At 51.6% G+C, this 71,387-nt stretch overlaps 1 protein-coding gene across 1 annotated transcript; it reads right to left on the bottom strand.

Annotated features, from left to right (window-relative positions):
* Positions 1 to 27,513: 27,513 nt before the first annotated feature.
* On the bottom strand, positions 27,514 to 64,860 carry LOC147084837 (netrin-3-like). The gene is made up of 6 exons (XM_085979344.1): positions 64,764 to 64,860; positions 53,298 to 54,254; positions 43,251 to 43,439; positions 41,902 to 42,051; positions 30,502 to 30,582; positions 27,514 to 28,059 (listed from the first exon to the last, which is right to left on the bottom strand). Exons 1-6 carry the CDS (start codon positions 64,858 to 64,860, stop codon positions 27,557 to 27,559), a joined length of 1,977 nt encoding a protein of 658 aa, XP_085835470.1. The 3' UTR covers positions 27,514 to 27,556.
* Positions 64,861 to 71,387: the final 6,527 nt, after the last annotated feature.

The following is a 71,387-nucleotide window of genomic DNA, read 5'->3' as shown; positions in this document are numbered from 1 at the left end:
GTCTAACCAAGATATATGGGGACCAGAACTGTGCACAGTGCTCCAAGTGTGGTCTAACCAAGGTATATGGAGACCAGGACTGTGCACAGTGCTCCAAGTGTGGTCTAACCAAGGTATATGGAGACCAGAACTGTGCACAGTGTTCCAAGTGTGGTCTAACCAAGGGATATGGAGACCAGAACTGTGCACAGTGCTCCAAGTGTGGTCTAACCAAGGTATATGGAGACCAGAACTGTGCACAGTGCTCCAAGTGTGGTCTAACCAAGGTATATGGAGACCAGAACTGTGCACAGTGCTCCAAGTGTGGTCTAACCAAGGTATATGGAGACCAGAACTGTGCACAGTGCTCCATGGTCTAACCAAGGTATATGGAGACCAGGACTGTGCACAGTGCTCCAAGTGTGGTCTAACCAAGGTATATGGAGACCAGAACTGTGCACAGTGCTCCAAGTGTGGTCTAACCAAGGTATATGGCGACCAGAACTGTGCACAGTGCTCCAAGTGTGGTCTAACCAAGGTATACGGAGACCAGAACTGTGCACAGTGCTCCAAGTGTGGTCTAACCAAGGTATATGGCGACCAGAACTGTGCACAGTGCTCCGTGGTCTAACCAAGGTATATGGAGACCAGGACTGTGCACAGTGCTCCAAGTGTGGTCTAACCAAGGTATACGGAGACCAGAACTGTGCACAGTGCTCCAAGTGTGGTCTAACCAAGGTATATGGCGACCAGAACTGTGCACAGTGCTCCAAGTGTGGTCTAACCAAGGTATATGGAGACCAGAACTGTGCACAGTGCTCCAAGTGTGGTCTAACCAAGGTATATGGAGACCAGAACTGTGCACAGTGCTCCAAGTGTGGTCTAACCAAGGTATATGGCGACCAGAACTGTGCACAGTGCTCCAAGTGTGGTCTAACCAAGGTATATGGAGACCAGAACTGTGCACAGTGCTCCAAGTGTGGTCTAACCAAGGTATATGGCGACCAGAACTGTGCACAGTGCTCCAAGTGTGGTCTAACCAAGGTATATGGCGACCAGAACTGTGCACAGTGCTCCGTGGTCTAACCAAGGTATATGGAGACCAGGACTGTGCACAGTGCTCCAAGTGTGATCTAACCAAGGTATATGGCGACCAGAACTGTGCACAGTGCTCCAAGTGTGGTCTAACCAAGGTATATGGCGACCAGAACTGTGCACAGTGCTCCAAGTGTGGTCTAACCAAGGTATATGGCGACCAGAACTGTGCACAGTGCTCCAAGTGTGGTCTAACCAAGGGATATGGAGACCAGAACTGTGCACAGTGCTCCAAGTGTGGTTTAACCAAGGTTCGATACAAGTTTAACATAACGTCTCTGATTTTGAATTCAATCCCTCTGGAAATAAACCCCATTACTTGGTTTGCCTTTTTAATGGCCTTATTGCTACTTTTAATGATCTGTGTTTCTGTACCCCCAGATCCCTGTGCTCCGCTACCCCACTGAGACACTGATTTTCCAAGGGGTATGTGGCCCCCTTACTCTACCTACAATCACACGCCCATTCTGCAAGTTTATTAATGTCTTCCTGTATTCTGTCACAGTCCTCCTCTGTGTTAACTAACCCCCCCCCCAAATTTGGTGTCATCCGCAAATTTTGAAATTGTACTTCCAATTGCCGAGTCCAAATCGCTTCTGTAAATGGTGTACGACAGTGGTCCCAGCACCGATCCCTGTGGAACACCACTACCCACCTTCTCCCATGTATCGAGCGGCTGAATAGCCTCCTCCTCTTCCTGTGTTCGGACTAGATTAGGCGGGATATTAAAGGGTACGGGGAGTGAATGGGAGGGTTGGATCAGATCAGCACAGAGAGTGAGAGAGAAAGAGACGAAGAGAGGGAGAGAAAGAGAGAGAGAGAGAGAGAGAAACACAGAGGGAGAGAGAGAGAGAGAGAGCGAGAGAGACAGAGAGAGAGAGAGACAGAGAGACAGAGAGACAAAAACGAGCACTAAACTTCCTAAATCACCTCAAATCTAGCTCCCCAGACACCCTTCATTTCAAAGCCTTTCAGACCCAAGAGCTAAACCCAGAAAAAAGTCCCCTGAGTCAGCTGCTACTGAAACTAAGTACTCAGCCGGACCCTGACCAGCCCCAGACCAACACAGCCGTCCAAACACCAATCCGAGTGAACCAAATCATTAAAAAATGCAAAGAAACCTACCTGGAACATTGGAACAAAATAACCGAAAGCCAAAGCAGATTAGAATGTTACCGGGCCCTAAAAAGAGAATATAAACTGGCAGACTACCTCACGACCATCAGAGACACAAAACAGAGACAGACCCTCACCAGGTACAGACTAAGCGACCACCAACTGGAAATTGAAAAAGGCAGATACAAGAAATCCTGGCAGCCTAGAGAGAATAGAATATGCGATCAATGTCTGGCCGGCGAGGTTGAAACAGAGATGCATTTCCTCCTAAAATGCGAAAAATTCAACACATCAAGAAACATATTATTCAACAAGCTAAGCCAAACAACCCCAGATTTCAAGGAATTGGATGACCTGTCAAAATTGAGATTAGTCCTAGGAGAAGGAGACAGACCATACCTTGGGGCTAAATATGTAACAACATGTCACAACCTGAGGACTGTTTAAAATTAAGACTGTTTAAAATTAATATTGAACGTACCAAATGAAGTACAAAGACTGTTTAAAATTAATATTGTTTAAAAGTAATATTGTATGTACCCAACAAATGTCAAATCGATTGACACCTACAGAATGTTGGAAAACTGTACCTTTTTGCTATGTAAGCTTTGGCAATATGGTTCTCTGTAAACTTTCATGCCAATAAAGCATTTGAATTGGAATTGGAATTGGACAGAGAGAGACAGAGAGAGAGAGAGACAGACAGAGAGAGAGACAGAGAGAGAGAGAGAGAGAGACAGACAGAGAGAGAGACAGAGAGAGACAGACAGAGAGAGAGACAGAGAGTGAGAGAGAGAGAGAGAGAGAGGGGGGAGAGAGAGAGAGACAGAGAGAGAGAGAGACAGAGAGAGAGAGAGACAGACAGAGAGAGAGAGAGAGAGAGAGAGACAGAGAGAGAGAGAGAGAGAGACAGACAGACAGAGAGAGAGAGACAGAGAGAGAGAGAGACAGACAGAGAGAGAGAGAGAGAGAGAGACAGAGTGTAACCGTTTTTTGCGTTGGCCAATTTCCTATAGGCCGCTGCTGCAATCACCAATTATTGTATGTGGTTTCACCTCGCCTGTAGCGAGTGCGCAAACCCCCTTACTACAAGTTCTGGACGATAGGGATTACTGAGGGCAGATTGGAACACGGACAGCATTATCGGGCTCACCTGTACAGTGTTTATTAAGGTTAACAAAAATCACACCACTCTCAGACAGTCCGAGCGGTGTGAACACAACAGTACAGTTTAAAACAGTCCAACCCTGACTTGTCCAACAAGCCGTGCTGACTTACCACGGCCTAAAAACCACCCTCCCCCCGTGAACTAAACTATCACAGGACCCTTCCCACGCTAAACCCCCTGTGGTTTGGTAGGAACATACAGGCACCCCCTCACACAGCTAAGTGATCTTGTGGGGGTGTGTAGGCTTGGCAATGCTCACCGAGATTGCCCCTTTTGATCTTGCTTGCAGCTTCCTCCCGTACGTCTCGGCTGCCTGGTTCCGTACCGGCCTTGCGGCATGCGAGCCCCAGTCTGAGTCGAGGTCTGTCTCGGTTGGAGGAGCGAGGCTCAGCTCCCCTTGACGTTCCGTTGTGTGGAGGGCAGGAGGAAGAGAGAGAGCTATCCAAACTGCTCCCTGATATACACAGACCGCTGTTTGTGGTTTTAATGGACGCATGGCCTGGGGGAATGGGTTTTCGATCTCTTGAATGGTTTTTCATCTCTTTCCGATCTTCCTGCCGATTAACGTAACGAGTTCGTCTTGACTTAGAACAATGAGTCGCCAGCCTTTGTTAATCAAGCCCTCGGAGTGGGCCTCTCTGGCCATTGTTCACAAGGACAGGTCGTTTCCATATCAATGAGTCATCTCCAGCTTGAATGGTTTTTCACTGCTCCTGCTCCCAAACAGCCTGTCCAGTTTTTAATAGGGCTTAAAAATCCCAAAATCCATGAAGTCTGCACCGACTGCTACAGGCCCCCTTTTGATATTTCAACTTTTCCCAAACAGAAATATCATCAAAAGTTCTGTCGTCTTCCGCTGCGGGAGGCGCACTGTCTATCCCAACCAAACCCTACGTCAAATTTTACCCCAGGGTCCTGCATCTCACACTTTATAAAACAAATCACATTACAGTTACAAGCGTATATACAAACAGACAGTCAACTCAGGGCTATTCTTTAATTCTTTGACCGCGCTCGATCAGCTCCGACGGACGGGTCACATCGTCCGCATGCCCGATACGAGACTCCCCAAAACAAGCGCTCTACTCGGAGCTCCGGCACGGCAAGAGAGCCCCCAGGTGGGCAGAGGAAACGCTTCGAGGACACCCTCAAAGCCTCCTTGAAAAAAGTGTAACATCCCCCACCGACACCTGGGAATCCCTGGCCCAAAGACCAGAGCGCAAAGTGGAGGAGAAGCATCCGGGGAAGGCGCCGAACACCTCGAGTCTCTTCGTCGGGAGCAAGCGGAAGCCGAGCGCAAACAGCGGAAGGAGCGCACGTCAACCCAAGCACCCCAACCCACCCGCCCCCTTCAACCACCGTCTGCCCCACCTGTGACAGAGACTGTAGGTCCCGCATTGGACTCATCAGTCACCTGAGAACTCATTTTTAATGTGGAAGCAAGTCATCCTCGGTTCCCGAGGGACTGCCTAAGAAGAAGAACTCTTTAATCAAAGCTTCCACCAGTTTCGGAGTGTTTTACTTCGCTTCCTGCATGATAACCGGAGAAGGAAAAACACTAAGGAGGAGGATGCCGAGAAACTCCAGTATGATTTGGACAGGTTGGGTGATTGGGCAGATGCATGGCAGATGCAGTTTAATGTGGATAAATGCGAGGTTATCCACTTTGGTGTCAAAAACAGGAAGGCAGATTATTATCTGAATGGCAATAGATTGGGAGAAGGGGAAGTGCAACGAGACCTGGGCGTCCTTGTGCACCAGTCGCTGAAGGTAAGCATGCAGGTGCAGCAGGCGGTTAAGAAGGCAAATGGTATGTTGGCCTTCGTAGCGAGAGGATTCGAGTACAGGAACAAGGATGTCTTGCTGCAGTTGTACAGGGCCTTGGTGAGACCACACCTTGAGTATTGTGTGCAGTTTTAGTTGCCTTATCTAAGGAAGGATGTTCTTGCCATGGAGGGAGTGCAGCGAAGATTCACCAGACTGATACCTGGGATGGCAGGAATGACGTATGAGGAGAGATTGGGACGATTGGGTTTGTACTCGCTGGAGTTTAGAAGAATGAGAGGGGATCTCATTGAAACTTGTAAAATTCTAACAGGACTGGACAGACTAGATGCAGGAAGGATGTTCCCGATGGCCGGGGAGTCCAGAACCAGGGGTCACAGTCTAAGGATAAGGGGTAAGCCATTTAGGACAGAGATGAGGAGGAATTTCTTCACCCAGAGAGTGGTGAACCTGTGGAATTCTCTACCACACAGGGCAGTTGACGCCAATTCATTAAATATATTCAAGAAGGAGTTGGATATATTTCTTAAGGCTAAAGGGATCAAGGGATATGGGGAGAAGGCAGGGACCGGGTACTGAGTTTGGATGATCAGCCATGATCCCATTGAATGGCGGAGCAGGCTCGAGGGGCCGAATGGCCGACTCCTGCTCCTATCTTCTATGTTTCTATGTTTCTTACACACATTACACTGCCACAGTCACATGAGAAATCGCACGAATCCATGGGGGAATCTCGCTAGTCAGACCATGGCGGAGAAACCAGTTCTTTTATCTCAATCCTCGTTTCCCTGTTCCATCGCTTGAGGGTATAGAAGTACTTTTTGACAGAGTTCAACTTCCTTTATTCATTTTTGTGAGGTGTTCTGGCAGAGGAGGAATGTCATACCCGAACCGTGTCGTTCACCGTGAGGTGTACCATGGTGGTTTCGGGAATGGGAATGGCGCGCTCTTGAGCCACCTGAACTTCTGTACGGGGTTAGAAACATAGAAGATAGGAGCAGGAGTCGGCCATTCGGCCCCTCAAGCCCGCTCCGCCATTCAATGCGATCATGGCTGATCATCCAAATTCAGTATCCTGTCCCTGCTTTCTCCCCATATCCCTTGATCCCTTTAGCCTTAAGAAATATATCCAATTCCTTCTTGAATATATTTAATGAATTGGCCTCCACTGCCTTCTGTGGTAGAGAATTCCACAGGTTCACCACTCTCTGGGTGAAGAAATTCCTCCTCATCTCTGTCCTAAATGGCTTACCCCTTATCCTTAGACTGTGACCCCTGGTTCTGGACTCCCCGACCATCGGGAACATCCTTCCTGCATCTAGTCTGTCTAGTCCTGTTAGAATTTTATAAGTTTCAATGCGATCCCCTTTCATTCTTCTAAGCTCCGACGAGTACAAGCCCAATCGACCCAATCTCTCCTCATACATCATTCCTGCCATCCCAGGTATCAGCCTGGTGAATCTTCGCTGCACTCCCTCCATGGCAAGAACGTCCTTCCTCAGATAAGGCGACCAAAACTGCACACAATACTCAAGGTGCGGTCTCATCAAGGCCCTGTACAACTGCAGCAAGACATCCTTGCTCCTGTTAATCCGGGTTAAATTTAGAATGACCGACTCCACTTCGTAGTGAACGTCTTGGTACAGGGGCTCTCTCTCGTGTGCTACCAGCTCCGTGGAGTTTACTGCGCTGGGAGGGTCTGGGATCAGGCAGGAGTCCCCACTCTGATCCCATCCGATCCCGGCCCCGGAACCCTGTCACCGCAGCAAGAAGGCGATCGACACACTCGCCGGTCCGACCCCCACATACACACGTTCCTCTTTCCGCCATTTGTTCCAGCACATTTCTACTCCCGCGCCCCCCCCCCCCTCACTCCCCGTAATCTGTCGGTACGTATCGACCCCCCCAGTTTCTCCCAGTCCCGCGGATCTGTTACCCTGGGCCTGGCCCGACTTCCTTAACCACCACTGCCGTCCCAAGGGGGAGCGCGTCCCTCACACCTTAGACGGACGCGTTTTCACCCCTCGGTCACCCTAACCCAGCTGGTTGTGACCTGCTGTTTGGGGGGGGGGACACGGTATGGAAGCTCCTCTGGACGTCAAACCCTCGCTGTCCGGAGTGCCGTGTCGAGTTCGATCCCAGCCAACCCGGGCCACCTTCCCTCGTGGACGGAAGTGGCCAATCCGTCCGTGTCCCCTGTCCTACGGTAGGTCCGTTCCCTCCTGTGTAGCCGTAGCGGAAGGACATCTCGGTGTCTCCTCTTTCCATGTTGCCAGTCCCGATCATCAATAGGAATCGAAGTACGATATCCATATCTCTTTGTTCCTCCGATCTTGTTTGGTTCCCTGCCAAAACAAAAGCGAAACAGTTCCGCTCTCTGAGAGGGCTTTCCTCCACTGATCTGGTTTTTGGTCATTTACAAAATATGTACTGAGTTCCCCGCCGCATTAACGGGCGCCCCATTTAAGAGCTCTCCCGTCGGGGCCTCTTGCCACTCGCGGCCGGCGAGAAGGGAGGCGTCCCACGGCACCCTCGGCCACAGGACCCGACTGCTCCTCCTTACCGCCCCATCCTCCGGGTCATCCTCGCCCCACACCATGGGAGGAAGACCCGCATCCACCAGGCCCTGGTGCCTCTTGACCTTTGTTTTCCCTTCCTCGGGGGCGAAACAACTTGATTTGGACAGGTTGGGTGATTGGGCAGATGCATGGCAAATGCAGTTTAATGTGGATAAATGCGAGGTTATCCACTTTGGTGGCAAAAACAGGAAGGCAGATTATTATCTGACCGGCAATAGATTGGGAGAAGGGGAAGTGCAACGAGACCCGGGTGTTCTTGTGCACCAGTTGCTGAAGGTAAGCATGCAGGTGCAGCAGGCGGTTAAGAAGGCAAATGGTGTGTTGGCCTTCGTAGCGAGAGGGTTCGAGTACAAGAACAAGGATGTCTTGCTGCAGTTGTACAGGGCCTTGGTGAGACCACACCTTGAGTATTGTGTGCAGTTTTGGTCGCCTTACCTGAGGAAGGATGTTCTTGTCATGGAGGGAGTGCAACGAAGATTCACCAGACTGATACCTGGGATGGCAGGAATGACGTATGAGGAGAGATTGGGTCGATTGGGCTTATACTCGCTGGAGTTTAGAAGAATGAGAGGGTATCTCATTGAAACTTATAAAATTCTAACAGGACTGGACAGACTGGATGCAGGAAGGATGTTCCCGATGGCGGGGGAGTCCAGAACCAGGGGTCACAGTCTAAGGATAAGGGGTAAACCATTTAGGACTGAGATGAGGAGGAATTTCTTCACCCAGAGAGTGGTGAACCTGTGGAATTCTCTACCACAGAAGGCAGTAGAGGCCAATTCATTAAATATATTCAAGAAGGAGTTGGATATATTTCTTAAGGCTAAAGGGATTAAGGGGTATGGGGAGAAAGCAGGGACCGGGTACTGAACTTGGATGATCAGCCATGATCGCATTGAATGGCGGAGCAGGCTCGAGGGGCCGAATGGCCGACTCCTGCTCCTATCTTCTATGTTTCTATGTAGGAAATTCCGTCCTCCATTCCGGATCTCTTGCACTCCAAACGGTGCACATCTAATCCACAACCGATCGTCCTGCCGCGGCCGCCAGATCTGCAACCGGTTTTTGCGGTGGACAATTTCCTATAGGCCCGTGCCGCAATCGCCAATTATTGTATGTGGTTTTGCCCCGCCCATAGCGAGGGCGCAAACCCCCTTACTACAAGTTCTGGAGGATAGGGATTACTGAGGACAGATTTGGAGGGCGTTTTCGGGCACATCCGAACTGTGTTTATTAAGGTTAACAAAAACCACTCCACTCGCAGACAGTCCGAGCGGTGTGAACACAACAGTACAGTTTAAAACCGTACAACCCTGACTTGCCCAACAAGCCCCTGCCGTGCTGACTTACCACGGCCTAAAAACCACCCTCCCCCGTGAACTAAACTATCACAGGACCCTTCCCAACGCTAAACCCCCTCTGGTTTGGTAGGAACATACAGGCACCCCCTCACACAGCTAAGTGATCTTGTGGGGGGGTGTAGGCTTGGCAATGCTCACCTAGATTGTCCTTTTGATCTTGCTTGCAGGTTCCTTCCGTCCGTCTCGGCCACCTGGTTCCGTACCGGCCTTGCGGCATGTGAGTCCCAGTCTGAGTCGAAGTCCGTCTCGGTTGGAGGAGCGAGGCTCTGCTCCCCTTGATGTTCCGTTGTGTGGAGGGCAGGGGAGAGGGAGAGAGAGAGACGGAGAGAAAGAAAGAGGGAAAGAGACAGAGCAAGAGAGAGAGGGAGAGAGACAGAGAGAGAGAGAGAGACAGAGCGAGGGTGAGAGACAGAGAGAGAGACAAAGAGTGAGAGAGAGAGATAGAGAGAGAGGGGCATTAACTCTCTCACCCACCTCTCCCCATTTACACTCAGACACCGGGGCAGCCTGTTCCCTATCGGAGGGGCATTAACTCTCTCACCCACCTCTCCCCATTTACACTCAGACACCGGGGCAGCCTGTTCCCTATCGGAGGGGGATTAACCCTCTCACCCACCTCTTCCCATTTACACTCAGACACCGGGGCAGCCTGTTCCCTATCGGAGGGGGCTAAACCCTCTCACGCACATCTCCCCATTTACACTCAGACACCGGGGCAGCCTGTTCCCTATCGGAGGGGGCTTAACCCTCTCACGCACATCTCCCCATTTACACTCAGACACCGGGGCAACCTGTTCCCTATCGGAGGGGGATTAACCCTCTCACTCATCTACACTCAGACACCGGGGCAGCCTGTTCCCATTTACAGTCCGGCTCTCTCTCACCGTCTCTCTCTCTCTCTGTCTCTCTCTCTCTGTCTCTCTCTCTCTCTGTCTCTCTCTCTCTCTGTCTTTCACTCTCTCTCTCTCTCTCTCTCTGTCTCTCTCTCTCTGTGTCTCTCTCACTCTCTGTCTCTCTCTCTCTCTCTCTCTCACTCTCTCTCTCTGTCTCACTGTCTCTCTCTGTCTCTCTCTCTATCTCTCACTCTATCTCTCTCTGTGTCTCTCTCTATCTCTCTGTGTCTCTCTCTCTGGCTTTCACTCTCTCTCTCTCTCTCTCTGTCTCTCTCTCTCTCTCTCTGTATCTCTCTCTCTCTTTGTCCCTCTCTCTGTCTCTCTCTCCCTCTCTTTCTATCTCTGTCTCGCTCTCTATCTCTGTCTCTCTCTCTCCCTGTCTCTCTCTGTCTCTCTCTCTCTTTCTCTCTCTCTTTCTGAGTCTCTCTCTCTGTCTCTTTGTCAGTGTTTCTCTCTCTGTCTCTGTCTCTTTGTCTCTGTCCCTCTCTCTCTTTCTCTGTCTCTGCCTGTCGATGTCCTTCTGTCTGTTTCTCTCTCTCTTCCTCTCTCTCTCTGTCTCCCTGTCCGGATCCTTCGGCCTCCCCTCACCCATCCACTTTCTCATCTGCGCTCGCTGGGACTTTTCACCCGGGATGAAAAAAAGGAGGCTTCAAAGGTCCCGAAAGCCTTAATCCCGGCTTTGAAGCGGAGACGGAAAACGAGGGAGCGATTACAAGACTCCACGATCCCGGGGTGGCCAGTAATTGAGTGGGCCAACGAGCGAGAGCCTCGCTCCTCCCCCCGAACTGAGCAGGAAGTGTAACCCGAGCTCCGAACGAGTCCAGCTGTCGACGAGGCCTCTCCCTCTTCCACAGACCTCGACCTTTTAAGTACGAGAGGCCCAAGACTCTGCCTTTTGATCTGGGCTTTATTTTGTTTTATTATTGCGGCCTGTCCCGATTACTTCACGGTTTTTCCAACCCCGCCCCCCACCCCCCGCCTTCCTGCCGTCTGCAGCTGTCACAGGCCCAGGGCCGACCAGGGGAGTCTGGCTTAAATTCAAGGCAAGAGGAGGAGGGGGGGGAGGGGGCTGAGGTCGGAGTTCGCAACCGTCGACCCCTCCCGCGCATTCCTCCGCACAGATGTCGATTTGGACGGTTTTTATCCGGCGAAAGGGATTGGTCCGATTAACCTCGCAATGCACCAACAAGCCCGACCACAAAGAGACCGCCTCTGATCAGGGCCGAGGCCTCGGGGCCTATCGGATTGCTCCACCCAATTAAATTTATCCGTGATACGTTCTCCTTATTTTACTTAATCACCACCCTCGCGTTTGCTTTCCTTCTGCTACTTCACCTGTCACAGCTCAAAAGAGCATTCAAATATTCCTCGTTAATCACACTCACAGCGGTGAGCCGCCCGCACGGGGTTAGAGACAGAGTAAAGCTCCCGCTACACTGTCCCCATCAAACACTCCCCGGGCAGGTACAGCACGGGTTAGATACAGAGTAAAGCTCCCGCTACACTGTCCCCATCAAACACTCCCCGGGCAGGTACAGCACGGGGTTAGATACAGAGTAAAGCTCACTCTACACTGTCCCATCAAACACTCCCAGGGCAGGTACAGCACGGGTTAGATACAGAGTAAAGCTCCCTCTACACTGTCCCCATCAAACACTCCCCGGGCAGGTACAGCACGGGTTAGATACAGAGTAAAGCTCCCTCTACACTGTCCCCATCAAACACTCCCCGGGCAGGTACAGCACGGGTTAGATACAGAGTAAAGCTCCCTCTACACTGTCCCCATCAAACACTCCCCGGGCAGGTACAGCACGGGTTAGATACAGAGTAAAGCTCCCTCTACACTGTCCCATCAAACACTCCCAGGGCAGGTACAGCACGGGATTAGATACAGAGTAAAGCTCCCTCTACACTGTCCCATCAAACACTCCCAGGGCAGGTACAGCACGGGTTAGATACAGAGTAAAGCTCCCTCTACACTGTCCCATCAAACACTCCCAGGGCAGGTACAGCACGGGTTAGATACAGAGTAAAGCTCCCTCTACACTGTCTCATCAAACACTCCCAGGGCAGGTACAGCACGGGTTAGATACAGAATAAAGCTCCCTCTACACTGTCGCATCAAACACTCCCAGGGCAGGTACAGCACGGGTTAGATACAGAGTAAAGCTCTCTCTACACTGTCCCATCAAACTCTCCCAGGGCAGGTACAGCACGGGGTTAGATACAGAGTAAAGCTCCCTCTACACTGTCGCATCAAACACTCCCAGGGCAGGTACAGCACGGGGTTAGATACAGAGTAAAGCTCCCTCCACACTGTCCCATCAAACACTCCCAGGGCAGGTACAACACGGGTTAGATACAGAGCAAAGCTCCCTCTAGACTGTCCCATCAAACACTCCCAGGGCAAATCCCTCCATGGCCCTCGCCCCCTCCCTATCTCTAACCTCCTCCAGCCTCTACAATTCTCATCCTCCTGTTCAAATCCCTCCATGGCCCCTCGCCCCCCTCCCTATCTCTGTAACCTCCTCCAGCCCCTACAATTCTCATCCTCCTGTTCAAACCCCTCCATGGCCCTCGCCCCCTCCCTATCTCTGTAACCTCCTCCAGCCCTACAATTCTCATCCTCCTGTTCAAATCCCTCCATGGCCCTCGCCCCTCCCTATCTCTGTAACCTCCTCTAGCCCCTACAATTCTCATCCTCCTGTTCAACTCCCTCCCTGGCCCCTCGCCCCCTCCCTATCTGTAACCTCCTCCAGCCCCTACAATTCTCATCCTCCTGTTCAAATCCCTCCATGGCCCTCGCTCCCCTCCCTATCTCTGTAACCTCCTCCAGCCCTACAATTCTCATCCTCCTCTTCAAATCCCTCCATGGCCCTCGCCCCCTCCCTATCGCTGTAATCTCCTCCAGCCCTACAATTCTCATCCTCCTCTTCAAATCCCTCCATGGCCCTCGCCCCCTCCCTATCTCTGTAACCTCCTCCAGCCCTACAATTCTCATCCTCCTGTTCAAATCCCTCCATGGCCCCTCACCCCCCTCCCTATCTCTGTAACCTCCTCCAGCCCCTACAGTTCTCATCCTCCTGTTCAAATCCCTCCATGGCCCCTCGCCCCCTCCCTATCTCTGTAACCTCCTCCAGCCCCTACAATTCTCATCCTCCTGTTCAAATCCCTCCATGGCCCTCGCCCCCTTCCTATCTCTGTAACCTCCTCCAGCCCCTACAATTCTCATCCTCCTGGTCAAATCCCTCCATGGCCCTCGCCCCCTCCCTATCTCTGTAATCTCCTCCAGCCCTGCAATTCTCATCCTCCTGTTCAAATCCCTCCATGGCCCTCGCCCCCCCTCCCTATCTCTGTAACCTCCTCCAGTCCTACAATTCTCATCCTCCTGTTCAAATCCCTCCATGGCCCTCGCCCCCCCCTCCCTATCTCTGTAACCTCCTCCAGTCCTACAATTCTCATCCTACTGTTCACATCCCTCCATGGCCCTCACCCCCTCCCTATCTCTGTAACCTCCTCCAGCCCCTACAATTCTCACCCTCCTGTTCAAATCCCTCCATGGCCCTCGCCCCTCCCTATCTCTGTAACCTCCTCTAGCCCCTACAATTCTCATCCTCCTGTTCAACTCCCTCCCTGGCCCCTCGCCCCCTCCCTATCTGTAACCTCCTCCAGCCCCTACAATTCTCATCCTCCTGTTCAAATCCCTCCATGGCCCTCGCTCCCCTCCCTATCTCTGTAACCTCCTCCAGCCCTACAATTCTCATCCTCCTCTTCAAATCCCTCCATGGCCCTCGCCCCCTCCCTATCGCTGTAATCTCCTCCAGCCCTACAATTCTCATCCTCCTGTTCAAATCCCTCCATGGCCCTCGCCCCCTCCCTATCTCTGTAACCTCCTCCAGCCCTACAATTCTCATCCTCCTGTTCAAATCCCTCCATGGCCCCTCACCCCCCTCCCTATCTCTGTAACCTCCTCCAGCCCCTACAGTTCTCATCCTCCTGTTCAAATCCCTCCATGGCCCCTCGCCCCCTCCCTATCTCTGTAACCTCCTCCAGCCCCTACAATTCTCATCCTCCTGTTCAAATCCCTCCATGGCCCTCGCCCCCTTCCTATCTCTGTAACCTCCTCCAGCCCGTACAATTCTCATCCTCCTGGTCAAATCCCTCCATGGCCCTCGCCCCCTCCCTATCTCTGTAATCTCCTCCAGCCCTGCAATTCTCATCCTCCTGTTCAAATCCCTCCATGGCCCTCGCCCCCCCTCCCTATCTCTGTAACCTCCTCCAGTCCTACAATTCTCATCCTCCTGTTCAAATCCCTCCATGGCCCTCGCCCCCCCCTCCCTATCTCTGTAACCTCCTCCAGTCCTACAATTCTCATCCTACTGTTCACATCCCTCCATGGCCCTCACCCCCTCCCTATCTCTGTAACCTCCTCCAGCCCCTACAATTCTCACCCTCCTGTTCAAATCCCTCCATGGCCCTCGCCCCCTCCCTCTCTGTAACCTCCTACAACCCTCCGAGATCTCTGCGCTCCTCCAGTTCTGCCCTCTTGAGCATCCCCGATTTCCATCGCTCCACCATTGGCGGCCGTGCCTTCAGCTGCCTGGGGCCCTGAGCTCTGGAATTCCCTCCCTAAACCTCTCCGCCTCTCTCTCCTCCTTTAAGAGACACCTTAAAACAGCCCATCTGTAGTATTGCGTTCTGTTCTGGGCCCCGCACCTCAGGAAGGATACACTGGCCGTGGACAGGGAGCATTGCAGATTCACCAGAATAATACCGGGGTCTAAAATGGTTAAATGACGAGGACAGGTTGCGCAGACTGGGCTTGTGTTCCCATCGAGTGTAAAAGATTAAGGGCTGATCTAATTGAGGTGTTTAAGATGATTAAAGGATTCGATGGGGTGGAGAGAAAGAGAAACTATTTCCTCTGGTGGGTGGGAGTCCAGAACAAGGGGGCAGAACCTTCAAATTAGAGCCAGGCCGTTCAGGGGTGATGTCAGGAAGCACCTCTTCACACAAAGGCTGGTGGAAATCTGGAACTCTCTCCGTCAAAGAGCTGTGGAGGCTGGGGGTCAGTTGGAGCTTTCAAGACTGAATTCGATAGATTTTTATTAGGTATTAAAGGTTGCAAAACCAAAGTGGAGAGATGGAGTTAAGATACAGATCAGCCGGGATCTCATTGAATGACGGAACAGGCTTGAGGGGCTGAATGGGCCTCCTCCTGTTCCTGTGTAACAGGCTGGAGGGGCTGAATGGGCCTCCTCCTGTTCCTGTGTAACAGGCTCGAGGGGCTGAATGGACCTCCTCCTGTTCCTGTGCAACAGGCTCGAGGGGCTGAATGGGCCTCCTCCTGTTCCTGTGTAACAGGTCCGAGGGGGCTGAATGGGCCACCTCCTGTTCCTGTGTAACAGGTCCGAGGGGGCTGAATGGGCCTCCTCCTGTTCCTGTGTACCAGGCTCAAGGGGCTGAATGGGCCTCCTCCTGTTCCTGTGTAACAGGCTCAAGGGGCTGAATGGGCCTCCTCCTGTTCCTGTGTAACAGGCTCAAGGGGCTGAATGGGCCTCCTCCTGTTCCTGTGTAACAGGCTTGAGGGGCTGAATGGGCCTCCTCCTGTTCTCGTGTAACAGGCTCGAGGGGCTGAATGGGCCTCCTCCTGTTCCTGTGTAACAGGTCCGAGGGGGCTGAATGGGCCTCCTCCTGTTCCTGTGTAACAGGCTCGAGGGGCTGAATGGGCCTCCTCCTGTTCCTGTGTAACAGGTCCGAGGGGGCTGAATGGGCCTCCTCCTGTTCTTGTGTAACAGGCTCGAGGGCTGAATGGGCCTCCTCCTGTTCCTGTGTAACAGGCTTGAGGGGGCTGAATGGACCTCCTCCTGTTCCTGTGTAACAGGCTCGAGGGGGCTGAATGGGCCTCCTCCTGTTCCTGTGTAACAGGCTCGAGGGGCTGAATGGACCTCCACCTGTTCCTGTGTAACAGGCTCGAGGGGGCTGAATGGGCCTCCTCCTGTTCCTGTGTAACAGGCTCGAGGGGCTGAATGGGCCTCCTCCTGTTCCTGTGTAACAGGCTCGAGGGGGCTGAATGGGCCTCCTCCTGTTCCTGTGTAACAGGCTCGAGGGGCTGAATGGGCCTCATCCTGTTCCTGTGTAACAGGCTCGAGGGGCTGAATGGGCCTCCTCCTGTTCCTGTGTAATAGGCTCGAGGGGCTGAATGGGCCTCCTCCTGTTCTCGTGTAACAGGCTCGAGGGGCTGAATGGGCCTCCTCCTGTTCCTGTGTAACAGGTCCGAGGGGGCTGAATGGGCCTCCTCCTGTTCCTGTGTAACAGGCTCGAGGGGCTGAATGGGCCTCCTCCTCTTCCTGTGTAACAGGTCCGAGGGGGCTGAATGGGCCTCCTCCTGTTCCTGTGTAACAGGCTCGAGGGGGCTGAATGGGCCTCCTCCTGTTCCTGTGTAACAGGCTCGAGGGGGCTGAATGGGTCTCCTCCTGTTCCTGTGTAACAGGCTCGAGGGGCTGAATGGGCCTCCTCCTGTTCCTGTGTAATAGGCTCAAGGGGCTGAATGGGCCTCCTCCTGTTCTCGTGTAACAGGCTCGAGGGGCTGAATGGGCCTCCTCCTCTTCCTCTGTAACAGGTCCGAGGGGGCTGAATGGGCCTCCTCCTGTTCCTGTGTAACAGGCTCGAAGGGGCTGAATGGGCCTCCTCCTGTTCCTGTGTAACAGGCTCGAGGGGCTGAATGGGCCTCCTCCTGTTCCTGTGTAACAGGCTCGAGGGGCTGAATGGGCCTCCTCCTGTTCCTGTGTAACGGGCTTGAGGGGCTGAATGGGCCTCCTCCTGTTCCTGTGTAACAGGATCGAGTGGCTGAATGGACCTCCTCCTGCTCCTGTGTAACAGGCTCGAGGGGCTGAATGGGCCTCCTCCTGTTCCTGTGTAACAGGCTCGAGGGGCTGAATGGGCCTCCTCCTGTTCCTGTGTAACAGGCTCGAGGGGCTGAATGGGCCTCCTCTTGTTCGTGTGTAACAGGCTCGAGGGGCTGAATGGGCCTCCTCCTGTTCCTGTGCAACAAGCTCGAGGGGCTGAATGGGCCTCCTCCTGTTCCTGTGTAACAGGCTCGAGGGGGCTGAATGGGCCTCCTCCTGTTCCTGTGTAACAGGCTCGAGGGGCTGAATGGGCCTCCTCCTGTTCCTGTGTAACAGGCTCGAGGCGCTGAATGGGCCTCCTCCTGTTCCTGTGTAACAGGCTCGAGGGGCTGAATGGGTCTCCTCCTGTTCCTGTGTAACAGGCTCGAGGGGCTGAATGGGCCTCCTCCTGTTCCTGTGTAACAGGCTCGAGAGGCTGAATGGGCCTCCTCCTCTTCCTGTGTAACAGGGTCGAGGGGCTGAATGGGTCTCCTCCTATTCCTGTGTAACAGGCTCGAGGGGCTGAATGGGCCTCCTCCTGTTCCTGTGTAACAGGCTCGAGGGGCTGAATGGGCCTCCTCCTGTTCCTGTCTAACAGGCTCGAGGGGGCTGAATGGGCCTCCTCCTATTCCTGTGTAACAGGCTCGAGGGGCTGAATGGGCCTCCTCCTGTTCCTGTGTAACAGGCTTGAGGGGCTGAATGGGCCTCCTCCTGTTCCTGTGTAACAGGCTCGAGGAGGCTGAATGGGCCTCCTCCTGTTCCTGTGTAACAGGCGCGAGGGGCTGAATGGGCCTCCTCTTGTTCCTGTGTAACAGGCTCGAGGGGCTGAATGGGCCTTCTCCTGTTCCTGTGTAACAGGCTCGAGGAGCTGAATGGGGCTCCTCCTGTTCCTGTGTAACAGGCTCGAGGGGCTGAATGGGCCTCCTCCTGTTCCTGTGTAACAGGCTCGAGGGGCTGAATGGGCCTCCTCCTGTTCCTGTGTAACAGGCTCGAGGGGATGAATGGGCCTCCTCCTGTTCCTGTGTAACAGGCTCGAGGGGGCTGAATGGGCCTCCTCCTGTTCCTGTGTAACAGGTCCGAGGGGGCTGAATGGGCCTCCTCCTGTTCCTGTGTAACAGGCTCGAGGGGCTGAATGGGCCTCCTCCTCTTCCTGTGTAACAGGTCCGAGGGGGCTGAATGGGCCTCCTCCTGTTCCTGTGTAACAGGCTCGAGGGGGCTGAATGGGCCTCCTCCTGTTCCTGTGTAACAGGCTCGAGGGGGCCGAATGGGTCTCCTCCTGTTCCTGTGTAACAGGCTCGAGGGGCTGAATGGGCCTCCTCCTGTTCCTGTGTAATAGGCTCAAGGGGCTGAATGGGCCTCCTCCTGTTCTCGTGTAACAGGCTCGAGGGGCTGAATGGGTCTCCTCCTGTTCCTGTGTAACAGGTCCGAGGGGGCTGAATGGGCCTCCTCCTGTTCCTGTGTAACAGGCTCGAGGGGCTGAATGGGCCTCCTCCTCTTCCTGTGTAACAGGTCCGAGGGGGCTGAATGGGCCTCCTCCTGTTCCTGTGTAACAGGCTCGAGGGGGCTGAATGGGCCTCCTCCTGTTCCTGTGTAACAGGCTCGAGGGGGCTGAATGGGTCTCCTCCTGTTCCTGTGTAACAGGCTCGAGGGGCTGAATGGGCCTCCTCCTGTTCCTGTGTAACAGGCTCGAGGGGCTGAATGGGCCTCCTCCTGTTCCTGTGTAACGGGCTTGAGGGGCTGAATGGGACTCCTCCTGTTCCTGTGTAACAGGATCGAGTGGCTGAATGGACCTCCTCCTGCTCCTGTGTAACTGGCTCGAGGGGCTGAATGGGCCTCCTCCTGTTCCTGTGTAACAGGCTCGAGGGGCTGAATGGGCCTCCTCTTGTTCGTGTGTAACAGGCTCGAGGGGCTGAATGGGCCTCCTCCTGTTCCTGTGCAACAAGCTCGAGGGGCTGAATGGGCCTCCTCCTGTTCCTGTGTAACAGGCTCGAGGGGGCTGAATGGGCCTCCTCCTGTTCCTGTGTAACAGGCTCGAGGGGCTGAATGGGCCTCCTCCTGTTCCTGTGTAACAGGCTCGAGGCGCTGAATGGGCCTCCTCCTGTTCCTGTGTAACAGGCTCGAGGGGCTGAATGGGTCTCCTCCTGTTCCTGTGTAACAGGCTCGAGGGGGCTGAATGGGCCTCCTCCTGTTCCTGTGTAACAGGCTCGAGGGGCTGAATGGGCCTCCTCCTGTTCCTGTGTAACAGGCTCGAGGCGCTGAATGGGCCTCCTCCTGTTCCTGTGTAACAGGCTCGAGGGGCTGAATGGGTCTCCTCCTGTTCCTGTGTAACAGGCTCGAGGGGCTGAATGGGCCTCCTCCTGTTCCTGTGTAACAGGCTCGAGAGGCTGAATGGGCCTCCTCCTCTTCCTGTGTAACAGGGTCGAGGGGCTGAATGGGTCTCCTCCTATTCCTGTGTAACAGGCTCGAGGGGGCTGAATGGCCCTCCTCCTGTTCCTGTGTAACAGGCTCGAGGGGCTGAATGGGCATCCTCCTGTTCCTGTGTAACAGGCTCGAGGGGCTGAATGGGCCTCCTCCTGTTCCTGTCTAACAGGCTCGAGGGGGCTGAATGGGCCTCCTCCTGTTCCTGTGTAACAGGCTCGAGGGGACTGAATGGGCCTCCTCCTGTTCCTGTGTAACAGGCTCGAGGCGCTGAATGGGCCTCCTCCTGTTCCTGTGTAACAGGCTCGAGGGGCTGAATGGGTCTCCTCCTGTTCCTGTGTAACAGGCTCGAGGGGCTGAATGGGCCTCCTCCTGTTCCTGTGTAACAGGCTCGAGAGGCTGAATGGGCCTCCTCCTGTTCCTGTGTAACAGGCTCGAGGGGGCTGAATGGGCCTCCTCCTCTTCCTGTGTAACAGGGTCGAGGGGCTGAATGGGTCTCCTCCTATTCCTGTGTAACAGGCTCGAGGGGCTGAATGGGCCTCCTCCTGTTCCTGTGTAACAGGCTCGAGGGGCTGAATGGGCCTCCTCCTGCTCCTGTGTAACAGGCTCGAGGGGCTGAATGGGTCTCCTCCTGTTCCTGTGTAACAGGCTCGAGGGGCTGAATGGGCCTCCTCCTGTTCCTGTGTAACAGGCTCGAGGGGCTGAATGGGTCTCCTCCTGTTCCTGTGTAACAGGCTCGAGGGACTGAATGGGCCTCCTCCTGTTGCAGTGTAACAGGCTCGTGAGGCTGAATGGGCCTCCTCCTGTTCCTGTCTAACAGGCTCGAGGGGGCTGAATGGGCCTCCTCCTATTCCTGTGTAACAGGCTTGACCTCCTCCTGTTCCTGTGTAACAGGCTCGAGGGGCTGAATGGACCTCCACCTGTTCCTGTGTAACAGGCTCGAGGGGGCTGAATGGGCCTCCTCCTGTTCCTGTGTAACAGGCTCGAGGGGCTGAATGGGCCTCCTCCTGTTCCTGTGTAACAGGCTCGAGGGGGCTGAATGGGCCTCCTCCTGTTCCTGTGTAACAGGCTCGAGGGGGCTGAATGGGCCTCCTCCTGTTCCTGTGTAACAGGCTCGAGGGGCTGAATGGGCCTCATCCTGTTCCTGTGTAACAGGTCCGAGGGGGCTGAATGGGCCTCCTCCTGTTCCTGTGTAACAGGCTCGAGGGGGCTGAATGGGCCTCCTCCTGTTCCTGTGTAACAGGTCCGAGGGGGCTGAATGGGCCTCCTCCTGTTCCTGTGTAACAGGCTCGAGGGGGCTGAATGGGCCTCCTCCTGTTCCTGTGTAACAGGCTCGAGGGGGCTGAATGTGTCTCCTCCTGTTCCTGTGTAACAGGCTCGAGGGGCTGAATGGGCCTCCTCCTGTTCCTGTGTAACAGGCTCGAGGGGCTGAATGGGCCTCCTCCTGTTCCTGTGTAACGGGCTTGAGGGGCTGAATGGGCCTCCTCCTGTTCCTGTGTAACAGGATCGAGTGGCTGAATGGACCTCCTCCTGCTCCTGTGTAACTGGCTCGAGGGGCTGAATGGGCCTCCTCCTGTTCCTGTGTAACAGGCTCGAGGGGCTGAATGGGCCTCCTCTTGTTCGTGTGTAACAGGCTCGAGGGGCTGAATGGGCCTCCTCCTGTTCCTGTGCAACAAGCTCGAGGGGCTGAATGGGCCTCCTCCTGTTCCTGTGTAACAGGCTCGAGGGGGCTGAATGGGCCTCCTCCTGTTCCTGTGTAACAGGCTCGAAGGGGCTGAATGGGCCTCCTCCTGTTCCTGTGTAACAGGCTCGAGGCGCTGAATGGGCCTCCTCCTGTTCCTGTGTAACAGGCTCGAGGGGCTGAATGGGTCTCCTCCTGTTCCTGTGTAACAGGCTCGAGGGGCTGAATGGGCCTCCTCCTGTTCCTGTGTAACAGGCTCGAGAGGCTGAATGGGCCTCCTCCTCTTCCTGTGTAACAGGGTCGAGGGGCTGAATGGGTCTCCTCCTATTCCTGTGTAACAGGCTCGAGGGTCTGAATGGGCCTCCTCCTGTTCCTGTGTAACAGGCTCGAGGGGCTGAATGGGCCTCCTCCTGTTCCTGTCTAACAGGCTCGAGGGGGCTGAATGGGCCTCCTCCTATTCCTGTGTAACAGGCTCGAGGGGCTGAATGGGCCTCCTCCTGTTCCTGTGTAACAGGCTTGAGGGGCTGAATGGGCCTCCTCCTGTTCCTGTGTAACAGGCTCGAGGAGGCTGAATGGGCCTCCTCCTGTTCCTGTGTAACAGGCTCGAGGGGCTGAATGGGCCTCCTCTTGTTCCTGTGTAACAGGCTCGAGGGGCTGAATGGGCCTCCTCCTGTTCCTGTGTAACAGGCTCGAGGAGCTGAATGGGCCTCCTCCTGTTCCTGTGTAACAGGCTCGAGGGGCTGAATGGGCCTCCTCCTGTTCCTGTGTAACAGGCTCGAGGGGCTGAATGGGCCTCCTCCTGTTCCTGTGTAACAGGCTCGAGGGGCTGAATGGGCCTCCTCCTGTTCCTGTGTAACAGGCTCGAGGGGGCTGAATGGGCCTCCTCCTGTTCCTGTGTAACAGGTCCGAGGGGGCTGAATGGGCCTCCTCCTGTTCCTGTGTAACAGGCTCGAGGGGCTGAATGGGCCTCCTCCTCTTCCTGTGTAACAGGTCCGAGGGGGCTGAATGGGCCTCCTCCTGTTCCTGTGTAACAGGCTCGAGGGGGCTGAATGGGGCTCCTCCTGTTCCTGTGTAACAGGCTCGAGGGGGCTGAATGGGTCTCCTCCTGTTCCTGTGTAACAGGCTCGAGGGGCTGAATGGGCCTCCTCCTGTTCCTGTGTAATAGGCTCAAGGGGCTGAATGGGCCTCCTCCTGTTCTCGTGTAACAGGCTCGAGGGGCTGAATGGGCCTCCTCCTGTTCCTGTGTAACAGGTCCGAGGGGGCTGAATGGGCCTCCTCCTGTTCCTGTGTAACAGGCGCGAGGGGCTGAATGGGCCTCCTCCTCTTCCTGTGTAACAGGTCCGAGGGGGCTGAATGGGCCTCCTCCTGTTCCTGTGTAACAGGCTCGAGGGGGCTGAATGGGCCTCCTCCTGTTCCTGTGTAACAGGCTCGAGGGGGCTGAATGGGTCTCCTCCTGTTCCTGTGTAACAGGCTCGAGGGGCTGAATGGGCCTCCTCCTGTTCCTGTGTAACAGGCTCGAGGGGCTGAATGGGCCTCCTCCTGTTCCTGTGTAACGGGCTTGAGGGGCTGAATGGGCCTCCTCCTGTTCCTGTGTAACAGGATCGAGTGGCTGAATGGACCTCCTCCTGCTCCTGTGTAACTGGCTCGAGGGGCTGAATGGGCCTCCTCCTGTTCCTGTGTAACAGGCTCGAGGGGCTGAATGGGCCTCCTCTTGTTCGTGTGTAACAGGCTCGAGGGGCTGAATGGGCCTCCTCCTGTTCCTGTGCAACAAGCTCGAGGGGCTGAATGGGCCTCCTCCTGTTCCTGTGTAACAGGCTCGAGGGGGCTGAATGGGCCTCCTCCTGTTCCTGTGTAACAGGCTCGAGGGGCTGAATGGGCCTCCTCCTGTTCCTGTCTAACAGGCTCGAGGGGGCTGAATGGGCCTCCTCCTGTTCCTGTGTAACAGGCTCGAGGCGCTGAATGGGCCTCCTCCTGTTCCTGTGTAACAGGCTCGAGGGGCTGAATGGGTCTCCTCCTGTTCCTGTGTAACAGGCTCGAGGGGCTGAATGGGCCTCCTCCTGTTCCTGTGTAACAGGCTCGAGAGGCTGAATGGGCCTCCTCCTCTTCCTGTGTAACAGGGTCGAGGGGCTGAATGGGTCTCCTCCTATTCCTGTGTAACAGGCTCGAGGGGCTGAATGGGCCTCCTCCTGTTCCTGTGTAACAGGCTCGAGGGGCTGAATGGGCCTCCTCCTGTTCCTGTCTAACAGGCTCGAGGGGGCTGAATGGGCCTCCTCCTATTCCTGTGTAACAGGCTTGAGGGGCTGAATGGGCCTCCTCCTGTTCCTGTGTAACAGGCTCGAGGAGGCTGAATGGGCCTCCTCCTGTTCCTGTGTAACAGGCTCGAGGGGCTGAATGGGCCTCCTCTTGTTCCTGTGTAACAGGCTCGAGGGGCTGAATGGGCCTCCTCCTGTTCCTGTGTAACAGGCTCGAGGAGCTGAATGGGCCTCCTCCTGTTCCTGTGTAACAGGCTCGAGGGGCTGAATGGGCCTCCTCCTGTTCCTGTGTAACAGGCTCGAGGGGCTGAATGGGCCTCCTCCTGTTCCTGTGTAACAGGCTCGAGGAGGCTGAATGGGCCTCCTCCTGTTCCTGTGTAACAGGCTCGAGGGGCTGAATGGGCCTCCTCCTGTTCCTGTGTAACAGGCTCGAGGGGCTGAATGGGCCTCCTCCTGTTCCTGTGTAACAGGCTCGAGGAGGCTGAATGGGCCTCCTCCTGTTCCTGTGTAACTGGCTCAAGGGGGCTGAACGGGCCTCCTCCTGTTCCTACGGCAACAGGCTGGAGGCCCTGTCTACCCTCTCGGGTGGGTGTTAGAGACCCCTCGGCCGCGACGGGAAGAGCAGCGGGGAGGGGCTTGTCCTCCCCGGTTGTCCAGGGGCCGCGAGGTTCCATCTCAACCCAGCGCCAACGGGGGCTGATTAATCTCCCCGTCGCTCGTGGGGTGTGCAGTCGGGGAAAGAGTTAAACTGACTGACGGATGAAAACTGCGAGGCACTTGGTCTAAGCGTTAAACAAAGCTTTAATCAACTGTTTTACAACATGGAGATCTCGTCGTGGCCTTCACTAGTCCCTGTTAAAGAATGTCCTGCGCAAGCTGGGCCCTGTGCCCGAGTATTTATACTCTCCCTGGACAGCGCCACCCGCAGGCCGCTCAGTATTATTTCATAAATCTTTCTGTCGTGAATGACAAGATTCAGATCCCCGACATCGCTGACTGTTTCACTGAACGGTGTAAGGAAGACGAGGGTGCAACATGAACGACATCCATAAAGAAGCTGTCAAGATAAGCTGACCTTTGAAAGCTGAACAAAAGCAATTAAATGCAGACAGGGTGTCTAGAATTTCAGCTGCCTTCAAGAACTTTATCATCTAGGTCGCAAGCCAAGGTATCTTTTAATCTGCGTTCCGCAGTTTTGAGTCATTTTCTGTCTTTTTCCGAGTGATGGCAGTGACTAGTGGGGGTACCGCAGGGATCGGTGCCCGGACCCCAGCTATTCACAATATATATTAATGATCTAGACGAGGGGACTAGATGTAATATCTCCAGGTTTGCAGACGACACAAAGCTGGGTGGGCGTGTGTGTGAAACTTAGAAACATAGAAGATAGGAGCAGGAGCCGGCCATTCGGCCCCTCGAGCCTGCTCCGCCATTCAATGCGATCATGGCTGATCATCCAAATTCAGTACCCTGTCCCTGCCTTCTCCCCATATCCCTTGATCCCTTTAGCCTCAAGAAATATATCCAACTCCTTCTTGAATATATTTAATGAATTGGCCTCCACTGCCTTCTGTGGTAGAGAATTCCACAGGTTCACCACTCTCTGGGTGAAGAGATTCCTCCTCATCTCAGTCCTAAATGGCTTACCCCTTATCCTTAGACTGTGACCCCTGGTTCTGGACTCCCCCGCCATCGGGAACATCCTTCCTGCATCTAGTCTGTCTAGTCCTGTTAGAATTTTATAAGTTTCAATGAGATCCCCTCTCATTCTTCTAAACTCCAGCGAGTATAAGCCCAATCGACCCAATCTCTCCTCATACGTCATTCCTGCCATCCCAGGTATCAGTCTGGTGAATTTTCGCTGCACTCCCTCCATGGCAAGAACATCCTTCCTCAGATAAGGCGACCAAAACTGCACACAATACTCAAGATGTGGTCTCACCAAGGCCTGTGTGCTGTGAGGAGGATGCCGAGAAACTCCAGTACGATTTGGACAGGTTGGGCGATTGGGCAGAAGCATGGCAGATGCAGTATAATGTGGATAAATGCGAGGTTATCCACTTTGGTGGCAAAAACAGGAAGGCAGATTATTATCTGAACGGCAATAGATTGGGAAAAGGGGAAGTGCAACGAGACCTGGGTGTCCTTGTGCACCAGTCGCTGAAGGTAAGCATGCAGGTGCAGCAGGCGGTTAAGAAGGCAAATGGTATGTTGGCCTTCGTAGCGAGAGGGTTCGAGTACAGGAGCAAGGATGTGTTGCTACAGTTGTACAGGGCCTTGATGAGGCCACACCTTGAGTATTGTGTGCAGTTTTGGTCGCCTTATCTGAGGAAGGATGTTCTTGCCATGGAGGGAGTGCAGCGAAGATTCACCAGGCTGATACCTGGGATGGCAGGAATGACGTATGAGGAGAGATTGGGTCGATTGGGCTTATATTCGCTAGAGTTTAGAAGAATGAGAGGGGATCTCATTGAAACTTATAACATTCTAACAGGACTAGACAGACTAGATGCAGGAAGGATGTTCCCGATGGCGGGGGAGTCCAGAACCAGGGGTCACAGTCTAAGGATAAGGGGTAAGCCATTTAGGACTGAGATGAGGAGGAATCTCTTCACCCAGAGAGTGGTGAACCTGTGGAATTCTCTACCACAGAAGGCAGTGGAGGCCAATTCATTAAATATATTCAAGAAGGAGTTGGATATATTTCTTAAGGCTAAAGATGATCAAGGGATATGGGGAGAAAGCAGGGACAGGGTACTGAATTTGGATGATCAGCCATGATCGCATTGAATGGCGGAGCAGGCTCGAGGGGCCGAATGGCCGACTCCTGCTCCTATCTTCTATGTTTCTATGAGTGAGTGATTGAGGAGGCAGCTTTACATTAAGAGGTGTAACCAATCCGTGAAGGGGCATGCGGGCCAAGATCCAATCAGGTGGCAGGAATGAATTGTGCACGAGGCCGCCATGCGTATTTTAATCTATAAAAATGTCGTGTTTGCTGTGACAAGTTGGAAAAGTCTGGCTAAAGACAGAGCAGACTGTGTCCCCACCGGGGTAATCAAGACGACATCACTATCGACCCGAAAACTTTGTGTCGAGTGTTGGTTTATAATACTCCACAACAGGTACGTCGGTGGGGGGGAAACCAGTCTCGCTGCGGGGAAAAATGGCCGCCCCCATTTCATAGAAACATAGAAGATCGGAGCAGGAGTCGGCCATTCGGCCCCTTGAGCCCGCTCCGCCATTCACCAAGATCATGGCTGATCATCCAAATTCAGTACCCTGTCCCTGCCTTCTCCCCATATCCCTTGATCCCTTTAGCCTTAAGAAATATATCTAACTCCTTCTTGAATATATTTAATGAATTAGCCTCCACTGCCTTCTGTGGTAGTGAATTCCACAGGTTCACCACTCTCTGGGTGAAGAAATTCCTCCTCATCTCTGTCCTAAGTAGCTTACCCCTTATCTTTAGACTGTGACCCCTGGTTCTGGACTCGCCCACCATCGGGAACATCCTTCCTGCGTCTAGTCTGTCTAGTCCTGTTAGAATTTTATAAGTTTCAATGAGATCCCCTCTCATTCTTCTAAACTCCAGTGAGTATAAACCCAATCGACCCAATCTCTCCTCATACGTCATTCCTGCCATCCCAGGTATCAGTCTGGTGAATCTTCGCTGCACTCCTTCCATGGCAAGAACATCCTTCCTCAGATAAGGTGACCAAAACTGCACACAATACTCAAGGTGTGGTCTCACCAAGGCCCTGTACAACTGCAGCAAGACATCCTTGTTCCTGTACTCAAACCCTCTTGCTACGAAGGCCAACATACCATTTGCCTTCTTAACCGCCTGCTGCACCTGCATGCTTACCTTCAGTGACTGGTGCACAAGGACACCCAGGTCTCGTTGCACTTCCCCTTCTCCCAATCTATTGCCGTTCAGATAATAATCTGCCTTCCTGTTTTTGCCACCAAAGTGGATAACCTCACATTTATCCACGTTATACTGCATCTGCCATGTTTCTGCCCAATCGCCCAACCTGTCCAAATCATACTGGAGTTTCTCGGCATCCTCCTCACAGCACACACGCCCACCCAGCTTTGTGTCGTCTGCAAACTTGGAGATATTACATCTAGTTCCCTCGTCTAGATCATTAATATATATTGTGAATAGCTGGGGTCCAAGGACCGATCCCTGCGGTACCCCACTAGTCACTGCCTGCCACTCGGAAAAAGACCCGTTTATTCCAACTCTTTGCTGAGTTGTGAGGGGGATTCGGGAATAATCGTCGGGTGAATGCGAAGAGAGGCTGAAGGAAATCCAGTGGGTCTTCAGCGCGGCCATCTATGCCATCCTGCCAGCCAATGAGGTGTTCAGGTGCAGTCGGGCACCGGCCTGGTCAGGTTGGGTCGTTGCGGCCTGCTTATCCTTTTCCGGTTGAGCGCTCCGGACTTCGGGCGATGGCGACGGCGAGGGCGAGGGTGTCGGAGTGGGCGCGGCGCTCGTCTCCTCGCAGCCCCCCCTCTGCTGGCCCCGCTGGAGCCTCCTCAGCCGGCGTGCCCACTCGGCCCTCCAGGGCAGGGCCGCGCCGCCCCTGCCGGACTCCAGCCGGCGCTCCCACTGGCCCGGGGCTCCCGCCGGCGCTGGCGCTGGGCCCCCCAGCAGCAGGTAGGACCCGCCCGCCCTCAGGCGCGGGCAGCCGCAGTCCAGGTCCCGGGTAGGCACCCACAGGGGCCACCGCCCCCGACCGATCGGCCTCGCCGCCCGCTTGAAGACGGCGCCCACCGTGACGTTGAACCTCCACCAGTCGTCGACTTTGTCCGAACTGGCCACTCGGATCTGGATCACTGGCAGGAGGAAGCAGAGAGAGAGTTGGTCAAAATTGAGAAGAAGTGATCACTGCATCGCTTTGCCCCCAATCATCAGCAAAGTGATGGAAGGTGTCGTCGACAGTGCTATCAAGCGGCACTTACTCAGCAATAACCTGCTAACTGACGCCCAGTTTGGGTTCCGCCAGGGCCACTCAGCTCCTGACCTCATTACAGCCTTGGTCCAAACATGGACAAAAGAGCTGAACTCAAGAGGTGAGGTGAGAGTGACTGCCCTTGACATCAAGGCAGCATTTGATCGAGTGTGGCATCAAGGAGCCCTAGCAAAACTGAAGTCAATGGGAATCAAGGGGAAAACTCTCCATTGGTTGGAATCATACCTAGCACAAAGGAAGTTGGCTGTGGTTGTTGGAGGTCATTCATCTCAATCACATGACATCACTGCAGGAGTTCCCCAGGGCAGTGTCCTAGGCCCAACCATCTTCAGCTGTTTCATCAATGACCTTCCCTCCATCAGAAGGTCAGAAGTGGGGATGTTCGCTGATGATTGCACACTGTTCAGCACCATTCGAGACTCGTCAGATACTGACGCAGTCCGTGTCCATATGCAGCAAGACCTGGACAACATTCAGACTTGGGCTGACAAGTGGCAAGTAACATTCGCACCACACAAGTGCCAGGCAATGACCATCTCCAACAAGCGAGACTCTAACCATCTCCCCTTGACATTCAATGGCATTACCATCGCTGAATCCCCCACTATCAACATCCTGGGGGGTTACCATTGATCAGAAACTGAACTGGACCAGCCATATAAATACTGTGGCTACAAGAGCAGGCCAGAGGCTGGGAATTCTGCGGCGAGTGTCTCACCTCCTGACTCCCCAAAGCCTTTCCACAAGGCACAAGTCAGGAGTGTGATGGAATACTCTCCACTTGCCTGGATGAGTGCAGCTCCAACAACACTCAAGAAGCTCGACACCATTCAGGATAAAGCAGCCCCGCTTGATTGGCACCTCATCCACCACCTTCAACATTCACTCCCTCCACCACCGGCGCACTGTGGCTGCAGTGTGGACCATCTACAAGATGCACTGCAGCAACTCACCAAGGCTCCTTCAACAGCACCTTCCAAACCCGCGACCTCTACCACTTAGAAGGACAAGGGCAGCAGACGCACGGGAACATCACCACCTACAAGTTCCCCTCCAAGCCACACACCATCCTGACTTGGACCTGTATCGCCGTTCCTTCACTGTCGCTGGGCCAAAATCCTGGAACTCCCTCCCTAACAGCATTGTGGGTGTACCTACACCATATGGACTGCAGCGGTTCAAGAAGGTGGCTCACCACCATCATCTCAAGGGCAATTAGGGATGGGCACTAAATGCAGGCCTAGCCAGCCAGCGATGCCCACATCCCATCAATGAATTAAAAAAAAAACTCCTCCATCCTTTATTGCAAGGGGGTTGGAGTATAAGAGTGAGGAAGTCTTGCTCCAATTGTACAGGGCCTTGGTGAGACCACACCTGGAGAACTGGGCACAGTTCTGGTCTCCGTATCTAAGGAAGGAGATACTTGCCTTGGAGGCGGTGCAACGAAGGTTCACTAGATTGATTCCTGGGATGAGAGGGCTGTCCTATGAGGAGAGATTGAGTAGATTGGGCCGATACTTTCTGGAGTTTAGGAGAATGAGAGGTGATCTCATTGAAACATACAAGATTCTGAGGGGGATTGACAGGGTAGATGCTGAGAGGCTGTTTCCCCCTGGGCTGGAGAGTCTCGAACCAGGGGTCACAGTCTCAGGATAAGGGGTCGGCCATTGAGGACTGAGATGAGGAGGAATTTCTTCACTCAGAGGGCGGTGAATCTTTGGAATTCTCTGCCCCAGAAGGCTGTGGAGGCTCAGTCGTTGAGTATATTCAAGGCTGCGATCGATAGATGTTTGCACTCGAGGGGAATCGAGGGATATGGGGATCGGGCGGAGAAAGTGGAGTTGAGGTCGATGATCAGCCGTGATCTTATCGAATGGCGGAGCAGGCTCGAGGGGCCAAACGGCCGACTCCTGCTCCTAGTTCTGATGTTCTTATCCCCTCCCGTCTCTTTGCCCCCTCGCTGGCGGGAGGGGGGTCACGGGTCTCCACATGGGCGCTGACCCCTCGCTGGGGGGACGGGACCCTCCCGTATCTCACCCCAAAGGGGCCCGGTTCTCCGTGTGCGATCCCTGGAAAGGGGAAAGTCGACCGAGGGAGGAGGCACCAAAGCGCGAGCCTATCTCCATTCGAACTCCGCCACTCCCCACACCCAACCGAACACACTCACACGCGCACACTCACAGACCCCGAAGCCCCAGCGGCCACAGAGGCCCAAGTGGGCCACATTCCAGACTCCAGGATAACAGCAGGGTCGAGGGTCATTCCAGGACCTCGAAGGTCAGAGGTCAGGCAGCAAGGTGCTCACCATAGTCCTTCCTGCAGTATTCCTTCAGATCCATCCGGAAACTTCCGCTGGAGGGCGTGCAGTGCGACTCACAGCCTGTTCCTGAGAAAATCCACAACAAGTGAGGTTACCTCATTACTGTCCCATCAAACACTCCCAGGGCAGGTACAGCATGGGTTAGATACAGAGTAAAGCTCCTCTACAATGTCCCATCTAACACTCCCAGGGCAGGTACATCACAGGGTTAGATACAGAGTAAAGCTCCCTCTACACTGCCCCATCAAACACTCCCAGGGCAGGTACAGCACGGGGTTAGATACAGAGTAAAGCTCCCTCTACACTGTCCCATCAAACACTCCCAGGGCAGGTACAGCACGGGTTAGATACAGAGTAAAGCTCCCTCTACACTGCCCCATCAAACACTCCCAGGGCAGGTACAGCATGGGTTAGATACAGAGTAAAGCTCCCTCTACACTGTCCCCATCAAACACTCCCAGGGCAGATACAGCATGGGTTAGATACAGAGTAAAGCTCCCTCTACACTGTCCCATCAAACACTCCCAGGGCAGGTACAGCACGGGGTTAGATATAGAGTAAAGCTCCCTCTACACTGTCCCATCAAACACTCCTAGGGCAGGTACAGCACAGGGTTAGATACAGAGTAAAGCTCCCTCTACACTGTCCTGTCAAACACTCCCAGGGCATGTACAGCACGGGGTTAGATACAGTGTAAAGCTCCCTCTACACTGTCCCATCAAACACTCCCAGGGCAGGTACAGCACGGGTTAGATACAGAGTAAATCTCCCTCTACACTGTCCCATCAAACACTCCCAGGGCAGGTACAGCATGGGTTAGATACAGAGTAAAGCTCCCTCTACACTGTCCCATCAAACACTCCCAGGGCAGGTACAGCACGGGTTAGATACAGAGTAAAGCTCCCTCTACACTGTCCCTGTAGTGTATGTAACGTTCCACCTTTAAGAGAACTATTTTAAGGGTTGCACTACTTTATCTTGGCTACTGTATACTGTAATACTGGTGGTGACCACACCGGTATATAAGTGCTGTGTAAGGATTTATTGGGCAGATTCGCCCTGACCTTCGAATAGTAAAGTCCTGTTAAATTTACTCTTGTAGTCTGTGTATTAATTCACCATATAACCCACAGACTTTACAGTGGCGACAAGTTCGATCTTACCCTGCGGCAGCGATACATCCGAAGCAGTTAACGAGCGTCGAGAGGAGGCACCCGCCCTCGTCATTCTGCTGAGAGAAGACTCGAGTCTGCAGAGCAAGGAAGAAGGAAGAATTCAGACATGAAGCCTTCCATCAGCAACAGGCAGTGATCGTCCCTTCTGCCACGGTGGTGAGTGAGCCGATCAGCCACGAGAAGCAAGTCGGCCACGTTGACTGTGAGTAGGGGGAAAATAAATGAAAAGAACGGAGGAAGGGCGGTGAACTCGACCACGGTCGGGGGGGAAAGGAGCCGGACAGAAGTCGGGCCCAGAGGCAATGAGACTGGGGCAGCGTGGGGCACGGAAGCCACGGTGCAAGCGGGAACGCAGCCGGTGTGAGAGACCGGGCTACCAGCGGGAACGCAGCCGGTGTGAGAGACCGGGCTACAAGCGGGCTGGGAGACGCAACAGCGTCGTGAGACAGCTCGACCGCGACCGGCGAAAGGCCGGGCAGCTACCGAGGCCGCGAGGCGCTGCGACCGGGATCGTAAGGCGCGGGAAGAAATAAAAATAAGAAACCGCGGCGAACTCAGCCGCAGCCGGGGGAGGAAAGGACCGGACTGCGAGAGGGCTGGGAGGCGCGATTGGAAGCCGCTGAGGGAGAGACAGAGCCCGAGCGAGCGGGAGAGACAGAGCCGAGCGAGGGAGACCGAGGAGATTCAGCCAGCGGCTGGAACTGTTCGCCGTCAACGGGTTGTCCCCAGCACCGGTTGCCCTGCCGAGAAAAGGGAACAAAGAACGCACTGAAGCCGGCGCGCAGGCTGCGAACCCCGAAAGCCAGCGGTCGTCGCCCGAGGGAAAAGCTTACCCCTCCCGCCAGTAGGCGGAGAAGAAGACAGGAGTGGGAAACCGCCATTTTGAAAGTGGGCGGGGAAGAAGACAAGCGCGGGAAACCGCCATTTTTGGAAAAAAAAAGTTAAAGAAAAATTTCGTTGTTGTTTCTCAGGAAGATTGTGAAGATGCCTAAGCGTGGCAACATCAACGAATTCGATTCTGATGTGGAAGATTGGACCACGTATGTAGAACGCATCGAGATATATTGTAAGGTCAATAAGATAGCAAATTATGATAAAGCTCTAACCTTACTAAACTCAATGGGTGCGAAGACATACGGGTTATTGAAGCATCTCCTATCACCAGCTAAACCGGCGGATCAGTCTTTCGCTAATATTGTTGCTGTCCTGAAGGATCATGTGAACCCCACACCGCTGATGTTAGCGGAACGAGCTAAATTTTACGGGAGAACGCAACTAAAGGAGGAAAGCAACGTGGAGTACCTGGTTGAACTGCGTAGGCTAGCAAAATACTGTCAGTTTGGGGTAAATCTGACAGAGGCACTGAGAGACAAGTTCGTGTGCGGGATGTCGAAGGAAGGAACACAAAAGCGACTGCTCGAAGAGAACGATCTTACACTTGATAAGGCTGTCCTTATTGCAGCATTGCACGAAGCCGCAGCGAGAGGCACGGCGGAAATGCAGCTGAAGACAGCGGTACTCAGTGTGGATCAAATGACTTCAGATACAACTAAATGTTACCGTTGTGGGAAGACAACACACGACCAGAACCAATGCTGGTTTAAAAACCAGGAATGTAGAAAATGTGGCAAACTTGGTCACATAGCTAAAGTATGCCGGTCAGGAAAGAAGACCAGCAACAATAAGTCACCGCAGAAGAAGTACAGAAAGGTGCATAAGGTGACTGTGAAGAGTCCAGATGAACTGAATTCGGATTCAGACCCCAACAGCAAGGAACTGGGTAGTCTGAGGATTCACAATGTGAGTAAAGAAGCTGACCGACAAACTATCTGGGTCACACTGCAGATTGCAAAAGTCCAAGTGAAGATGGAAGCGGACACCGGATCGGCATTGACGGTCATGAATAAACAAGATTACAAAAAGTTATTCAAACATATTCCCCTACGGGATACGGAGATAGTATTGCAGACATACACGGGGCATAAAGTATACCCCATCGGAAAGATAAAAGTCAAGGTGAGACACAAGGGCAAAGATCACCAAGGAATGGACTTATATGTACTACCCGAGGGAGGTCCACCACTTCTGGGACGGGAGTGGATCAGGAAAATAAAGATAGACTGGCACTCACTAAACACAATGACGGTAGATTTCGGAAAGAAAGATGTCAAACCTGAACGGTTGTCCAGAATATTGGACGAGGCTAAAGAGGTATTCCAGCAGGGACTGGGAACACTGAGAGGAATTAAGGCAAAAATCAAGATTGCAGAACATGCAAGCCCAAAATTTTTCAAAGCCAGATCGGTACCTTACGCGATACGACCTGCTGTGGAGGCAGAACTGGAAGAGCTTGAACGTGCAGGGGTACTGTCGAAGGTGGACTGGAGTGAGTGGGCCACGCCCATTGTTCCCGTCATGAAGTCTTCATCAAGTAACAAGCCAGGGGGACCGGGGAAGGTCCGCATCTGCGGAGACTTCAAGATCACAGTTAATCCGGTGCTTCACACGGTACAATACCCACTTCCGCGGATTGAGGATATCTTTGCTTCATTGTCTGGCGGGAAACACTTCACCAAGATAGACCTGGCACAAGCATATTTACAGATGGAGGTCGAGGAAGAGTCACGCCAGTATCTCACAATCAACACACACAGAGGCTTGTATCGTTATAATAGACTGGTTTTTGGAGTAGCTTCGGCTCCAGCAATTTGGCAGAGGGCCATGGAGCAGGTCTTACAGGGTATTCCAAGCACTCAGTGTTACTTGGACGATATCCTGATTACGGGAGAAGACGAGGAGGAACACCTCACAAATTTGAAACTGGTGCTCACCAGGTTGAAGGAATATGGCCTTCGAGTTAATCGCCAGAAATGTGAGTTCTTCCAGAAACGGATCTCGTACTGCGGTCATGTCATTGACCAAGAGGGGCTGCACAAGTCACCTGACAAGATCGAAGCGGTCATGAAGGCCCCCGCTCCGGAAAACGTATCACAGTTGAGGTCGTTTCTGGGGTTGATTAATTATTACCATAAGTTTCTGCCAAATCTATCCACGGTGCTGCATCCGCTGAATGCTCTGTTGCGGAAAGAAGTACCATGGAAGTGGAGCGAGGACTGTAAGAAGGCCTTTCGCAGAAGCAAGGCGTTGATTACCTCTGAGGAAGTGTTGGCTCACTTCAACCCAACGCTACCTCTTCGTCTAGCTTGTGATGCTTCCCCTTATGGTATTGGAGCTGTACTCTCACACAAGTTACCAAATGGCTCGGAAAGGCCAGTCGCATTTGCGTCCCGATCATTGACCTCCGCTGAGCGAAATTATGCTCAGATAGATAGGGAGGCTCTCAGCCTTGTGTGGGGAGTAAAGAAATTCAATCATTACCTGCAGGGCAAGAAGTTTACATTGCTGACAGACCACCAGCCGTTGGTGTCCATATTCAACCCTAACAAGGCCGTTTCCACTATGACAGCACAAAGGCTACAGAGGTGGTCCGTTCTACTAGGGGCACACCAATATGACATCGAATACAAAAGGTCCAAACAGCATGGAAATGCTGATGGGTTATCGCGCCTACCGTTGCCAGTGGAAGAAGAGGCGACCACAGTGGACCCAGTGGAGATGTTCCACTCAACCATAATGGAATGTCTACCAGTAACAAATTCCATGATCGAAAAGGAAACAAGAAATGACCCGACTCTCTCACGAGTCTACGATTTAACGGTGGAGGGATGGCCAGTACATGGCGAACCAATGCTGCCAGCATTTTCGCACAGAAGAGAACAGCTGTCAGTGTGCCGAGGAACCTTGATGTGTGGATCTAGAGTGGTGATTCCACCCAAACTCCAGCAGAAAGTACTAAAGGAGCTTCACGAGGGGCATCTGGGTGGAGTGAAAATGAAGAACCTAGCCAGAGCGTTTGTGTGGTGGCCAGGTATTGATGGAGACATCGAAGAAATAACCAAGAGCTGTCTAGGATGCCAGAAGGTCCAAAACGCGCCACCACAAGCTCCTCTGCATCCATGGGAGTGGCCCTCATCTCCATGGCAAAGGGTACATATCGACTTTGCTGGTCCATTTATGGACTCAATGTTTTTAATCGCGGTGGATGCGCACTCCAAGTGGCCGGAGGTAATAAAAATGTCCTCCACCACCACGGAAAAAACCATCACAGTATTAAGGACCATATTTGCCAGGAATGGGCTGCCGGAACAGATCTGTTCTGATAATGGACCGCAATTTGTGTCCGAAGAATTCAGGAAGTTCTTAAAAAGCAATGGGGTCAAGCACTATACGTCCGCCCCATACCATCCCGCCACCAATGGATTAGCTGAAAGGTTTGTCCAGACCTTCAAGAAGGCCATAAAGGCCATGGGTAATGAAGACATAAATCTACAACATAAGGTAGATAACTTCTTGTTGGCATACAGGAATGCAACACATGCGGTCACAAACCAAACTCCCACCATGATGTTTTTCAATAGAAGAATAAGATGCCGGCTGGATTTGATTAAGCCAAACGTCAGAAGGGACGTAGAGAACCGGCAATTTCAAGGCATGAATGAAAGGCCAACTAGATCCTTTCAGATAGGTCAACAAGTTTTGGCCCGGGACTACCGTACCGAGAAATGGCAGCCGGGAACTATTGGAAAAAGGCTAGGACTGTTGATGTATACCGTGGACATTGGTGAAAGCATAATAAGGCGCCATGTTGACCAGATCATAGAATCATCCACAAAGGCCCAACCTACTCCACAACTCTATACGTCTAATGTTGAAGCAGAGATACCCAGAGCATCTACCTCCGATCCGGTAATACTGGAATCCGATGAACCTGAAACGGTCCTTCAAGCCGAATCGACCTTGCCAGAAGAACCTACTACACCACCGAAAACGACTACACCACCGAGGCGTTATCCGGACAGAGTCCGGAAGCCTCCAGAGAGACTGAATCTGTGAACTGTTTCACATAAAGTTATATATATGTTAAGATGTTATATTAATGGGAATATGTATATATTAACCTAAAAAGGGAGGATTGTAGTGTATGTAACGTTCCACCTTTAAGAGAACTATTTTAAGGGTTGCACTACTTTATCTTGGCTACTGCATACTGTAATACCGGTGGTGACCACACCGGTATATAAGTGCTGTGTAAGGATTTATTGGGCAGATTCGCCCTGACCTTCGAATAGTAAAGTCCTGTTAAAGTTACTCTTGTAGTCTGTGTATTAATTCACCATATAACCCACAGACTTTACAGTCCCCATCAAACACTCCCAGGGCAGGTACAGCACGGGTTAGATACAGAGTAAAGCTCCCTCTACGCTGTCCCATCAAACACTGCCAGGGCAGGTACAGCACGGGGTTAGATACAGGGTAAAGCTCCCTCTACGCTGTCCCATCAAACACTGCCAGGGCAGGTACAGCACGGGGTTAGATACAGAGTAAAGCTCCCTCTCCACTGTCCCATCAAACACTCCCAGGGCAGGTACAGCACAGGGTTAGATACAGAGTAAAGCTCCCTCTACACTATCCCATCAAACACTCCCAGGGCAGGTACCTGGACTACACTCCCTCCCACCCCGCTACTCCCACAGCTACCTGGACTACACTCCCTCCCACCCCGCTACTCCCACAGCTACCTGGACTACACTTCCTCCCACCCCGCTACTCCCACAGCTACCTGGACTACACTCCCTCCCACCCCGCTTCCTGTAAGGACTCTATTCCATTCTCCCAGTTTCTCCGCCTCCGCCGTATCTGCTCCGACGATGCCACCTTCCACACCAGTGCTTCAGACATGTCGTCCTTTTTCCGCAACCGAGGATTCCCCTCTACCGTGGTTGACACGGCCCTCGACCGTGTCAGTTCTATCTCCCGCACCTCTGCTCTCACCCCTGCCCCTCCCTCCCGGAACCACGATAGGGTTCCCCTTGTCCTCACCTTTCACCCCACCAGCCTCCACATTCAACGGATCATCCTCCGGCATTTCCGCTACCTCCAAAGTGATCCCACCACCAAACGTATCTTCCCCTCCCCTCCCCTTTCAGCATTCCGCAGGGACCGCTCTCTCCGAGACACCCTAGTCCACTCCTCTATCACCCCAAACAGCCCTTCCCCTTCGCCTGGCACCTTCCCGTGCAAGCGGAGGAGATGTAACACCTGCCCCTATACCTCCCCCCTCCCCACTGTCCAGGGCCCCAAACACCCCTTCCAGGTGAAACAGCGATTTACTTGTACTTCTCGCAATCTAGTATACTGTATTCGCTGCTCACGATGCGGTCTCCTCTACACTGGGGAGACCAAACGCAGATTGGGTGACCGCTTTGCGGAACACCTCCGTTCAGTCCATAAGGGTGACCCCGAGCTTCCGGTCGCCTGTCATTTTAATTCACCGCTCCATTCCCACTCGGACCTCACCGTCCTCGGCCTCTTGTATTGTTCCACGGAAGCTCAACGTAAACTCGAGGAACAGCACCTCATCTTCCGATTAGGCACTCTGCAGCCTTCCGGACTCAATATCGAGTTCAACAATTTCAGATCATAAGCTCGGCCCCCATTTCATTTTCTCTTGTAATTGTTCCACTCCTTTCCCCCCCCCCCCCCCTTTCCTTTTGTTTCTCTCTCACACCTGGCAGCTATCTTTTGCCCTGCCAGTACACTTTACACCTAATCCCAGCCTATTACCATCTCGTCTAGCTTCTAATCTCTTTTACTTCTTTTGTTTCTTTTATTCTTTTGTCCGATCGCAGCCCTGCCTCTGATCTAGTTTCTTTTCTTTTCAGTTTTGAAGAAGGGTCCAACCCGAAACGTCAACTCAAATTTCTCTCCACGGATGTTGCCTGACCTGCTGAGTTTTTCCAGCATTTTCTGTTGTTATTTCGGATTTCCAACATCTGCAGTATTTTGCTATCGTACAGGTACAGCACGGGTTAGATACAGAGTACATCTCCCTCTACACTGTCCCATCAAACACTCCCAGGGCAGGTACAGCACGGGGTTAGATACAGAGTAAAGCTCCCCCTACACTGTCCCATCAAACACTCCCAGGACAGGTACAGCATGGGGTTAGATACAGAGTAAAGCTCCCCCTACACTGTCCCATCAAACACTCCCAGGACAGGTACAGCATGGGGTTAGATACAGAGTAAAGCTCCCCCTACACTGTCCCATCAAACACTCCCAGGGCAGGTACAGCATGGGGTTAGATACAGAGTAAAGCTCCCTCTACACTGTCCCATCAAACACTCCCAGGGCAGATACAGCACGGGGTTAGATACAGAGTAAAGCTCCCTCTCCACTGTCCCATCAAACACTCCCAGGGCAGGTACAACACGGGTTAGATACAGAGTAAAGCTCCCTCTACACTGTCCCATCAAACACTCCCCGGGCAGGTACAGCACGGGTTAGATACAGAGTAAAGCTCCCTCTACACTGTCCCATCAAACACTCCCAGGGCAGGTACAGCACGGGTTAGATACAGAGTAAAGCTCCCTCTACACTGTCCCATCAAACACTCCCAGGTCAGGTACAGCACGGGGTTAGATACAGAGTAAAGCTCCCTCTACACTGTCCCGTCAAACACTCCCAGGGCAGGTACAGCACGGGGTTAGATACAGAGTAAAGCTCCCTCTACACTGTCCCGAGCAAACACACCCAGGGCAGGTACAGCACGGGTTAGATACAGAGTAAAGCTCCCCCTACACTGTCCCATCAAACACTCCCAGGGCAGGTACAGCATGGGTTAGATACAGAGTAAAGCTCCCTCTACACTGTCCCATCAAACACTCCCAGGGCAGGCACAGCACGGGGTTAGATACAGAGTAAAGCTCCCTCTCCACTGTCCCATCAAACACTCCCAGGGCAGGTACAGCACGGGTTAGATACAGAGTAAAGCTCCCTCTACACTGTCCCATCAAACACTCCCAGGGCAGGTACAGCATGGGTTAGATACAGAGTAAAGCTCCCTCTACACTGTCCCATCAAACACTCCCAGGGCAGGCACAGCACGGGGTTAGATACAGAGTAAAGCTCCCTCTCCACTGTCCCATCAAACACTCCCAGGGCAGGTACAGCACGGGTTAGATACAGAGTAAAGCTCCCTCTACACTGTCCCATCAAACACTCCCAGGGCAGGTACAGCACGGGGTTAGATACAGAGTAAAGCTCCCTCTACACTGTCCCATCAAACACTCCCAGGGCAGGTACAGCACGAGTTAGATACAGAGTAAAGCTCCCTCTACACTGTCCCATCAAACACTCCCAGGGCAGGTACAGCATGGGTTAGATACAGAGTAAAGCTCCCTCTACACTGTCCCATCAAACACTCCCAGGGCAGGTACAGCACAGGATTAGATACAGAGTAAAGCTCACTCTACACTGTCCCATCAAACACTCCCAGGGCAGGTACAGCACGGGTTAGATACAGAGTATAGCTCCCTCTACACTGTCCCGAGCAAACACTCCCAGGGCAGGTACAGCACGGGTTAGATACAGAGTAAAGCTCCCTCTACACTGTCCCATCAAACACTCCCAGGGCAGGTACAGCACGGGTTAGATACAGAGTAAAGCTCCCTCTCCACTGTCCCATCAAACACTCCCAGGGCATGTACAGCACGGGTTAGATACAGAGTTAATGTGTTGACTCTTGTCTATTACCTGTTATGGATGAGGTGCTGTTCAGTGGCGTCATTGATGTCACCTCTGGTATTCCTGGAAATAAAATAATATATCTGTGTCAAATTCCCCACCTCCTTTGGAATGCAATGTTGGTGATCAGAGATTGCACTGAACTCTCCTTACTTAGCTAGCAGAAGCAGTTTGGATTAGCAATGCTCTCTCAACTGTATCTGGGAAGTTAGGAACAGGAGGAGGCCCATTCAGCCCCTCGAGCCTGTTACACAGGAACAGGAGGAGGCCCATTCAGCCCCCTCGAGCCTGTTACACAGGAACAGGAGGAGACCCATTCAGCCCCCTCGAGCCTGTTACACAGGAACAGGAGGAGGCCCATTCAGCCCCCTCGAGCCTGTTACACAGGAACAGGAGGAGGCCCATTCAGCCCCTCGAGCCTGTTACACAGGAACAGGAGGAGGCCCATTCAGCCCCCTCGAGCCTGTTACACAGGAACAGGAGGGGGCCCATTCAGCCCCCTCGAGCCTGTTACACAGGAACAGGAGGAGGCCCATTCAGCCCCTCGAGCCTGTTACACAGGAACAGGAGGAGGCCCATTCAGCCCCCTCGAGCCTGTTACACAGGAACAGGAGGAGGCCCGTTCAGCCCCTCGAGCCTGTTACACAGGAACAGGAGGAGGCCCATTCAGCCCCCTCGAGTCTGTTACACAGGAACAGGAGGAGGCCCATTCAGCCCATCGAGCCTGTTACACAGGAACAGCAAGCAATAAGGAAGGGAAATGGCATGTTGGCCTTTATTGCAAGGGGGTTGGAGTGTAAGAGTGAGGAAGTCTTGCTCCAATTGTACAGGGCCTTGGTGAGACCACACCTGGAGTACTGGGCACAGTTCTGGTCTCCTTGTCTAAGGAAGGATATACTTGCCTTGGAGGCGGTGCAACGAAGGTTCACTAGACTGATTCCTGGGATGAGAGGGCTGTCCTATGACAAGAGATTGAGTAGATTGGGCCGATACTCTCTGGAGTTTAGAAGAATGAGAGGTGATCTCATTGAAACACACAAGATTCTGAGGGGGATTGACAGGGTAGATGCTGAGAGGCTGTTTCCCCCCTGGGCTGGAGAGTCTCGAACCAGGGGTCACAGTCTCAGGATAAGGGGTCGGCCATTGAGGACTGAGATGAGGAGGAATTTCTTCACTCAGAGGGCGGTGAATCTTTGGAATTCTCTGCCCCAGAGGGCTGTGGAGGCTCAGTCGTTGAGTATATTCAAGGCCGAGCTCGAGAGATTTTTGGACTCTCGGGGAATCGAGGGATATGGGGATCGGGCGGGGAAAGTGGAGTTGAGGTCGAAGATCAGCCATGATCTTATTGAATGGCGGAGCAGGCTCGAGGGGCCGAATGGCCGACTCCTGCTCCGAATTCTGATGTTCCCTCCCTCCCTCCTTTCACTCTCTTCCTCTCTCTCCCTTCCTCTCCTCCGTCCACCCTCCCTCTCCCCTTTTCCCCCCTTCTCTTCTCTTCCCTTGCTTCCTGCCGCTATTTCGTGAGGTTGGGTGTCAGGGTAGAGAAAGGCAGCACGAGGCTTACGTGTGCAGGGGAACAGGACGAGCTGGCTCTGCTGATAGCCAGAGGCGCACCGCTGGCACTTCAAGCCACCCACGCCGGTCTTGCACGGGCACTGCCCTGTGGTGCGATGGCAGACCGGGTTCAACGCGCCCACTCGGTGACACTGGCAGGCTGAATGGAAGAGACAAGGAGATAGAGAAAGGTCAGTTAGCCAGCAAACACTCCCAGGGCAGGTACAGCACGTGTTAGATACAGAGTAAAGCTCCCTCTACACTGTCCCATCAAACACTCCCAGGGCAGGTACAGCACGGGGTTAGATACAGAGTAAAGCTCACTCTACACTCTCCCATCAAACACTCCCAGGGCAGGTACAGCACGGGTTAGATACAGAGTAAAGCTCCCTCTACACTGTCCCATCAAACACTCCCAGGGCAGGTACAGCACGGGTTAGATACAGAGTAAAGCTCCCTCTACACTGTCCCATCAAACACTCCCAGGGCAGGTACAGCACGGGGTTAGATACAGAGTAAAGCTCCCTCCACACTGTCCCAGCAAACACTCCCAGGGCAGGTACAGCATGGGTTAGATACAGAGTAAAGCTCCCTCTACACTGTCCCATCAAACACTCCCTGGGCAGGTACAGCAGGGGTTTAGATACAGAGTAAAGCTCCCTCTACAGTGTCCCAACAAACACTCCCAGGGCAGGTACAGCATGGGTTAGATACAGAGTAAAGCTCCCTCTACACTGTCCCATCTAACACTCTCAGGGCAGGTACATCAAGGGGTTAGATACAGAGTAAAGCTCCCTCTACACTGTCCCATCTAACACTCTCAGGGCAGGTACATCAAGGGGTTAGATACAGAGTAAAGCTCCCTCTACACTGTCCCATCAAACACTCCCAGGGCAGGTACAGCACGGGGTTAGATACAGAGTAAAGCTCCCTCTACACTGTCCCATCAAACACTCCCATGGCAGGTACAGCATGGGTTAGATACAGAGTAAAGCTCCTTCTACACTGTCCCATCTAACACTCTCAGGGCAGGTACATCAAGGGGTTAGATACAGAGTAAAGCTCCCTCTACACTGTCCCATCAAACACTCCCAGGGTAGGTACAGCACGGGGTTAGACACAGAGTAAAGCTCCCTCTACACTGTCCCATCAAACACTCCCAGGGCAGGTACAGCACGGGTTAGATACAGAGTAAAGCTCTCTCTACACTGTCCCATCAAACACTCCCAGGGCAGGTACAGCACGGGTTAGATACAGAGTAAAGCTCCCTCTACACTGCCCCATGACTGTCCAATTCTATGACCCCTTGAACCCTCCACCAGAAATCCATCTGTCCCCCCAATACTCGCTCTCACGTACGTCTGCAGGCCTTCCTGTGTGTGAGGGGCTTCCTCAGGTCCCTGGTGTAGCCCACCGCGCAGTGGTGGCAATGGCGGCCGTCTGTCTTGTGCCGGCACCTCAGGCAGACCCCTCCGCTCCTGCGGCCTGAGGACTCGTAGAGTTCCCGACTGAAGCGGCAACGGGTCGAGTGGCGGTTACAGTCGCAAACTGCGCCAGCGCCCGGGGAAACAGAGAAGAAGAAGAAACACGCAAGTGACTCCGTTTAAACCTCAGCCTCGGCGGTGATGTTACACACTGGCTATTCGACCACGTGAGCCACGCACCATTCTAGCAGCAGGGGCCAAGTCTAGACCAATCATAGCACGCCTTCCGTTGGCCGGGCAGCACAACAGCACGGAGTCGGCTAGCACGGATCTAGTGCCTTTATGGAGTGTGATAAGCTCCTGTTTATTCAGCAGGGTAAGGATCGCTCACTGTGTAACTGTGCAGAGTCACTGTTTATTCAGGGTAAGGGTCACTCACTGTAACTGTACAGAGTCACTGTTTATTCAGGGTAAGGGTCACTCACTGTAACTGTGCAGAGTCGCTGTTTATTCAGGGTAAGGGTCACTCACTGTAACTGTGCAGAGTCGCTGTTTATTCAGGGTAAGGGTCACTCACTGTGTAACTGTACAGAGTCACTGTTTATTCAGGGTAAGGGTCACTCACTGTGTAACTGTACAGAGTCACTGTTTATTCAGGGTAAGGGTCACTCACTGTAACTGTACAGAGTCACTGTTTATTCAGGGTAAGGGTCGCTCGCTGTGTAACTGTACAGAGTCACTGTTTATTCAGGGTAAGGGTCACTCACTGTGTAACTGTACAGAGTCACTGTTTATTCAGGGTAAGGGTCACTCACTGTAACTGTACAGAGTCACTGTTTATTCAGGGTAAGGGTCACTCACTGTGTAACTGTACAGAGTCACTGTTTATTCAGGGTAAGGGTCACTCACTGTAACTGTACAGAGTCACTGTTTATTCAGGGTAAGGGTCACTCACTGTGTAACTGTACAGAGTCACTGTTTATTCAGGGTAAGGGTCACTCACTGTGTAACTGTACAGAGTCACTGTTTATTCAGGGTAAGGGTCACTCACTGTAACTGTACAGAGTCACTGTTTATTCAGGGTAAGGGTCACTCACTGTGTAACTGTACAGAGTCACTGTTTATTCAGGGTAAGGGTCACTCACTGTGTAACTGTACAGAGTCACTGTTTATTCAGGGTAAGGGTCACTCACTGTAACTGTACAGAGTCACTGTTTATTCAGGGTAAGGGTCACTCACTGTGTAACTGTACAGAGTCACTGTTTATTCAGGGTAAGGGTCACTCACTGTAACTGTACAGAGTCACTGTTTATTCAGGGTAAGGGTCACTCACTGTAACTGTACAGAGTCACTGTTTATTCAGGGTAAGAGTCACTCACTGTAACTGTACAGAGTCACTGTTTATTCAGGGTAAGGGTCACTCACTGTGTAACTGTACAGAGTCACTGTTTATTCAGGGTAAGGGTCACTCACTGTGTAACTGTACAGAGTCACTGTTTATTCAGGGTAAGGGTCACTCACTGTAACTGTACAGAGTCACTGTTTATTCAGGGTAAGGGTCACTCACTGTGTAACTGTACAGAGTCACTGTTTATTCAGGGTAAGGGTCACTCACTGTGTAACTGTACAGAGTCACTGTTTATTCAGGGTAAGGGTCACTCACTGTAACTGTACAGAGTCACTGTTTATTCAGGGTAAGGGTCACTCACTGTAACTGTACAGAGTCACTGTTTATTCAGGGTAAGGGTCACTCACTGTGTAACTGTACAGAGTCACTGTTTATTCAGGGTAAGGGTCACTCACTGTGTAACTGTACAGAGTCACTGTTTATTCAGGGTAAGGATCACTCACTGTGTAACTGTACAGAGTCACTGTTTATTCAGGGTAAGGGTCACTCACTGTAACTGTACAGAGTCACTGTTTATTCAGGGTAAGGGTCACTCACTGTGTAACTGTACAGAGTCACTGTTTATTCAGGGTAAGGGTCACTCACTGTAACTGTACAGAGTCACTGTTTATTCAGGGTAAGGGTCACTCACTGTAACTGTACAGAGTCACTGTTTATTCAGGGTAAGGGTCGCTCGCTGTGTAACTGTACAGAGTCACTGTTTATTCAGGGTAAGGGTCACTCACTGTGTAACTGTACAGAGTCACTGTTTATTCAGGGTAAGGGTCACTCACTGTAACTGTACAGAGTCACTGTTTATTCAGGGTAAGGGTCACTCACTGTGTAACTGTACAGAGTCACTGTTTATTCAGGGTAAGGGTCACTCACTGTGTAACTGTACAGAGTCACTGTTTATTCAGGGTAAGGGTCACTCACTGTGTAACTGTACAGAGTCACTGTTTATTCAGGGTAAGGGTCACTCACTGTGTAACTGTACAGAGTCACTGTTTATTCAGGGTAAGGTTCACTCACTGTGTAACTGTACAGAGTCACTGTTTATTCAGGGTAAGGGTCACTCACTGTGTAACTGTACAGAGTCACTGTTTATTCAGGGTAAGGGTCACTCACTGTAACTGTACAGAGTCACTGTTTATTCAGGGTAAGGGTCGCTCGCTGTGTAACTGTACAGAGTCACTGTTTATTCAGGGTAAGGGTCGCTCGCTGTGTAACTGTACAGAGTCACTGTTTATTCAGGGTAAGGGTCACTCACTGTGTAACTGTACAGAGTCACTGTTTATTCAGGGTAAGGGTCACTCACTGTAACTGTACAGAGTCACTGTTTATTCAGGGTAAGGGTCACTCACTGTGTAACTGTACAGAGTCACTGTTTATTCAGGGTAAGGGTCATTCACTGTAACTGTACAGAGTCACTGTTTATTCAGGGTAAGGGTCACTCACTGTAACTGTACAGAGTCACTGTTTATTCAGGGTAAGGGTCACTCACTGTGTAACTGTACAGAGTCACTGTTTATTCAGGGTAAGGGTCACTCACTGTGTAACTGTACAGAGTCACTGTTTATTCAGGGTAAGGGTCACTCACTGTGTAACTGTACAGAGTCACTGTTTATTCAGGGTAAGGGTCACTCACTGTAACTGTACAGAGTCACTGTTTATTCAGGGTAAGGGTCACTCACTGTGTAACTGTACAGAGTCACTGTTTATTCAGGGTAAGGGTCACTCACTGTAACTGTACAGAGTCACTGTTTATTCAGGGTAAGGGTCACTCACTGTGTAACTGTACAGAGTCACTGTTTATTCAGGGTAAGGGTCACTCACTGTAACTGTACAGAGTCACTGTTTATTCAGGGTAAGAGTCACTCACTGTAGCTGTACAGAGTCACTGTTTATTCAGGGTAAGGGTCACTCACTGTGTAACTGTACAGAGTCACTGTTTATTCAGGGTAAGGGTCACTCACTGTGTAACTGTACAGAGTCACTGTTTATTCAGGGTAAGGATCACTCACTGTAACTGTACAGAGTCACTGTTTATTCAGGGTAAGGGTCACTCACTGTGTAATTGTACAGAGTCACTGTTTATTCAGGGTAAGGGTCACTCGCTGTGTAACTGTACAGAGTCACTGTTTATTCAGGGTAAGGGTCACTCACTGTGTAACTGTACAGAGTCACTGTTTATTCAGGGTAAGGGTCACTCACTGTGTAACTGTACAGAGTCACTGTTTATTCAGGGTAAGGATCACTCACTGTAACTGTACAGAGTCACTGTTTATTCAGGGTAAGGGTCACTCACTGTGTAATTGTACAGAGTCACTGTTTATTCAGGGTAAGGGTCACTCGCTGTGTAACTGTACAGAGTCACTGTTTATTCAGGGTAAGGGTCACTCACTGTAACTGTACAGAGTCACTGTTTATTCAGGGTAAGGGTCACTCACTGTGTAACTGTACAGAGTCACTGTTTATTCAGGGTAAGGGTCACTCACTGTGTAACTGTACAGAGTCACTGTTTATTCAGGGTAAGGGTCACTCACTGTAACTGTACAGAGTCACTGTTTATTCAGGGTAAGGGTCACTCACTGTAACTGTACAGAGTCACTGTTTATTCAGGGTAAGGGTCACTCACTGTGTAACTGTACAGAGTCACTGTTTATTCAGGGTAAGGGTCACTCACTGTGTAACTGTACAGAGTCACTGTTTATTCAGGGTAAGGGTCACTCACTGTGTAACTGTACAGAGTCACTGTTTATTCAGGGTAAGGGTCACTCACTGTGTAACTGTACAGAGTCACTGTTTATTCAGGGTAAGGGTGACTCACTGTAACTGTACAGAGTCACTGTTTATTCAGGGTAAGGGTCACTCACTGTGTAACTGTACAGAGTCACTGTTTGTTCAGGGTAAGGGTCACTCACTGTAACTGTACAGAGTCACTGTTTATTCAGGGTAAGGGTCACTCACTGTGTAACTGTACAGAGACACTGTTTATTCAGGGTAAGGGTCACTCACTGTGTAACTGTACAGAGTCACTGTTTATTCAGGGTAAGGGTCACTCACTGTAACTGTACAGAGTCACTGTTTATTCAGGGTAAGGGTCACTCACTGTAACTGTACAGAGTCACTGTTTATTCAGGGTAAGGGTCGCTCACTGTGTAACTGTACAGAGTCACTGTTTATTCAGGGTAAGGGTCACTCACTGTAACTGTACAGAGTCACTGTTTATTCAGGGTAAGGGTCACTCACTGTGTAACTGTACAGAGTCGCTGTTTATTCAGGGTAAGGGTCACTCACTGTGTAACTGTACAGAGTCGCTGTTTATTCAGGGTAAGGGTCACTCACTGTAACTGTACAGAGTCACTGTTTATTCAGGGTAAGGGTCGCTCACTGTGTAACTGTACAGAGTCACTGTTTATTCAGGGTAAGGGTCACTCACTGTAACTGTACAGAGTCACTGTTTATTCAGGGTAAGGGTCACTCACTGTAACTGTACAGAGTCACTGTTTATTCAGGGTAAGGGTCGCTCGCTGTGTAACTGTACAGAGTCACTGTTTATTCAGGGTAAGGGTCACTCACTGTGTAACTGTACAGAGTCACTGTTTATTCAGGGTAAGGGTCACTCACTGTAACTGTACAGAGTCACTGTTTATTCAGGGTAAGGGTCACTCACTGTAACTGTACAGAGTCACTGTTTATTCAGGGTAAGGGTCACTCACTGTGTAACTGTACAGAGTCACTGTTTATTCAGGGTCAGGGTCACTCACTGTAACTGTACAGAGTCACTGTTTATTCAGGGTAAGGGTCACTCACTGTTTAACTGTACAGAGTCACTGTTTATTCAGGGTAAGGGTCACTCACTGTAACTGTACAGAGTCACTGTTTATTCAGGGTAAGGGTCACTCGCTGTGTAACTGTACAGAGTCACTGTTTATTCAGGGTAAGGGTCACTCACTGTGTAACTGTACAGAGTCACTGTTTATTCAGGGTAAGGGTCACTCACTGTGTAACTGTACAGAGTCACTGTTTATTCAGGGTAAGGGTCACTCACTGTAACTGTACAGAGTCACTGTTTATTCAGGGTAAGGGTCACTCACTGTAACTGTACAGAGTCACTGTTTATTCAGGGTAAGGGTCACTCACTGTGTAACTGTACAGAGTCACTGTTTATTCAGGGTAAGGGTCACTCACTGTAACTGTACAGAGTCACTGTTTAATCAGGGTAAGGGTCACTCACTGTAACTGTACAGAGTCACTGTTTATTCAGGGTAAGGGTCACTCACTGTAACTGTACAGAGTCACTGTTTAATCAGGGTAAGGGTCACTCACTGTAACTGTACAGAGTCACTGTTTATTCAGGGTAAGGGTCACTCACTGTAACTGTACAGAGTCACTGTTTAATCAGGGTAAGGGTCACTCACTGTAACTGTACAGAGTCACTGTTTATTCAGGGTAAGGGTCACTCACTGTAACTGTACAGAGTCACTGTTTATTCAGGGTAAGGGTCACTCACTGTAACTGTACAGAGTCACTGTTTATTCAGGGTAAGGGTCACTCACTGTGTAACTGTACAGAGTCACTGTTTATTCAGGGTAAGGGTCACTCACTGTGTAACTGTACAGAGTCACTGTTTATTCAGGGTAAGGGTCACTCACTGTAACTGTACAGAGTCACTGTTTATTCAGGGTAAGGGTCACTCACTGTAACTGTACAGAGTCACTGTTTATTCAGGGTAAGGGTCACTCACTGTAACTGTACAGAGTCACTGTTTATTCAGGGTAAGGATCACTCACTGTGTAACTGTAGAGAGTCACTGTTTATTCAGGGTAAGGGTCACTCACTGTAACTGTACAGAGTCACTGTTTATTCAGGGTAAGGGTCACTCACTGTGTAACTGTACAGAGTCACTGTTTATTCAGGGTAAGGGTCACTCACTGTGTAACTGTACAGAGTCACTGTTTATTCAGGGTAAGGGTCACTCACTGTGTAACTGTACAGAGTCACTGTTTATTCAGGGTAAGGGTCACTCACTGTGTAACTGTACAGAGTCACTGTTTATTCAGGGTAAGGGTCACTCACTGTGTAACTGTACAGAGTCACTGTTTATTCAGGGTAAGGGTCACTCGCTGTGTAACTGTACAGAGTCACTGTTTATTCAGGGTAAGGGTCACTCGCTGTGTAACTGTACAGAGTCACTGTTTATTCAGGGTAAGGGTCACTCACTGTGTAACTGTACAGAGACACTGTTTATTCAGGGTAAGGGTCACTCACTGTAACTGTACAGAGTTACTGTTTATTCAGGGTAAGGGTCACTCACTGTGTAACTGTACAGAGTCACTGTTTATTCAGGGTAAGGGTCACTCACTGTGTAACTGTACAGAGTCACTGTTTATTCAGGGTAAGGGTCACTCACTGTAACTGCACAGAGTCACTGTTTATTCAGGGTAAGGGTCACTCACTGTGTAACTGTACAGAGTCACTGTTTATTCAGGGTAAGGGTCACTCGCTGTGTAACTGTACAGAGTCACTGTTTATTCAGGGTAAGGGTCACTCACTGTGTAACTGTACAGAGACACTGTTTATTCAGGGTAAGGGTCACTCACTGTAACTGTACAGAGTCACTGTTTATTCAGGGTAAGGATCACTCACTGTAACTGTACAGAGTCACTGTTTATTCAGGGTAAGGGTCACTCACTGTGTAACTGTACAGAGTCACTGTTTATTCAGGGTAAGGGTCACTCACTGTGTAACTGTACAGAGTCACTGTTTATTCAGGGTAAGGGTCACTCACTGTAACTGTACAGAGTCACTGTTTATTCAGGGTAAGGATCGCTCGCTGTGTAACTGTACAGAGTCACTGTTTATTCAGGGTAAGGGTCACTCACTGTGTAACTGTACAGAGTCACTGTTTATTCAGGGTAAGGGTCACTCACTGTGTAACTGTACAGAGTCACTGTTTATTCAGGGTAAGGGTCACTCACTGTGTAACTGTACAGAGTCACTGTTTATTCAGGGTAAGGGTCACTCACTGTGTAACTGTACAGAGTCACTGTTTATTCAGGGTAAGGGTCACTCACTGTGTAACTGTACAGAGTCACTGTTTATTCAGAGTAAGGATCACTCACTGTAACTGTACAGAGTCACTGTTTATTCAGGGTAAGGGTCACTCACTGTGTAACTGTACAGAGTCACTGTTTATTCAGAGTAAGGATCACTCACTGTAACTGTACAGAGTCAATGTTTATTCAGGGTAAGGGTCACTCACTGTGTAACTGTACAGAGTCACTGTTTATTCAGGGTAAGGGCCACTCACTGTGTAACTGTACAGAGTCACTGTTTATTCAGGGTAAGGATCACTCACTGTAACTGTACAGAGTCACTGTTTATTCAGGGTAAGGGTCACTCACTGTGTAACTGTACAGAGTCACTTTATTCAGGGTAAGGGTCACTCACTGTGTAACTGTACAGAGTCAATGTTTATTCAGGGTAAGGGTCACTCACTGTGTAACTGTACAGAGTCACTGTTTATTCAGGGTAAGGGTTACTCACTGTAACTGTACAGAGTCACTGTTTATTCAGGGTAAGGGTCACTGTTTATTCAGGTTAAGGGTCACTCACTGTGTAACTGTACAGAGTCACTGTTTATTCAGGGTAAGGGCCACTCACTGTGTAACTGTACAGAGTCACTGTTTATTCAGGGTAAGGGTCACTCACTGTGTAACTGTACAGAGTCACTGTTTATTCAGGGTAAGGGTCACTCACTGTGTAACTGTACAGAGTCACTGTTTATTCAGGGTAAGGATCGCTCGCTGTGTAACTGTACAGAGTCACTGTTTATTCAGGGTAAGGGTCACTCACTGTGTAACTGTACAGAGTCACTTTATTCAGGGTAAGGGTCACTCACTGTGTAACTGTACAGAGTCAATGTTTATTCAGGGTAAGGGTCACTCACTGTGTAACTGTACAGAGTCACTGTTTATTCAGGGTAAGGGTTACTCACTGTAACTGTACAGAGTCACTGTTTATTCAGGGTAAGGGTCACTGTTTATTCAGGTTAAGGGTCACTCACTGTGTAACTGTACAGAGTCACTGTTTATTCAGGGTAAGGGTCACTCACTGTGTAACTGTACAGAGTCACTGTTTATTCAGGGTAAGGGCCACTCACTGTGTAACTGTACAGAGTCACTGTTTATTCAGGGTAAGGGTCACTCACTGTGTAACTGTACAGAGTCACTGTTTATTCAGGGTAAGGGTTACTCACTGTAACTGTACAGAGTCACTGTTTATTCAGGGTAAGGGTCACTGTTTATTCAGGTTAAGGGTCACTCACTGTGTAACTGTACAGAGTCACTGTTTATTCAGGGTAAGGGCCACTCACTGTGTAACTGTACAGAGTCACTGTTTATTCAGGGTAAGGGTCACTCACTGTGTAACTGTACAGAGTCACTGTTTATTCAGGGTAAGGATCGCTCGCTGTGTAACTGTACAGAGTCACTGTTTATTCAGGGTAAAGGTCACTCAATTCAATTCAATTCAGATCGCTTTATTGGCATGATAAGGTGTATCTTATGTTGCCAAAGCATCGAAAAACATTTCTGGTTGAACACATAAACGCAGATCTATTCATACAGTGTATAAACAGATATATCCCTGAGTGTATAAATATACATTCGTATAATTTGTATATACTCTTTTCTTAGGTTTACTGGTTGTCCCTCTGTTTATGGCAAGCTGTAACATCGTGTGCCGCTAAGGTTACACAGTTTCTCTCTTCCCCTTGTAGGTATGGGAGTTTTTGGTCGTCATTCAAGTTTCTGAATTCAGGGCATATTTGTGTGAATTTTTGGTAGAAATTCTCCCTGATGCCCTGATATTTTCCACAAGCTGTGAGGAAGTGCATCTCTGTCTCCACCACTCCCTGACTGCAGTGAGAGCATATCTTGTCCTCTCTTGGCAGCCGGGTCTGTCTGTGTCTGCCTTTTTCGATCGCCAGGCTATGTTCACTAAGTCTGTACCTTGTCAAGGTTTTTCTCATTTTGCTATCCTTTACCATGGTCAGGTATTCAGCCATGTTGTATTGTCTGTTTAGGGCCAAGTAGCAATTGAGTTTGTTTTGGGTTTTTGTTGTTTCTGCCCAATATGACTCACTGTAACTGTACAGAGTCACTGTTTATTCAGGGTAAGGGTCACTCACTATGTAACTGTACAGAGTCACTGTTTATTCAGGGTAAGGGTCACTCACTGTGTAACTGTACAGAGTCACTGTTTATTCAGGGTAAGGATCACTCACTGTGTAACTGTACAGAGTCACTGTTTATTCAGGGTAAGCGTCACTCACTGTGTAACTGTACAGAGTCACTGTTTATTCAGGGTAAGGGTCACTCACTTTAACTGTACAGAGTCACTGTTTATTCAGGATGAGGGTCACTCACTGTAACTGTACAGAGTCACTGTTTATTCAGGATGAGGGTCACTCACTGTAACTGTACAGAGTCACTGTTTATTCAGGGCAAGGGTCGCTCGCTGTGCAACTGTACAGAGCCACTGTTTATTCAGCAGGCTAAGGATCGCTCGCAGTCTAATGGCACTCACCGGCGCACTCGTGGGCGTCCGTCGCCGTGGCCCTTCCCCAGGGACGGTCCCGGTAGAACGGCCGGCAGTTCTGGCACTCGGTCCCCTCGGTGTGGTGCCGGCAGTCGCAGAGGCGGGGGGGCGCGCCCAGGACCCGGTCGGCCCCCGGCGGGGCGGGGCAGTGGGAGGCGTGACCGTTGCACTGGCAGCGGGCCCGAACCCGGAAGTCGGAGACAGCGTAGAAGCGGTAGTGGCGGCCGGGGGCGGGGCGCGCGGGGGTGGCTGGGGGTGGCTGGGGGCGGCTGAAGACAGCGCGCAGGTGTGTGGCGGTGGCCCAGTCCCGCGCCAGGGGGCCGGCGGGGCCCCTGGGGAACCGGTAGTCCACCAGGCCCCCCTGGGCCGGCTGGCTGCGGCTCTGGGCCCCCGTGCAGAGGAGGGGGCCCTCGCTCCCACGCCCCGCCCGCCCGGACGGCCTCCCGTAGACCTGCCGGCAGCGGGTGGAGTAAAAGCGGAGGGGGGCCCAGCTGCGCCCCCCGTCCCCCGACTTGTACAGCGCCATGGATTCGGGCCGGGCCGCGCAGAAGCGCAGGCTGAGCCGGGCCAGCTCGTAGGGGCGCCCGAGCGGGATGGTGAGCGTCACACCGCCGCCGCCGCCCCAACCCGTCCCCGCCGACTGCCAGCAGGTGGGGCGCCGCGGGTCATGAGGATCCGTCAGGTAGGAGGGCGGGTGGTGCCGGAGGGGGTCGCGGGCGTCGCAGAGGCGGCAGCCCGTGCCTTCGGGGTCGCAGAATTGGGCGGGGGGGTCGACCGCAGATGCTGGAGGCCCGGGCTGGGCGGCCCAGTGCCGCCTCGACCAGCTGGGGCTGGCAGCGCTGGGCCAGGCCCGTCCGGGTGTAGCAGGGGTCCCCGCGGCAACCGAGGGCCAGGAGCCAGGCGCAGAGCGGGAGCAGCGGACTGGCCATGGCGCCCTCTTCACACCTGCGGAGAGAAGGTCGGAGTTAGTGCATCCGATGGAGGGGGGGCGGTCAGAGAGAGGCAGAGAGAGAGACAGAGAGAGTCAGAGAGAGAGAGAGAGAGAGACAGAGAGAGAGAGAGAGAGAGACAGAGCGAGAGAGAGAGAGAGAGACAGAGAGAGAGGTTGAAACAGAGATGCATTTCCTCCTAAAACGCGAAAAATTCAACACATCAAGAAACATATTATTCAACAAGCTAAGCCAAACAACCCCAGATTTCAAGGAATTGGATGACCTGTCAAAATTGAGATTAGTCCTAGGAGAAGGAGACAGACCATACCTTGGGGCCAAATATGTAACAACATGTCACAACCTGAGGACTGTTTAAAATTAAGACTGTTTAAAATTAATATTGAACGTACCAAATGAAGTACAAAGACTGTTTAAAATTAATATTGTTTAAAAGTAATATTGTATGTACCCAATAAATGTCAAATCGATTGACACCTACAGAATGTTGGAAAACTGTACCTTTTTGCTATGTAAGCTTTGGCAATATGGTTCTCTGTAAACTTTCATGCCAATAAAGCATTTGAATTGGAATTGAATTGGAATTGGAGAGAGAGACAGAGAGAGAGAGAGAGAGAGAGACAGAGAGAGAGAGAGAGAGAGAGAGAGAGACGACACAAAGCTGGGTGGGCGTGTGTGCTGTGAGGAGGATGCAGAGAAACTCCAGTATGATTTGGACAGGTTGGGTGATTGGGCAGAAGCATGGCAGATGCAATATAATGTGGATAAATGTGAGGTTATCCACTTTGGTGGCAAAAACAGGAAGGCAGATTATTATCAGAATGGCAATAGATTGGGAGAAGGGGAAGTGCAACGAGACCTGGGTGTCCTTGTGCACCAGTCGCTGAAGGTAAGCATGCAGGTGCAGCAGGCGGTTAAGAAGGCCAATGGTATGTTGGCCTTCGTAGCGAGAGGATTCGAGTACAGGAACAAGGATGTCTTGCTGCAGTTGTACAGGGCCTTGGTGAGACCACACCTTGAGTATTGTGTGCAGTTTTGGTCGCCTTATCTGAGGAAGGATGTTCTTGCCATGGAGGGAGTGCAGCGAAGATTCACCAGGCTGATAATCTGGGATGGCAGGAATGACGTATGAGGAGAGATTGGGTTGATTGGGCTTGTACTCGCTGGAGTTTTGAAGAATGAGAGGGGATCTCATTGAAACTTATAAAATTCTAACAGGACTAGACAGACTAGATGCAGGAAGGATGTTCCCGATGGCCGGGGAGTCCAGAACCAGGGGTCACAGACTAAGGATAAGGGGTAAGCCATTTAGGACAGAGATGAGGAGGAATTTCTTCACCCAGAGAGTGGTGAACCTGTGGAATTCTCTACCACAGAAGGCAGTGGAGGCCAATTCATTAAATATATTCAAGAAGGAGTTGGATATATTTCTTAAGGCTAAAGGGATCAAGGGGTATGGGAAGAAAGCAGGGACAGGGCACTGAATTTGGATGATCAGCCATGATCTCATCGAATGGCGGAGCAGGCTCGAGGGGCCGAATGGCCGACTCCTGCTCCTGTCTTCTATGTTTCTATGTTTCTGTGTACACAGGGGTGTGGGACAGGGCACGTTTGTGGATATGTGTGAGTAACAGCTGATTCCCAGGGCCGCGTAAGGCCCTCGGGTTTAGCCTCGCTGGCAACTGAGCCCGACTTGGCTCAATCACGGACGGCACCCGATCTTATCAGCGACCGATTAATAACAAGATAAGCCGCCGCCCCAGAGCAACTGCGTTCCGGGGCTCTCAGCAGCTTTTGATCGGGCGAGGGGGAGGATTAACTCGGAGCTGAACATTCGAGCAAATTATCCCGTAAAAGAACTGGTCGTTAATGAAACCAGACCGCATCAGTCTCCCAGGGTTCAATTACACGGAGCGATTACACAAACGAGGGTTTTATTCCCTGGAATTTCAGAAGGTTAAGGGGCCATCTGATCGAAGTTTTCAAGATATTAAGGTGGGGAAAGAGAGAGAAACTATTTCTGCTGGTTGGGGATTCAAGGACTAGGGGGACATAGTCTAAAAATTAGAGCCAGATCTTTCAGGAGTGCCGTTAAGAAACACTTCTACACACAAAGGGTGGTCGAAGTTTGGAACTCTCTTCCGTAAATCGATGCTAGATCAATTGTTAATTTTAAATCTGAGCTTGATAGATTTCTAGTAACCAAAGGTCTTAGGGATATGGCCAAAAGGCAGGTAGATGGGGCTGAATGGGCCTCCTCCTGTTCCTGTGTAACAGGCTCGAGGGGCTGAATGGGCCTCCTCCTGTTCCTGTTTAACAGGCTCGAGGGGCTGAATGGGCCTCCTCCTGTTCCTATGTAACAGGCTCGAGGGGGCTGAATGGGCCTCCTCCTGTTCCTGTGTTCAGGCTCAAGGGGGCTGAATAGGCCTCCTCCTGTTCCTGTGTAACAGGCTCGAGGGGGCTGAATGGGCCTCCTCCTGTTCCTGTGTAACAGGCTCGAGGGGGCTGAATGGGCCTCCTCCTGTTCCTATGTAACAGGCTCGAGGGGCTGAATGGGCCTCCTCCTGTTCCTATGGTAACAGGCTCGAGGGGCTGAATGGGCCTCCTCCTGTTCCTGTGTAACAGGATCGAGGGGCTGAATGGGCCTCCTCCTGTTCCTATGGTAACAGGCTCGAGGGGCTGAATGGGCCTCCTCCTGTTCCTATGGTAACAGGCTCGAGGGGCTGAATGGGCCTCCTCCTGTTCCTATGGTAACAGGCTCGAGGGGCTGAATGGGCCTCCTCCTGTTCCTGTGTAACAGGCTCGAGGGGGCTGAATGGGCCTCCTCCTGTTCCTGTGTAACAGGCTCGAGGGGCTGAATGGGCCTCCTCCTGTTCCTGTGTAACAGGCTCGAGGGGCTGAACGGGCCTCCTCCTGTTCCTGTGTAACAGGCTCGAGGGGCTGAATGGGCCTCCTCCTGTTCCTGTGTAACAGGCTCGAGGGGCTGAATGGGCCTCCTCCTGTTCCTGTGTAACAGGCTCGAGGGGCTGAATGGGCCTCCACCTGTTCCTGTGTAACAGGCTCGAGGGGCTGAATGGGCCTCCTCCTGTTCCTGTGTAACAGGCTCGAGGGCTGAATGGGCCTCCTCCTGTTCCTGTGTAACAGGCTCGAGGGGGCTGAATGGGCCTCCTCCTGTTCCTATGGTAACAGGCTCGAGGGGGCTGAATGGGCCTCCTCCTGTTCCTGTGTAACAGGCTCGAGGGGGCTGAATGGGCCTCCTCCTGTTCCTGTGTAACAGGCTCGAGGGGGCTGAATGGGCCTCCTCCTGTTCCTGTGTAACAGGCTCGAGGGGCTGAATGGGCCTCCTCCTGTTCCTGTGTAACAGGCTCGAGGGGCTGAATGGGCCTCCTCCTGTTCCTGTGTTACAGGCTCGAGGGGTCTGAATGGGCCTCCTCCTGTTCCTGTTTAACAGGCTCGAGGGGGCTGAATGGGCCTCCTCCTGTTCCTGTGTAACAGGCTCGAGGGGCTGAATGGGTCTCCTCCTGTTCCTGTGTAACAGGCTCGAGGGGCTGAATGGGCCTCCTCCTGTTCCTGTGTAACAGGCTCGAGGGGCTGAATGGGCCTCCTCCTGTTCCTGTGTAACAGGCTCGAGGGGGCTGAGTGGGCCTCCTCCTGTTCCTGTGTAACAGGCTCGAGGGGCTGAATGGGCCTCCTCCTGTTCCTGTGTAACAGGTTCGAGGGACTGAATGGGCCTCCTCCTGTTCCTGTGTAACAGGCTCGAGGGGGCTGAATGGACCTCCTCCTGCTCCTGTGTAACAGGCTCAAGGGGGCTGAATGGGCCTCCTCCTGTTCCTGTGTAACAGGCTCAAGGGGCTGAATTGGCCTCCTCCTGTTCCTGTGTAACAGGCTCGAGGGGCTGAATGGGCCTCCTCCTGTTCCTGTGTAACAGGCTCGAGGGGGCTGAATGGGCCTCCTCCTGTTCCTGTGTAACAGGCTCGAGGGGGCTGAATGGGCCTCCTCCTGTTCCTGTGTAACAGGCTCGAGGGGCTGAATGGGCCTCCTCCTGTTCCTGTGTAATAGGCTCGAGGGGGCTGAATGGGCCTCCTCCTGTTCCTGTGTAACAGGCTCGAGGGGGCTGAATGGGCCTCCTCCTGTTCCTGTGTAACAGGCTCGAGGGGCTGAATGGGCCTCCTCCTGTTCCTGTGTAACAGCCTCGAGGGGGCTGAATGGGCCTCCTCCTGTTCCTGTGTAACAGGCTCGAGGGGCTGAATGGGCCTCCTCCTGTTCCTGTGTAGCAGGCTCGAGGGGGCTGAATGGGCCTCCTCCTGTTCCTGTGTAACAGGCTCGAGGGGCTGAATGGGCCTCCTCCTGTTGCTGTGTAACAGGCTCGAGGGGCTGAATGGGCCTCCTCCTCTTACTGTGTTCCTAGGTTTCCAGATAACAGGCAATTAATTGAATGGATTCGGAATGAATTGATGTCTTTTAATTTAGCTCTTGATATGGTCAATAATTAAGAAATAAAATGGTTGATTGCGTTAATTATAAATAAACGAGTAGGAAATAATATTTAATTGTAACATACCCGGTATTAATCTGGTCAATAATTTTTAATTTAATTCTAGACAATGTTAACTGTAATTAAATCAACATATGAACATAAGAACATATTAGGAGCAGGAGTGGGCCATTCGGCCCCTCGAGCCTGCTCCGCCATTCAATAAGATCATGGCTGATCTTCGACCTCAACTCCACTTTCCTGCCCGATCCCCATATCCCTCGATTCCCCGAGAGTCCAAAAATCTATCGATCTCAGCCTTGAATATACTCAACGACTGAGCCTCCACAGCCCTCTGGGGCAGAGAATTCCAAAGATTCACCGCCCTCTGAGTGAAGAAATTCCTCCTCATCTCAGTCCTAAATGGCCGACCCCTTATCCTTAGACTGTGACCCCTGGTTCTGGACTCCCCGACCATCGGGAACATCCTTCCTGCATCTAGTCTGTCTAGTCCTGTTAGAATTTTATAAGTTTCAATGAGATCCCCTCTCAATCTTCTAAACTCCAGCGAGTATAAACCCAATCGACCCAATCTCTCCTCATACGTCATTCCTGCCATCCCAGGTATCAGTCTGGTGAATCTTCGCTGCACTCCCTCCATGGCAAGAACATCCTTCCTCAGGTAAGGCGACCAAAACTGCACACAATACTCAAGATGTGGTCTCACCAAGGCCCTGTACAACTGCAGCAAGACATCCTTGTTCCTGTACTCAAACCCTCTCGCTACGAAGGCCAACATACCATTTGCCTTCTTAACCGCCTGCTGCACCTGCATGCTTACCTTCAGCGACTGGTGCTCAAGACCTTGCTCTGTCAAGCCCGTATGGTAGCTGGTGGGCAACGGCCACCCCATGTTAAAATACTTCACGCACAGGCATCTTCCACCCCTTTAAAATGAAGTTCGGGACCTGGAACGTCAGGACACTCATTGACAACCCCACCCACCCGCCCCTTCAACCACCGTCTGCCCCACTAGTGACAGAGACTGTCGGTCCCGCATTAGACTCATCAGTCACCTGAGAACTCATTTTTAATGTGGAAGCAAGTCGTCCTCGGTTCCGAGGGCCTGCCTAAGAAGCAGACTCTTTGGGTAACGAAGTTTCTCCTGAATTCCCTATTGGGTTTCTTGGAGACTATCTTATATTGATGGCCTCTAGTTATGCTCTTCCCCAGAAGCGGAAAGACTCTGTATCTACACTTACAGAACCAACTGCGGTCTAACCAAGGTATACGGAGACCAGAACTGTGCACAGTGCTCCAAGTGTGGTCTACCCAAGGTATATGGAGACCAGAACTGTGCACAGTGCTCCAAGTGTGGTCTAACCCACGTATATGGAGACCAGAACTGTGCACAGTGCTCCAAGTGTGGTCTAACCAAGGTATACGGAGACCAGAACTGTGCACAGTGCTCCAAGTGCGGTCTAACCCAGGTATATGGAGACCAGAACTGTGCACAGTGCTCCAAGTGTGGTCTAACCAAGGTATATGGAGACCAGAACTGTGCACAGTGCTCCAAGTGTGGTCTACCCAACGTATATGGAGACCAGGACTGTGCACAGTGCTCCAAGTGTGGTCTATCCCAGGTATATGGAGACCAGAACTGTGCACAGTGCTCCAGGTGTGGTCTAACCCAGGTATACGGAGACCAGAACTGTGCACTGTGCTCCAAGTGCGGTCTAACCAAGGTATATGGAGACCAGAACTGTGCACAGTGCTCCAAGTGTGGTCTAACCCAGGTATACGGAGACCAGAACTGTGCACTGTGCTCCAAGTGTGGTCTAACCCAGGTATATGGAGACCAGAACTGTGCACTGTGCTCCAAGTGTGGTCTAACCAAGGTATATGGAGAGCAGAACTGTGCACAGTGCTCCAAGTGTGGTCTAACCAAGGGATATGGAGACCAGAACTGTGCACAGTGCTCCAAGTGTGGTCTAACCAAGGTATATGGAGACCAGAACTGTGCACAGTGCTCCAAGTGTGGTCTAATGAAGGTATATGGAGACCAGGACTGTGCACAGTGCTCCAAGTGCGGTCTAACCCAGGTATATGGAGACCAGAACTGTGCACAGTGCTCCAAGTGTGGTCTAACCAAGGTATATGGAGACCAGAACTGTGCACTGTGCTCCAAGTGCGGTCTAACCCAGGTATATGGAGACCAGAACTGTGCACAGTGCTCCAAGTGTGGTCTAACCCAGGTATATGGAGACCAGAACTGTGCACTGTGCTCCAAGTGCGGTCTAACCCAGGTATATGGAGACCAGAACTGTGCACTGTGCTCCAAGTGTGGTCTAACCAAGGTATATGGAGACCAGAACTGTGCACTGTGCTTCAAGTGCGGTCTAACCCAGGTATATGGAGACCAGAACTGTGCACTGTGCTCCAAGTGTGGTCTAACCAAGATATATGGAGAGCAGAACTGTGCACAGTGCTCCAAGTGTGGTCTAACCAAGGTATATGGAGACCAGAACTGTGCACTGTGCTCCAAGTGCGGTCTAACCCAGGTATATGGAGACCAGAACTGTGCACTGTGCTCCAAGTGTGGTCTAACCAAGATATATGGAGAGCAGAACTGTGCACAGTGCTCCAAGTGTGGTCTAACCAAGGTATATGGAGACCAGAACTGTGCACTGTGCTCCAAGTGCAGTCTAACCCAGGTATATGGAGACCAGAACTGTGCACAGTGCTCCAAGTGTGGTCTAACCCAGGTATATGGAGACCAGAACTGTGCACTGTGCTCCAAGTGCGGTCTAACCCAAGTATATGGAGACCAGAACTGTGCACTGTGCTCCAAGTGTGGTCTAACCAAGATATATGGAGAGCAGAACTGTGCACAGTGCTCCAAGTGTGGTCTAACCAAGGGATATGGAGACCAGAACTGTGCACAGTGCTCCAAGTGTGGTCTAACCAAGGTATATGGAGACCAGAACTGTGCACAGTGCTCCAAGTGTGGTCTAACGAAGGTATATGGAGACCAGGACTGCGCACAGTGCTCCAAGTGTGGTCTAACCCAGGTATATGGAGACCAGAACTGTGCACAGTGCTCCAAGTGTGGTCTAACCAAGGTATACGGAGACCAGAACTGTGCACAGTGCTCCAAGTGTGGTCTAACCAAGGTATATGGAGACCAGAACTGTGCACAGTGCTCCAAGTGTGGTCTAACCCAGGTATATGGAGACCAGAACTGTGCACAGTGTCCTTTCCGCAAGTTTATTCATGCACGGCTCTGGTCTCCATATACCTTGGTTAGATCACACTTGGAGCACTGTGCACAGTCCCGGTCTCCATATACCTTGGTTAGATCACACTTGGAGCACTGTGCACAGTTCTGGTCTCCATATACCTTGGTTAGACCACACTTGGAGCACTGTGCACAGTCCCGGTCTCCATATACCTTGGTTAGATCACACTTGGAGCACTGTGCACAGTTCTGGTCTCCATATACCTTGGTTAGACCACACTTGGAGCACTGTGCACAGTTCTGGTCTCCATATACCTTGGTTAGACCACACTTGGAGCACTGTGCACAGTCCCGGTCTCCATATACCTTGGTTAGATCACACTTGGAGCACTGTGCACAGTTCTGGTCTCCATATACCTTGGTTAGACCACACTTGGAGCACTGTGCACAGTTCTGGTCTCCATATACCTTGGTTAGACCACACTTGGAGCACTGTGCACAGTTCTGGTCTCCATATACCTTGGTTAGACCACACTTGGAGCACTGTGCACAGTTCTGGTCTCCATATACCTTGGTTAGACCACACTTGGAGCACTGTGCACAGTTCTGGTCTCCATATACCTTGGTTAGATCACACTTGGACTGTGCACAGTTCTGGTCCCCATATACCTTGGTTAGACCACACTTGGAGCACTGTGCACAGTTCTGGTCTCCATATACCTTGGTTTGACCACACTTGGGGCACTGTGCACAGTTCTGGTCTCCATATCCCTTGGTTAGACCACACTTGGAGCACTGTGCACAGTTCTGGTCTCCATATACCTTGTTTAGACCACACCTGGAGCACCGTGCACAGTTCTGGTCTCCATATACCTCGGTTAGACCACACTTAGAGCACTGTGTACAGTTCTGGTCTCCATATACCTTGGTTAGACCACACTTGGAGCACCATGCACAGTTCTGGTCTCCATATACCTTGGTTAGACCACACTTGGAGCACCGTGCACAGTTCTGGTCTCCATATACCTTGGTTAGACCACACTTGGAGCACTGTGCACAGTCCTGGTCCCCATATGCCTTGGTTAGACCACACTTGGAGCACTGTGCACAGTCCTGGTCCCCATATGCCTTGGTTAGACCACACTTGCAGCACTGTGCACAGTTCTGGTCTCCATATACCTTGGTTAGACCACACTTGGAGCACTGTGCACAGTTCTGGTCTCCATATACCTTGGTTAGACCACACTTGGAACACCGTGCACAGTCCTGGTCTCCATATACCTTGGTTAGACCACACTTGGAACACCGTGCACAGTCCTGGTCTCCATATACCTTGGTTAGACCACACTTGGAGCACTGTGCACAGTTCTGGTCCCCGTATACCTCGGTTAGACCACACTTGGAGCACTGTGCACAGTTCTGGTCCCCGTATACCTCGGTTAGACCACACTTGGAGCACTGTGCACAGTTCTGGTCCCCGTATACCTCGGTTAGACCACACTTGGAGCACTGTGCACAGTCCTGGTCCCCGTATACCTCGGTTAGACCACACTTGGAGCACTGTGCACAGTTCTGGTCCCCGTATACCTCGGTTAGACCACACTTGGAGCACTGTGCACAGTTCTGGTCGCCATACAGGTAGACTATCCTTTATCCGAAAACCTCGGGACCAGCCGTGTTTCGGTTTTCGGAAAATTTCGGATTTCAGAAGGTATTTTATAAGACTGGGAAATTCGTCGGCGGGGGGTCGGGGGTGGGGGTCGGCGGGGGGTCGGCGGGGGGTCGGGGTGGGGGTCGGGGGGGGAGAAAAGAATATCGGACGGGCCGCTGCAGCTATCGGACGGGCCGCTGTATTGTCGGGTTCACTCTCCCGGTACCTCCTTCACACTGCCCAGCTTGGCCTGCAATCTCCTACCCAGGAGGGAACTCTGTGACCCCTCTGCCCTGCTCAGTGTAAGTCGTGCACCACTCTGGTCATGTCGTGCGCACGACTTACGCTGAACGAAAAAACCTTCGGTTTTTAGAGGGTTTCGGTTTTCGGAAGTTCGGATAAAGGATAGTCTACCTGCATTATAAAAAGGATATAGAGGCACTGGAGAGGGTGCAGCGAAGAGTTAAATGCAATTAAATCAGCATTGTCTTTTTACACACATCAACACTCTGATAAACAATTGTAAATTAAATCGGCTCCAGATTAAATGCAATTAAATCAGCAGGCATTCATATTTTTGTTTCAATGTTAGAAGCTGTTAATTTTTCAATAATCACGAAATAGAAAGCTTAAATGCAACTAAACCAAGATGAATTAGTAGTTTCGAGTTAATATGCAAGTACTAATCTGGTCAATGGTTATTAAATAAAGTGGCCTGATTTTGTTAATTGCAATTCAATCAATTAATATTGTCATTTTAATCTTCTTCTTAGGCAGTCCCTCGCGAACCGAGGATGATTTTATTAAAACGCACCTTAATATTCCCGTTTACATAACAGCAAAGATCAGGTTAACAAAGAGCTGCATTATTATCCGAATACAATTGCTGGCTTAATCATTTTAACTTTTAATGTAAGATGATTTACAAACCCAAGCCGCGACGGGCCAGTTCAGGTCGGAGAGAAGCGTATGAATCTTCCGCTGTGTAAAACTTGGGAGCCTTTCAAAAGGCGTTTGAAATCCCGTTTCGAACGGACAGGCGCCTAAACACGCCAGAGCACGCCCCACCGGCTCCGGCAGATCGCCGCGCTTAACGAGTAACTGGGAGCGAGGCCGTTCCGTGCGCGGCTTGCTTCCAGACCGCGGGCCTCGCTCGTCAGCGCGCGCTGGCCCGCGGCTCGTAAACCAGCCGGCGGCGTTCTCGTACTCGTGTGCGCGGCCTTCAGCTTGGAAGCCATGTCAGAGATACGAGGACTTCGACAGCTGGGACTTGGGGAGCGGAGGGAGAGATCGGAAAGGAGAGGGCGCGGAATCCGCGACGGTCGAATCGGGCTTATATCCGGCCCCGTCGCGACGGCGGAAAAGCACGCACAAATAGGAAGCAGGCACAAGAGTGCGTGTCAAACTTTAAAACGAGGGCTTGCGAAGACGGTCCTTCAAAGTCACTCACGGCTTTAGGGAGCGAGTTAGGGTCAAGGGAGGGGAGAGGGGCGACAGTGAGAAGGGGAGAGAGAGAGCGCAATCACGTCGCGCTTTTCCGGCTCAATTAGCTCTTACCTCAGGTTCTGAGGAGGAATTCCCAGTCGAGAAGGTGGTTTAGTTTCCCGACTCTCTCTCTCTCTCTCGAACGCAGATACAGGAATGGATGTCTTCGATCCTGTTGAGTCACGCACGGATTTGACCAGCTGACGGGCGGCGTCAAGCTGGTTCCCTGGGACCGGGGACCTGCACGTTCCTTGACGAACAGACGACGCAACTCTCAAAGCCCTATCCAACACCGACCCACCCCCACTCCCCCCACTGCTTCGCTGCAAGACTGGGAGGAGATCCCACCCCTTCAGCCCACACCCGCCCCCCCGCAACATCAGAGCACTGGGATTCCCCGCCCACTTCCAACCCTCCGTAACTTCGCCCGCCTCCGCCCCTGCCTCAGCCCACCTGCTGCCGAAACCATAGAACAAGAATCACAGAAACCTGCGGCACAGACGGAGGTCATTCGGCCCATCGTGTCCCTGCCGGCCGACAAGATGCGATCCAGTTTAATCCCACTTTCCAGCTCTTGGTCCGTAGCCCTGTTGCACTTCAAGCGCATATCCAAGTACTTTTTAAATGCGATGAGGGTTCCTGCCTCTACCACCCTTTCAGGCAGTGAGTTCCAGACCCCACACAACCCTCTGGGCGAAGAACGTTCTCCTCAACTCCCCTCTAATCCTTCTCCCAATTACTTTCAATCTATGCCCCCTGGTTTTTGACCCCTCTGCTAAGGGAAATAGGTCCTTCCTATCCACTCTATCTCGGCCCCTCATAGTCTTCTACACCTCAATTAAATCTCCCCTCAGCCTCCTCTGTTCCAAGGAAAACAAACCCTCAGTCTATCCAATCTCTCCTCATCGCTAAAATTCCCCAGCCCAGGCAACATCCTCGTAAATCTCCTCTGCACCCTCTCTAGTGCAATCACATCCTTCCTGTAATGTGGTGACCAGAACTGCACGCAGTACTCTAGCTGCGGACTAACTAGTGTTTTATACAGTTCTAGCATAACCCCCCCCTGCTCTTGTATTCTATGCCACGGCTAATAAAGGCAAGTATCCCGGATGCCTTCTTAACCACCTTATCTACCAGTCCTGCTACCTTCAGGGATCTGTGGACATGCACTCCAAGGTCCCTCTGATCCTCTACACTTCTCAGTGTCCTACCAGATATTGTGCATTCCCTTTCCTTGTTAGCCCTCCCCAAATGCATTACCTCACACGTCTCCGGATTGAATTCCATTTGCAACTGTTCTGTCCACCTGACCAGTCCATTGATATCTTCCTGCAGTTTACAGCTTTCTTCCACACCATCAAACACACAGCCAATTGTTGCATCAGATGTATATACTCTAGGACTCGAGCTCCATAATCCGGGCCCACACTCCCCGGTGCCAGTACTGAGGGAGCGCTGCACTGTCAGAGGTAGATGTATATACTCTAGGACTCGAGCCCCATAATCCGGGCCCACACTCCCCGGTGCCAGTACTGAGGGAGCGCTGCACTGTCGGAGGTAGATGTATACACTCTAGGACTTGAGCCCCATAATCCAGGCCCACACTCCCTGGTGCCAGTACTGAGGGAGCGCTGCACTGTCGGAGGTAGATGTATATACTCTAGGACTGGAGCCCTATAATCCAGGCCCACACTCCCCGGTGCCAGTACTGAGGGAGCGCTGCACTGTTGGGGGTAGATGTATATACTCTAGGACTCGAGGTCCATAATCCAGGCCCACACTCCCCGGTGCCAGTACTGAGGGAGCGCTGTACTGTCGGAGGTAGATGTATATACTCTAGGACTCGAGGTCCATAATCCAGGCACACACTCCCTGGTGCCAGTACTGAGGGAGCGCTGCACTGTCGGAGGTAGATGTATATACTCTAGGACTCGAGCCCCATAATCCAGGCCCACACTCCCCGGTGCCAGTACTGAGGGAGCGCTGCACTGTCGGAGGTAGATGTATATACTCTAGGACTCGAGCCCCATAATCCAGGCCCACACTCCCCGGTGCCAGTACTGAGGGAGCGCTGCACTGTCGGAGGTAGATGTATATACTGTAGGACTCGAGCCCCATAATCCAGGCCCACACTCCCCGGTGCCAGTACTGAGGGAGTGCTGCACTGTCGGAGGTAGATGTATATACTCTAGGACTCGAGCCCCATAATCCAGGCCCACACTCCCCGGTGCCAGTACTGAGGGAGTGCTGCACTGTCGGAGGTAGATGTATATATTCTAGGACTCGAGCCCCATAATCCAGGCCCACACTCCCCGGTGCCAGTACTGAGGGAGCGCTGCACTGTCGGAGGTGCCGTCTTTCGGATGGGACATGAAAACGAGGGCACCGTCTGCCCTCTCAGGTGGACGTAGAAGATCTCACGGCCACCATTTTGAAGAAGAGCAGGGGGGAGTCCAGCTGCCGCGATGCCATCAAACAGGCCAAGCAGCCAATCACGTTGAGGAATTCTCACAGGCAGCAAACCGGGAAGTAAAAAGCAGGTTAAATTTTTAATGATGTTACAGAGAGCGAAATACAAATTGGGACAGACACAGAGGATGGAGGTAGAGGCTGAAATATCATAAACAAATTGAACAAAATTATTTGAACGACTATGTCATGTTTAATCACATTAATGGAAAAATGTGACATTCCACAAATATAAAATATATTTCTCAGGCCCAGAACGGTTGTACAGCAGTCAGTATGCTGTTCAGAACCCAGTTACCCCTCTTTCAGCAAGGTTTAGATTTTTTTTTGCGCGGGGGTGAGTGGGTTTAACAGCGTTATTCTGGAGTACAATCAAGTCAATTCTCATCCTCCTGTTCAAATCCCACCATGGCCCCTCGCCCCCTCCCTATCTCTGTAACATCCTCCAGTCCTACAATTCTCATCCTCCTGTTCAAATCCCTCAATGGCCCCTCACCCCTCCCTATCTCTGTAACCTCCTCCAGCCCCTACAATTCTCATCCTCCTGTTCAAATCCCTCCATGGCACTCGCCCCCCTCCCTATCTCTGTAACCTCCTCCAGCCCCTACAGTTCTCATCCTCCTGTTCAAATCCCTCCATGGCCCTCACCCCCTCCCTATCTCTGTAACCTCCTCCAGCCCTACGATTCTCATCCTCCTGTTCAAAAACCCTCCATGGCCACTCGCACCCCTCCCTATCTCTGTAACCTCCTCCAGCCCCTACAATTCTCATCCTCCTGTTCAAATCCCTCCATGGCCCTCACCCCCTCCCTATCTCTATAACCTCCTCCAGCCCCTACAATTCTCATCCTCCTGTTCAAATCCCTCCATGGCCCCTCGCACCCCTCCCTATCTCTGTAACCTCCTCCAGCCCCTACAATTCCAATCCTACTGTTCAAATCCCTCCATGGCCCTCGCTCCCTCCCTATCTCTGTAACCTTCTCCAGCCCCGACAATTCGCATACTCATGTTCAAATCCCTCCATGGCCCCTGGCCCCCTCCCTATCTCTGTAACCTCCTCCAGCCCCTACAATTCTCATCCTCCTGTTCAAACCCCTCCATGGCCCTTGCCCCTCCCTATCTCTGTAAACTCCTCCAGCCCTACAATTCTCATTCTCCTGTTCAAAACCCTCCATGGCCCTCGGCCCCCTCCCTATCTCTGTAACCTCCTCCAGCCCCTATAATTCTCATCCTCCTGTTCAAATTCCTCGATGGCCCTCGCCCCCTCCCTATCTCTGTAACCTCCTCCCGCCCCTACAATTCTCATCCTCCTGTTCAAATCCCTCCATGGCACTCGCCCCCTCCCTATTTCTGTCACCTCCTCCAGCCCCTACAATTCTCATCCTCCTGTTCAAATCCCTCCATGGCCCTCACCCCTCTCCCGATCTCTGTAACCTCCTCCAGCCCCTACAATTCTCATCCTCCTGTTCAAATCCCTCCATGGCCCTCGCTCCCTCCCTATCTCTGTAACCTCCTCCAGCCCTACAATTCTCATCCTCCTGTTCAAATCCCTCCATGGCCCTCGCCCCCTCCCTACCTCTGTAACCACCTCCAGCCCTACATCCTCCCGAGATCTCTGCGCTCCTCCAATTCTGGCGTCTTGAGCATCCCCGATTTCCATCGCTCCACCATTGGCGGCCGTGCCTTCAGCTGCCAGGGGCCCTGAGCTCTGGAATTCCCTCGCTAAACCTCTCCGCCTCTCTCCCCTCCTTTAAGACGCTCCTTAAAACCAACCTCTTTGACACAGCTTTTATTCAGCTGTCTTAATATCTCCTTATGTGTCTCAGTGTCAAATAAGATTTGATAATCGCTCCTGTGAAGCACCTTGGGACGTTTTACTACCTTAAAGGCGGGAATAGCAGCCCCTGTGTTTATTATAGAGATTAGCAGCCCCTGTGTATATTACAGAGAATAGCAGCCCCTGTGTATATTATAGAGATTAGCAGCCCCTGTGTATATTACAGAGAATAGCAGCCCCTGTGTATATTATAGAGAATAGCAGCCCCTGTGTATATTATAGAGAATAGCAGCTCCTGTGTATATTATAGAGAATAGCAGCCCCTGTGTATATTATAGAGATTAGCAGCCCCTGTGTATATTACAGAGAATAGCAGCCCCTGTGTATATTATAGAGATTAGCAGCCCCTGTGTATATTACAGAGAATAGCAGCCCCTGTGTATATTATAGAGAATAGCAGCCCCTGTGTATATTATAGAGAATAGCAGCTCCTGTGTATATTATAGAGAATAGCAGCCCCTGTGTATATTATAGAGAATAGCAGCCCCTGTGTATATTATAGAGAATAGCAGCCCCTGTGTATATTATAGAGAATAGCAGCCCCTGTGTATATTACAGAGAATAGCAGCCCCTGTGTATATTATAGAGATTAGCAGCCCCTGTGTATATAATAGAGAATAGCAGCCCCTGTGTATATTGTAGAGAATAGCAGCCCCTGTGTATATTATAGAGAATAGCAGCCCCTGTGTATATTATAGAGAATAGCAGACCCTGTGTATATTATAGAGAATAGCAGCCCCTGTGTATATTATAGAGAATAGCAGCCCCTGTGTATATTATAGGGAACAGCAGCCCCTGTGTATATTATAGAGAACAGCAGCCCCTGTGTATATTATAGAGAATAGCAGCCCCTGTGTATATTATAGAGATTAGCAGCCCCTGTGTATATTATAGAGAATAGCTGTCCCTGTGTATATTATAGAGAATAGCAGCCCCTGTGTATATTATAGAGAATAGCAGCCCCTGTGTATATTATAGAGAATAGCAGCCCCTGTGTATATTATAGAGAATAGCAGCCCCTGTGTATATTATAGAGATTAGCAGCCCCTGTGTATATTATAGAGAATAGCAGCCCCTGTGTATATTATAGAGAATAGCAGCTCCTGTGTATATTATAGAGAATAGCAGCCCCTGTGTATATTATAGAGATTAGCAGCCTCTGTGTATATTATAGAGAATAGCAGCCCCTGTGTATATTATAGAGAATAGCAGCCCCTGTGTATATTATAGAGAATAGCAGCCCCTGTGTATATTATAGAGAATAGCAGCCCCTGTGTATATTATAGAGAATAGCAGCCCCTGTGTATATTATAGAGATTAGCAGGCTCTGTGTATATTATAGAGAATAGCAGCCCCTGTGTATATTATAGAGAATAGCAGCCCCTGTGTATATTATAGAGATTAGCAGCCCCTGTGTATATTACAGAGAATAGCAGCCCCTGTGTATATTATAGAGATTAGCAGCCCCTGTGTATATAATAGAGAATAGCAGCCCCTGTGTATATTGTAGAGAATAGCAGCCCCTGTGTATATTATAGAGAATAGCAGCCCCTGTGTATATTATAGAGATTAGCAGCCCCTGTGTATATTATAGAGAATAGCAGCCCCTGTGTATATTATAGAGAATAGCAGCCCCTGTGTATATTATAGAGAATAGCAGCCCCAGTGTATATTATAGAGAATAGCAGCCCCTGTGTATATTATAGAGAATAGCAGCCCCTGTGTATATTATAGAGAATAGCAGCCCCTGTGTATATTATAGAGAATAGCAGCCCCTGTGTATATTATAGAGAATAGCAGCCCCTGTGTATATTATAGAGAATAGCAGCCCCTGTGTATATTATAGAGAATAGCAGCCCCTGTGTATATTATAGAGAATAGCAGCCCCTGTGTATATTATAGAGAATAGCAGCCCCTGTGTATATTATAGAGAATAGCAGCCCCTGTGTATATTATAGAGAATAGCAGCCCCTGT

Source organism: Somniosus microcephalus, unplaced genomic scaffold (assembly GCF_052327205.1).
Source record: "Somniosus microcephalus isolate GS21.2 unplaced genomic scaffold, FLI_Smic_1.0 unresolved_chr9, whole genome shotgun sequence".
In the NCBI taxonomy this organism is placed as follows: domain Eukaryota; kingdom Metazoa; phylum Chordata; class Chondrichthyes; order Squaliformes; family Somniosidae; genus Somniosus; species Somniosus microcephalus.
This window is presented reverse-complemented; position numbering and strand designations above follow the sequence as displayed.

Excerpts from the sequence above, each read along its gene's own strand:
- LOC147084837 (XM_085979344.1), bottom strand. The coding sequence starts at position 64,860 with ATGGCTTCCAAGCTGAAGGCCGCGCACACGAGTACGAGAACGCCGCCG. Across the intron at positions 43,440-53,297 it reads GGACGCCCACGAGTGCGCCG|TTTGCGACTGTAACCGCCAC; the intron begins GTGAGTGCCATT and ends GCGCTGGCGCAG. Across the intron at positions 42,052-43,250 it reads ACACAGGAAGGCCTGCAGAC|CCTGCCAGTGTCACCGAGTG; the intron begins GTACGTGAGAGC and ends TCTTCCATTCAG.